At 43.6% G+C, this 72,089-nt stretch overlaps 3 protein-coding genes across 3 annotated transcripts; 2 read left to right on the top strand and 1 right to left on the bottom strand.

Annotated features, from left to right (window-relative positions):
• Positions 1–31,723: 31,723 nt before the first annotated feature.
• dab1b (DAB adaptor protein 1b) lies at positions 31,724–53,927 on the top strand (the record flags this gene model as incomplete). Its single annotated transcript, XM_079173696.1, has 13 exons — positions 31,724–31,793; positions 37,707–37,846; positions 40,600–40,698; positions 42,473–42,604; positions 43,792–43,911; positions 44,320–44,358; positions 46,732–46,797; positions 48,369–48,428; positions 50,369–50,416; positions 50,752–50,857; positions 51,476–52,123; positions 53,262–53,389; positions 53,838–53,927. 13 exons carry the CDS (start codon positions 31,724–31,726, stop codon positions 53,925–53,927), a joined length of 1,746 nt encoding a protein of 581 aa, XP_079029822.1.
• A 2,209-nt stretch (positions 53,928–56,136) lies between these two features.
• On the top strand, positions 56,137–63,555 carry c8b (complement component 8, beta polypeptide; the record flags this gene model as incomplete). Its single annotated transcript, XM_079172963.1, has 12 exons — positions 56,137–56,159; positions 57,932–58,079; positions 59,601–59,748; positions 59,918–60,059; positions 60,189–60,321; positions 61,463–61,660; positions 61,829–62,069; positions 62,343–62,471; positions 62,565–62,728; positions 62,904–63,057; positions 63,240–63,311; positions 63,401–63,555. The coding sequence occupies 12 exons, from the start codon at positions 56,137–56,139 to the stop codon at positions 63,553–63,555; spliced, it is 1,707 nt and encodes a 568-aa protein (XP_079029089.1).
• Positions 63,556–64,040: 485 nt separating this feature from the next.
• On the bottom strand, positions 64,041–69,643 carry c8a (complement component 8, alpha polypeptide; the record flags this gene model as incomplete). The annotated part of the gene is made up of 11 exons (XM_079172961.1): positions 64,041–64,192; positions 64,892–65,117; positions 65,295–65,452; positions 65,582–65,713; positions 65,809–66,049; positions 67,066–67,248; positions 67,334–67,523; positions 67,722–67,869; positions 67,978–68,125; positions 68,576–68,684; positions 69,639–69,643. The coding sequence occupies 11 exons, from the start codon at positions 69,641–69,643 to the stop codon at positions 64,041–64,043; spliced, it is 1,692 nt and encodes a 563-aa protein (XP_079029087.1).
• Positions 69,644–72,089: the final 2,446 nt, after the last annotated feature.

Genomic DNA, 72,089 nt, shown 5'->3' with positions numbered 1-72,089 from the left:
AATGTGAAAGGTGCTGCCCATAATGATGAACCCACTGTCATTTCATCCATTATTATCATAAGATATTGCTTTAAGAGACATTTTCTTTTCAGGAGATAAAAGTTTAATTTTAGAAATTATGAAACAGCTTGACTGTGCAGTACATTTTGTCCTTCAGGTCAACCAGCAAACGTAAAAAAACAACTCAATGTCTAATAGCAGGGTGGCACTGTTCTATAATCCCTGAATGAATTTAAACCTTTCAGCTTTGAATGGAGCCATATTTTTCCAATAACCGTCATTATCCCTCATATTAGCTTAGTGGAGAGAACATGCCAAATGGCGAGGGCCCCTCTGTCTGCTATTTGACCTTCCTTACCCACACTCGCTGCATATGCTCTCTCTCTCTCTCTCCCTCCGTCTCCCCTCCCTCCCCTCTATCTACCCATCTCCTCTCTCTCCCCTGTTGCTACAGTTGCGTTAGGGGGAAATGGGGCTTAACAAAAATATTGTCAAACTGCCTGGAAAGCCGAGGGGAGGAAGCTGGGCGAGCATATCCAAATAGCCTCCATTTGAATTGCTAATTTGAGCGAAAAAAAAAAAAAAAAGTGTCGACAGAGCGTAGCATGGCGAGTAGCTCCTTAATAAAGCAACAGTCTTAACTCCTGGGTGAGGGGCTTCAGAGTGAGATCAAAGCGTTTTAAAAAAGGGCGAACTTAAGCTTCTTCAGGGGACCTTTCTCACCCATAGACACACACACACACACACACACACACACACACACACACACACACACACACACACACACACACACACCTCTCTCTCCCACTAATTCTGTCCCTTCAGTCGCTAGCCTCCACAATCCCCTTTTCTCACAGCTTGGGCTTTTGCATGAGAACCACTACTTCCTCAAAGAGCATGCAAATGTATGTGGGACAGAGACAGTGAGGCAGAGGGGAGAGGGAGGAAGAAGGCGAGCTTTGTTAGAGATTTCTAAATTGGGTTGCCTTTTTTGTGCAAATCCACTGATCTCTTTCAAATGAAGAGGGAAACGTGTGCTTTTGTCCCACTAATAGGCTGTCCTCAAAGGGGGGACCCTCGCATCAAAACGCACAGTTACTCATGTGGAATAGGAGTCAGTCGCTGGAGGAGACACACAAACGCAACACATGCATGTCTTTACCTACATGTTTGCTTTACATGTCATCCGTGCAGTTGTTTAAAAGGCTGACAAGTAATACACTGCTGTGTTGATAAGAACTCCTCAGGGTGTTTCATCTTTGGTAGCGTAATATTTAGCACAAAGGACCTTTTGCTTCAGTTTCCTGCAGTTCAATTTACTTTGCACACTCATTAAGAATAGTGGTTAAACTGTTGACCTAAGTAGGACACCCTCTTCCAGCAAAACAGAAATGAGCATTTTCTATGGCTCCGGTATAAAAGTATTATAGTAATGGAGGACAAACTCTGGTTATAATGTAGTTAATATAAATCCAGCAAGCTTGGTCACATTGAGCAGGATCAGGCAGAAATTACCAACTTGGCTCTTAAATAATAAATGTGTTTGCCTTTTGTCTGATTGACATGAGGTTTAATCTTTCACACTAGTTATTCAAACTATTTGAATGGATGGCTACGTTGAAGCACACCTCAGTGGTGCGATTGCTAGTTTTGTGAAGGTGTCGTGTTCCTGGTCAAATACGGGGTACCATCAAATATTAAAGATCCCCTCCAGACATGTTCTACAAAAAACATTAAACATCCTCATTGAAAAATCCAGAATCTGAATCTCTTTGAAGATACTGAATCTGAAAAAATAACTTTCTTTATCAATAAAATCATAACTCTGTTCTGACTTAAAAGCTGGAGGGCAGGACTTTTACATATAAATGAACGTCCATTTATTTCAAGCCCTTGAGTTCACACAATGCTGATGAAGCCTGTTGCTGCCACGCAGAGCTCTCTGTATTTTGTAGTGTACCGGCATTGTGACTGGTGTCTGTGGGAAGTTTTCCCCCGCTGGCGCCGCCGAAGTGATGCTTTCTACGTCATCCGGCAAGAGCTCATCAGTGTGTAAAGGGGGAGAGGCCACAGCGACAGAGCAGCTCGGAGCATGGCGTCCAATCCTGACTAGCGTCCAGGAAAAGTGTCTGGCGTGGATGCTCCAGATAAGAAACTTGGCGTTCAGAGGAAGGATTAGAGTAAAAAAAAAGAAGGCGATTAACAGGCTAGTTTTAATCTGTATCACTTAACTAAAAGAAAAATATATGAGCAAGTGAAGTAAACGCACACACATCAGGTACTCTCTCTGTCCCGCAGTGCTGTAGCTCATGTGATGTTTTCCAAACTGTCGAAAGAATCCTGTAAACTGGAGCGCAGCTCATCCAGGCGACGTGAAGCGCAATGTAGGTCAGATGCTTGAGCCGCAGTGCCGGTTCACAGGGATGACCCAGTAACGAGCCCTCTGTCCTGTTCTGCCGTCAGCCCACCTCACCTGGCACCCGAGCTTAGGTTAGTCCCTCCGACTGTGTCGTTACAGCGGCCAGAGGAGCGACGAGGCAGCAGCATCCAGCTGTCTGGTCATCTGCAGGATAAGCAGATGAAGACGTCCAGGATGTCGGAGTGTCAACATCTGGTTCTCGGTGTAGCGTCCAGAAAAAGAAAAAACAGTTGGCGTATTTATGCTTATTATAAGTAATGATCCACAAGGAGGAGCGGTGACCACCATTGCCTTTTAAAGTTAAAGCTAGTGAAGAAACTACGTTTATCTGAAAAGCACAGTGGTGTCAACTTAACATGTTTTCATAAGAATATGTGATAGCTGTTATGATAAAGCAGTAAGGGAGGAGATCACAACACAAATATATCGGGTAAAGTATGATAAGGAAAAGCTAGCATGGCTCTGTCCAAAGTCTCTGACTCTTAATTTCATAAATATGAAATATACAAAAAAATTTAAACAATACATTCATTTACATCTTAAAGTTTAAACCGTAATAAAATCACATTGTTATATTCAGTTTCAGTGGCTTTTATAATTTTGTGGGATGAGATTGTGATGGTCTATATTTGCTGCTCACGGGACAAAAATACACACCGCCGATATGAGCCGAAATCAAACCCAATGTCTTGAAAAAGGTCAACCTCTCTAAACATCACATCACCGTGAAAAGGTAAACACATGGGGGTTCATGTGTGTTTCACCATACATGTTTTTTCTCCTGTGAGAAATTGAATAAGCAGGTGGTACATTAAGCAGCTTATGTTTATTTTACGATGATCTCCCTCCCCCCTCTTCTTGCCTCTGTTCCTCGCTGCCACTTTCCTGACAGATGTCGAGCTGCTCCACCTTACTCCTGTACCTGCCTGCGAGGCTCTGTGTGTTTGTCGACTTAATGCTGGAGCAAGGCTCTAATCTGCCATTAAGACAGGGGGAGAGAGAGGCTTACTGGTGTTTCTCTTACAAATCCACTTCCAGAAAAACCCCGGCAGAGATGCTGCACTGCATCCCAAAGGATTAGTGAGGGGCTATCACGCGCCAGGAAGAGTGGAGGGGAGGGGAGGAATGAAAGGTCAAAAATATATAATGTGACGAGGGAAAGGTGAGGATAGAAATAGTTGAATGGATACAGGGCTACAGGGACAGCCGAGCACGGACAGGTGAGAAAATGAGTGTGTTCAAACGTCGCATTACGACGGAAAATGACACAGAAGACGAGGACAAAAGGGAGAGCAGAAAGAGGTGGTGGTGCTGTGTGGGTGGTTGTAGAATGAGGGGTTGTGGGCTGTTGCATGTGATATCTGGTAACCACACGGCATTTACTTAATGTTATGTGCAAATATCAGTTACTGACAGGTCTCCGCTCTGCGTCTTAACCCCTTTCAACCTGTTCAAATACACAGATGTACTCCTGCCTTCTCCCTCCCTCCCTCCTTTCTTTCTTTGCTCACCCTTTGCTTTAATGATAGCCGGACTGTACTGCCCTCCTAGTGTCACTATGATGCAGCCAAGGCATGACTAACACCTTTCTGAAGGCTGTCCATCTGTGGTGGGAGCACCGAGAGCCAGAGCAGGGGTCTGAAACGGAGCAGTCCTGACAGGCAGATGGCTCTGCTCCTCCGTGCCAGGACTGTGCCCACTTCCCTCCACCCCCGCAACTCACCCCCCTCTTGGATCAGCCCATCTGTGGACTGGCCTTGAGGGGAATGGATGTGGCCCACCTGGGCTGACGGTGGTGGGGGGGGGAGGGGGCAGGCAGGCAGTGTCCATTTTGTTCTGAGTCAGTCTGAGGTCCTTCAGAGCCTAAAAAACACACTTAGCAAAATGAGAAACCACCCACACTCATCCAAGAAGCTGCCCTTCTAAAGGTAAGTGAAGAGGGTTTTTTTTTTCTTCTTCTTCTTCTCCACCAAACACTGCTGGCTTTCTGTGGGCAGTTGCCATGGCTACGATAAAGTAAGCGACCACCTGTGGGCTTGCTTCTGATGTAAAGGGGGGGGGGGCCAAAAAAGAGACAAATCAACAGACTGCAAACTGATAGACTGAGAGTGCCCTGGAATAAATCTCAGCATTTCAAACCCCTCTGATGTTTCAGGACATTCACGCAGGCAAGATAAAAACATCTTGATTCAGCAGACGCTAAAAGCCGATGGATCAGTCAGATGGGGAGTCGGTCACAGTGGGCACGGGCAGCAGATTTTAGGGTCAGAGCGGCCTGAACCCCCCCCCCCCTGCCAACGCAACTCGCTCCACGGATTCCTCTCCTGCTGGACATCACATTTTCAGAGCTGCTGTCTAGGCAAAGAGCAGATTTGATTTCTCCACTGAACACAACTCAACCCTTGCCCCCCCCGCCCCCCCCCCCCAAAAAAGCCCTGGTAGCCCCAAGTAGTTGCTATGGTTACTGTAAAGCGGTTGGTAGCTGCAGCGCTGCAGGATGCAGAGCCCCTGGGAACATTATAGGAATAAATATACATTTCTGCAAGCCCCTCGCAAAGTGTAATTGAATGTAGTCGGGGAAACCCGCCCCTGTCAATAAATGACCCGTTTATTTCTGGCCTTGAACAAGGTGACTGCGTGTAATACATGCCAGCACACTGAGCAGCGTGATGCTCTCGAGTCTCAAAAGAGGTGGATCCTGTTTAAAAACACAGTCATGTCTGAGCACTCTCCGGTCCTGCGTGCATGTGTGTGTGTGTGTGCACGTGCCTGTACTGTATGTGTACGTACATGTGTCCAAGCGTGTGAGTATGTGTTGACTTGGTGCCAGTGGGTTCCTCGTGCCAGCGCCGCAGTCTGGTGAGGCAGAGCGGCATGTCAGCTGCACAGCTGCGCGCGGGCAGCTCCCATTGGTCGAGGTTAACGAGGTAGAGAGCACATCTGCATCGGAGCAGACCACGGATGAGTGACGCCACAGCAGAAGCTGTCATGCTGCTTCTCTCTCTCTCTCTCTCTCTGACTCGCCTGTATGTGTACAGATTTGCACGACTGTGGGTTTATTTTAATGTCTGGAAGAGTGTCAGTATGTCAGTAGAAAGGAAATATCATTTATTCTAGTACAGGATTGTTTGCACTAGGCTCCCAATGCATTTACTGCATGTGTGCATACAGTACCCAAGAATGTGTATTTAGGAAATATAGTCATTTAAATGCAAATAATAGTCAAATTTGACCAAGATCTTTAAAAAAAAGGAGAAGGAACAGCCATTTTTAAACCAAATTTTGCCTAGTTTGACAAAACAATTCCCAACGGTCCAAGCTTTTTCTGGGGCTTTCAACCATATCACATGGTCTTCATCTGTGAATAGAGTTTGCTCAGTTGTCGTGAAGATGGACGAGTTGACATGAGAGCTACAGTGAGTAGCTCATCCATAGCACTGTAGGGACTTTTCATCCGTGTTGGCGTATAAGTAACCATGAAATTATTCTTGACCCGGCACATAATACTTTGACAAAGCAATCGTAACTCAAAGTCAGCCTTCTAGCTTTTTCCATACCTTTAATCACATGGTCCGATTCAGCAGAGCGGACCATTTTTGCTGTCCAGACTTTTAAAAAATCAATCCGGATACAATCTGGGTTTGCCAAAAAAAAAAAAAAAAATGTAATGTCTGCACTGCTTCCTCAACTTAAATTATGTAATAGTCAGTCAGTAAAACAAAACATATGATCATAAATGATGCAATGTTGCTCTACATCTGGGGTGGCCAACATGCATTTTTAAGTAGGGAATTTTTTTTAACACATTAGAATATGGCTTGAGCATGAACGCGAACACTAGATGAATTCAGTGAAATTATCTCTTTCTTAACCTCTTGGCACAGAAACCAATATTTTACCATTTCTGCCTGCTGTGTTTGTTGCATTTGCTTCATTATCTTACTAATAATTGACTGTTTCTGCCTTTTTTTTAAATGTACTTATTTGAAGCTTTACAGATAAGATCATTGTATTTCAACTGGACAATTAGGTCACGCACTGTATTAAGAGATTAGAAACATTGAACTGATTTAAACAAAAATGTTAAGAGCTGCAGAAATACTTTTTGTAATATATGGGCACACCAATAAACTACTGTCATGGCAAATGTTAAACTCTTTGCGACGTGTAGTTATTTTGATAGGAAATATATTTCTTATGGCACATGGGGTTTTCTGATTAATAAACACAGATTTTCTTGTCCTTTAACTGGTTGAAAACATACATTTACTAGTGTTTGATCTTTGACTCCTTTTATGCCACCTCTGGTCTACATAATAACAGTGTACTTGTGTTCGGACACTTGTAATATAAAGAACAGACTGTATTATCGCTCTTACTTGAGATTAAAAAAAAGAAGTTTATTCCAGCTGCACAGTAAAAGCAAGGAAGTCAGAAAGCGAACTGGGTTCATCCTCAGCTGCTGCAGTAAATTAATCTGTACAGAAACAACGGAGACACCTGGATAATGTATGAACAACCAGGCTGCTCTATACTCCGTATGTGTGTATATATATATATATATGTAATTTCCCAGAATATGATCAAAATCAGGATAAGATTCACGTTTGGAAACTGAATATGGAGTTATCCTGTGTCTTCTTCAGAAGAGGTCTGAAAAATAGAAAGTTACCACTTTTATGAATTGATTTTTAACGAGCCGGCAAACAAGAAGTCTCTTCTAGAATTAAAGGTGCATCTGTTTGAAAATCAAACTTGGTGCAGCCGTGCAAAAGCAACACATCCTGGGGAAGAAAAAAAACATGCGCAAACTGACTTGGCAGAGAAGTGAAGATACGCTTCCAGGCCTCTATTGTGGAAATATTGTCCTATATCTCACTACAAACAGTTCAGAATACTAAATGACAGACGGGGAACGTTTCACATTGTGAGCTTCATCTAAAAGAGATTTAATGCATGTTTATGCATGTGCCGTCCTTGGCCCCACCGCGGTCTACTGCAAAGTATGAATGCGAGTGTACTCAGTCATGCGTAAATATGTCTTTGTGCTTAATGGTGTTAAGGTGCACAGTAGTATCTATCTAGGACAGTAGCATGTCGTGATTGTTGTTTACACTGCCTATTTACATTAGAAAGCCCCGTAACAATAGACGGTCTCACCACGTAGATCCGATAGCCAGGGGTTTCAACGTTGAAGCTCACCGTCCTTATTGTCTGGCTCACCCAGGGAATGTAGAATTAACAGATTAGCCAACTGGAGGGGGGGGGTAGAAGAAGAAAAAACGCCGGCATCTGCTGTTTGATTTAGAAAAGGAAAGACAGTGGTGATTGTTTGCGCAGGCGTGCATGAATTCATATGTCTATTTGAGGACAATGACTGAAATCGTATGTCACAAGACCCGATGAATGTAAGCAGGCCTTTGATAATGTGCTTAAACAAATGTATCCCTTTCCGTCTACTTATATATGTGTGTGTGTGTGTGTGCGTGCGTGTGTGTGTGTGGCCACGAGTCTATTAACTGAACGGTGTGTGGAGAGAGATGAGAGGAGAAAGAGAGGGGGGTAAACGTATTCCTCTTTACCTTGGATTCACCGGCTGAGTCACTGCAGATGGAGGGCATTTTTCATGCTGCATTGCTACACGGTTCTCTTTCCTGCGTTATTTTTTATGACACTCTTCCCCAAGGATGTTGAAGTCTTAAGGAGGCCCCTGACTGGGATTAATATAACAGGCTGCCCATTACCGACTGACATTTGAGTTCTTCGCCTATACCATTACGCATCTGCCTCGTTCTTCAACGGCCGGGTTATGGCGACAGCCGCACGACACGCTACAGTACATGTGGAGGGATGGCAGTAAGCAGAATATTCAAACCTCCATCTGGCTCTTTCTCTAGCTTATTTTTCATTTTTACTCTCGTTGTCTTCTACCTATTGTTTCTCTTTCTGAAGCTCCTTTCTTCCCTTCAGATCTCGTATCTCTCCTCCTGCTTCAAAGACACACATGTAGCATCTCTCTGAGTCTGGCTGATTCCTCATACACCTGCAATCGTTTCCTCTCCAAGTAGGTTGCAGGTATTTTACTCGGCTGGCCGGCTTAGCTGATAATCGTCAAACCTCACTTGTTTGTGCGGAGAAAGTTTTCTTCTGTAATTATTGAGGGGATTCGCTGTTTATTGTGATTTTAGAGTTGAGTTCTGAAGCGATGTATCACAGTAACGCCCCCCGTGGAACAAATCAAAACTGGGTCAGAGCCTCAAAATATCAGAAGAGAAGCCTTATTATCATTTCTGTGTATTGTCAAGCTTCATATTCTGCCAGATGAAAAGAAACTCTCTAAACAAAGGGTTGGCACATTTAGGATGGAGATGGGGATGCGGTGGGAGGAGAGGGAAACCCAGACTCAGAGAAGCAGGCTATGTAGTGGTGTGCGGTTGTCCAAAGCAGCCTCCAGCTTCTAAATAACCCATAGTCAACATTTTTTGGGGGATCTGTCTCCTGCATGACGATCAAAGCCTCCCGTCTGGGCCTGCATTAGTTAAACTCCAAAGTCTCTGGTGAATATCTCGGGGCAGCCCTGCACACGTGGAACAGCGAGTGGAAAGCCTGCTTGTGTGTCAGTGTGCCTCAATTTGCATCTTGCGTGCGTGCGTGTGCGTGTGTGTGTGTCATGTAAAATGCGTTTGGATGGTTAAATATATATGTCAGTTAGACACAGAGAGGTGTGCAGCAGCTGCACCCATCTGTCTGAGTGTGCACGGGGGTGTGATGATGCGAAGATGTGTACGTAGGTGCGCCTGTCGGGGCTGTGAAGGGGAGGTCTGAAGGCATTTGCATGCGCTTGATGGAAAATCAAATGCTCCCAGGCTCCCTCCTCCTCCCTCGCCTCGACTCCCCGTGTGGAGCTCCACTTTCCTGACGCGGTCCTGAAAGACCGAGATGCCACGCCGCAAAATACACCCGTCTCAGCGCGTCGTTTATCTAGGATTGAGTCCTAACATCTTGTTTTCCATCTTGTGTGGCAAGAAATGAGAAAATTTGACTTGTTTACGAAGCTTGTTCACCTGTTAATGTCTTGAAATATGTCAGACTAATGCATTGATGTCAAGATAGACACAAAATGGTGATTTGCATTGGAAACAAGTGAAATAATATATATTCTATCAAGCAAAAAGATGATCAGACATGTCAAAAACACGTATGAATACATAAATGAATAATATTGTTAATAGTTAAATGATTAACTGCAGTGTATAAAGCAATGTGAGCATGCATTTATTTTCTCTCATTTATGTTTCACTATTATTTTCTTTCTTCCCTATTGCTTTTTTTTTGGGTCTTGGCGCACATTTAAATATTAAATTAATATTCAAATTTTACCTGTGCGACATTTCCAGTTTTTCTCACGTTTACATGATAATGATGTGGGCGTTACCATGAATATTCAGGTCAGTGATTGTGTGTGTGTGTGTGTGTGTGTTCTACCGTTTTTGCGTGAAAGCAGTAGTTAAAAGATTTTAGCCTGCAAGCTTATGCTAAAAACAGCACTACCTTGACAACATGCTTCAATCTTCATGACATTATTTTAATCTTTAAGTGCAGGTCTGATCACCCTTTTTTTGACCTTTCCGGGCCTCCATACACTGAAGGTCTTGTCAAGATGGACACTTTGCTGTGCAGCAGTGACAGACTTGACATACAATTTGTGAGGCTTATTTCCAGAAGTGGAGAGGCATGGCTGAAGCTGTGGTTCCCTCCTGTCCTGCATTCACTGTCTTCAATTTGTCCCTCTCTGATGCGTCGTCGCTTTAAAGAGCATCAGGGAAACCCATTTCTCTCTCTTTCGCTGCATTCATTTGACACTTGTGTGTGTGTGTTTTGGGATTTTACGCATTGAGATGTGCAACACACACCCACGCACGACAACACACTTGCACACGCGGAGGCGCACCGTGTGAAACGCATCCGTACATATACACAAACACTCCCACTCTATGCAGCGCAGTAAATACAATGATTGTATTTTTTGGCTCCATTTTCTCCAGGGTGGTGACAAGTCTTTTTTCCACTCGCATGGTTGAAATGAAATCCAATTATATGTGTAATGGCTCTCCAACTCTTCTTTTGCTTTGAAGGAGTCAGCTTGCTTGAGTCACCACTGTTGGACCCAAATGTGCTCAGTAAATCAGTGATGTGCAATTGAGACAGTTGTGTGTGTGTGTGTGTGTGTGTGGTCCATGGATCTTTTTAGGCCGCTAATGTCGCTAATGTTTGGAAGTGACTCCCATCGAACTTTGTTACTCTGCAAAGTGCGTCACATTTTACGACGACGCCTGTCTATTTGCATATTTTAATTAAATAGCTGGAATTTAGAATTAATCGCTTCCTAAATTCATAGGGTAATTATATGGTGTTTGTCCTTGACTTGGCAGCGTCACCCGCCCATGAATAAATTCATCATAGTCTTGTGATGGCAGACAAAGTTACGCTGACACCTGCAAACTTTGTTTCCTCCACTTACCCCCCAATTAGCCTCTTTTACTTTCTTTCCTGACACAATAAATCACATACTGTCACAGCGTCTTTGTCATCGGGCCCCTGTGACAATTTGATCACAGCGATGTGTGGGTGGAAAAGAACGCGTACAATACGTGCTCGTGTGTGTGATGGGGTTTCTAAATACTCGGAGCACTCGCTACAATAAAGGGCCTCTTTGACAAACCGGACATGAGCGGGGTGTCGTTTGTTTCCATGGTACCCTGAAGAAGCTGCTGTGTGCTCAGAGTTGCTGATTGGGCAAAGACGGTGTCACCTCACTGTTTTCACATATGTAGTATTCAGACTCGCACATCCGGAGATGGGTGAATCGTCGGATGAGATTACTTTTCAGAAATTGAAATAGTTTATATGTGAACATATGCCGTCTACAATGTCTATGGCCCATCGACACAAGACAAACAGTTCAGTAATTGTTCAATATTATGGAAATATGCATGAGAATAAGAATATGGCATGAATGCAGGAGTAAAAAAAAGATGCAAATGGCCCATGGAGTTGGCCAAATTGCTACAACAGGCAATGATCAAGATGTTCAGATAGCCCAAATAGCTGGCAGAAGATATCTGTACACGATCCGGCATCCAAAAAGTGTACAGATGCAATGTGACCACATTGTGTTCGCGCTTCTAATTAAAAATGCGAGCTCAGCAGATGGATCAAAATGCATCGCCTTTCCCCTACAAATATGAAAACTGGCACTGCTTTATTTCCTGTTTTTGTGATTTAATGTCCGATGAGTTTCAACCGTGAATAGGCTGCACAATCATTTTAACCTGTTGGGGGGGGGGGGGGAGTGAAAATTGTAGGAATGATGCATTCATTTGAGAAACGTTGCAGTTCCCTGCTGATGATTTTGAGATTCAAACATGACACTCGGGCACATTCAAGAAATCCAAGGTTAGTTGGAAGACACAGCAGCCTTGATTTTCTCTCTACCCAAACAGAAAGCAACGCAGAGGTCCCATTTTCACAAATGAAAGTAGAGTGGCTGCTGCATCAGAGTTTCCACGGTCTAATTATATCGAGTTTTATGAGCAAGATTTTCTTCTAGACCTTCATGACCTTGACAAGACAGCTGTTCTGGCTACATGAGATTAATGAGCTGGTGTTGTGGCTTTCAGACTCAAGACAAGACACAACAATGGCAGAGAGCATTACACACAAAGCTAGACTGTGGCACAGTGCAAAGACTCATTTTAATACCAGAGTGAGCATCAGCACTGGCCCACAATCACAGTTTCGCAGCTTAGTGCAGTTTGCTCATTTTTTTTAAGTCTTGGGGTTAATGCGTCGGTCGTTGCGAGGGGTGAGAGTCTCAGGCCTTTTTAACAGTTTTAATATTTATGCTGCAACAAGTTTCTCACTTGAAAGAATGTTTGCTAAATGTTAGCATGGCGTGTGTGTGTGTGTGTGTGTGTGTGTGTGTGTGTGTGTGTGTGTGTGTGTGTGTGTGTGTGTGTGTGTGTGTGTGTGTGTGTGTGTGTGTGTGTGTGTGTGTGTGTGTGACCTACACATGACGGTTAGCTTGTACGACCTGCTTATCTCCCTCAATAGAAGTGGGTGTATTACTTTGCCACAGGTGCTCGGCGCTCTGTCCCCTGAGGCCTCCAGACCGACTGGTGTCTGAGTACATTATGATTAGCCACGCTACAGGAAATGAAGAGGCCTGGATGAGATTGATAAAGGGACAGGAACTCTCCAGCCTGCGGGGGGGGGGGGGGGGGGCAAGGGTCACATGTCATTTATCGATGTCAGGCTTCTCCCCACTGTTCCTCTCTGAATGCTAATCGCACACACTGATACGACAATACGATTGGACTTAATTAAAAACGTCTCATTAGCATAGAACTCAGTGTAGGTTGAGCACAATGCTGAGAAAGCGGCCCTCTCTCCCGGAGAACAAGCTCATCCTGTGGCTGTTTTTCTTGTGTCCAGAATACAGCTGAATGGTCTAATCGGCGGTCAAGTCTTTAGCGAGCTACAAGCCCAGGAAACACCGTCGCAAGTCAGTGGCTGAGCAATAAGCTTTTTTTTTTGCCATTTGAAGTACATGTTGAGTCGTGATCCCAAAGCCGCTGCTCTGTCATTGTAACCAGGAACTATTATTGATCAGCTTTCAATCCAAGGGTCGGGGGGGGGGGGCGGGGCATCCGTTGCCCACCTCTCCTCTGGGGGATGACTAATCATTTGCTGGGGTGCAGCGATGAGAATTTTGACTGCGGTAATCTCTGGATTGAATGGAGATTAACCGCCATGTGGGGTGATGACTCCCCTCTTTGTCTTTTTTTGTTTTTGTTTTGTCTGGATGGGGATCTGCACGCCTTATCTTATCGCTCTGCCTCATTTCTCCGGGGCAGTTCCACGCCGTTATCACCGCAGCTCCATCTACATGGAAATCAAAGCCTTTGCAGAAGTGGAATACGATTAGGGAGGGGGAGAAAAGTCTAATCTTCCCCCTCTTGATTTGTGCTAATAATGCACCGCAGCAACCTACGAAGAGCCTGAATAACAACACTCTGTTCTGTTATTGTAAAGGTGGATGGATGGATGGATGAACAAGGTGGCAAAAGAGCGATGTGTTCATGTGTAACTCATGAAACATTTCATCTGTGAAGCTTCTTTTTGTCTGTGGGCCTTGAAAATGAGGATTAACTCTCGCTTCACAGGACCCAGCTGCCTGATACTGACCTCCTTTGTTTTTTTAATGACCAAAGAGTTGTGTGTGTGTGTGTGTGTGTGTGTGTGTGTGTGTGTGTGTGTGCACACACGCACAGTAGCAGGGGTGGCCTGCTAAACGGAGGGCGGGTTACAGAGGGGATTAGAAGCCACACAGCAGCCTCCCTCTCCAGTAAACAAAAGTACATGGTACTGTACTGTGTGTGTGTGTGTGTGTGTGTGTGTGTGTGTGTGTACATGTATAACATGCCACTGCTGGTGACACCAGACAAAAAGAGGAAGACTGAGTCCATCTGTGAAAGCAGCGGGATTAAGCTGTGCTCAAGCCAAGAGCTACACGTCAATCAACCGCTTAAGTGTATGTACTTCTGCCAGTGTGTGTGTGTGTGTGTGTGTGTGTGTGTGTGTGTGTGTGTGTGTGTGCTGCATACACAACTGTACACACACAGCTCTCGTCCGGCAGTGGGGGAGGGAGGACCCCAACTCTGTTGTTTTCATTTGTAATCTGCGGGATGGAGTGATGCCAGCGATGCATCAATCACACTCAGCGGCTGAAACGCAACAACAAAAAACACCAAAAGAAAAACTTTTTTTCGTGGCGTGTGAACTCCTTTTTGCGCCAAAGCATGAATCAGATGGAACTGACGTCTTTTTGTTATGTAGAATGTAAAACGATGCTTTTAAAGACAAGACTGTTGACATTTAAGATGTAACAAAAAATATTTCATGGTTCCTTTTATCTGCTGGAATGTGCCAGACAGTCTCATGCACGCCCCCACACATGGGTCACCCCCCCCCCCCCCCCCCCCCCCCCCCCCCCCCCCCCCCTACCGGGGTGCTGTCTCTTTGAGAAGCTTGTTGTTGCGCTGTCAGGACCCCCGACTGTTCGCCCACAATGCACCAGCACTTCTGCATGGCACCCCGTGGGGGCCAGTCTGAAGCCACTGGTGTGCAGGCTGCAGCCATTCAAAAAAAGGTCAAGGCCGTACAGTAGGTGTGTGTGTACATGTGTGAGGGGGGGGGGGGCTTGACCTGGATGTAGTAGCCCCCTCTGGGTGGGGGGTCATTAAGCCCCCACGTGCCGTGTACCAGTGACTGAAGCTGACTCGCTCCCCTACACCTTTCACCCCGGCTGGACGGGGGGGAATCGAAATCAATACGGCCTATGATGAGGCGACTGGAGTGGGACAGGGGTGAGGGGTGGGGGTGGAGCGTTGACTTGACGGATGGCTGGTTAAAGGGGATCAATTACCCTGATGGATTGCATTTTGGGGAATTCACAAATAAGACTGATCTCTGCTCCTTTAAGACCTATTGTCCTCTGAAGGGGAAGGAATGGACGGCAGACTACTCCGCTGCAGTTTGCATAATATCCTTCAAGGCTGGAATATCAGTCACTTACATCTTTGTTGTAGTGAGAAGTGGCAACTGGTCCCTCCTCCTCTCCCCAGCCCTTTTATTTTTCGAAAATGTTTAATCCCCCCCCCCTCCTCCACGCATTCTCCCTCTAACGGATCCCCTCTCTCTACATTATTCTCTATGCATTTTAATTTATTATTTTTTTCTGGCACCGGGGGCCCAGTTTCCCCGCCCACTCTCCTCATTTTCGCCCGAGTCTAGAATATAGTGGAGCCAAGAAATAGTTAATCTCTCCGGCTGCTGCTATGATTGGCCGCTGTATGCAGCCCTCAGCCTCCTTGAATGAGAAACAGGGGTAACCAGGCAACTTCAGAGCCGGAGAGAGGGGAGAAGAAGAAGAAGAGAAAAAAAAAACAAGAGCGAGCTTTACGGGATCTTAGAATTATGGAAGAATTTTGAATACTCGTAAAGAGCGAGGCAATGTGATTTCACCTTGGAAATGGAATTAACAAATGGATTTTCTTAAACACGCTCTCTCTCTCCCTCTCTCTCGCAGTCTCTCTCCCTCATTGGGGGGGAACTAGAGCGCTCAAATGAAGGGGACACAGATGTGGATTAAAACGGATAAATGGGACACTCCGGAGAAACATCCACTGAGATAAGGTGAGTGGCATCTCAGTCCCGAGCTTCTCCATTAACGGGAGTGTTTAAAACTGGGAAACTGTAGAGCTGATTAAGGATGCGAGGCAGCTCCGCGACAAGTCAAGATTTATGGATAGGATGCGAAAATGGGTTGCGGAACAGTCCGCTGTGGATGACTGAGAAACAGTCTACATATGTGCTGGCAATGAAACGAATGAGGTCGGAAATTGAAACGAATGAGATCAGAAAAGAGCTCGTGAGGAAGATCATCGATGGTGCTTTGGTGGATTTGAATGTGGAGTCTTTTTTTTTAAAGCGCAAAACGCCGGTCGCCTGTCAAATAACCCCGCTGTCCCACATTGAAATGCGCACGAATTTGAAATGGACATCACGTTTTGAATTGATTACGATGCACGACTTCCATATGTAGGTTATGTTGGTTTATAAGACGCCAAGTAGCGGGAAAGGCTAAAAGCTTTTTTTCAGCCGCACGTCTGTGCCCCCTCCTCCCTCCCTCCCTCCCTCCCTCCACAAATATTCAAATGAAGAGATGTCCTGCCGCAACAGCAGTAAGTCATCTTCAAACGACTGCGTGTTTAACCGGCTCTGATGCTGAGTGAATGAGTGTATGATGACGCATATGTTGATACGTGTATCGATCGGTGCTCAGAAACGGGTTAGAAAAAATGCTCAGCGGGCAGCATCTGGGGGGATGAGTACCTGTGGATGGATGGCTGGATGGGAGCGCGCAGCGCAGCGGCACCGGTCTGACAGGCAGTCTCAAACCAGCATTAGGCCTGGAGAAGAGTGAGTCCTTTTGGGAATCATTCACGTTCACGGGTCACTTTGAGGGACAAAAAAAACCCCAACAATCCTGCTAATTGCGGAACCGTAGAGGAGGGCGTCTGAAATGCGTCAGAGCGTGCAGTTGCGCACACATGCGGTGGATTTCATTGGCCAATGATGATCTTTTTATTGCGTTGAATACGCTTGGATTCAACTTTTATCGTCGGTTATGGTTTTTGACCCTACAACCATATTGACTTTATAATACTAGGAGCCAATCGGCACTAAAGTATTCAAGACGTATTTCTCTTATTTCTCTGATTTGAGTATTGTTTTCCCAACAAAACTGAAAAAGGAGATATGCTTTGCAAAAATACTTGTAAGACTAATCTTGAACCATTTCTAAAGTAATCTTTCAGGAGGGGCTGTTGGTGAAGTATTTAACCCCTTCCTTCCATGACATTCAATGATCTTAACCTTTCAAAACTCAAATCCCCCCCCTGGGTAAAGCTGAATATGAGCCAACATGACCAGTTCAAATGCAATTCAGGGCTGGACCATATGTCCATCATGATGCCCTGTGTTTGCTGCTTGAGTGCTCATGCAAGATGAAAAATGGCCTTGCCTATTGCTGTGGAAAAGCAGTAAGAAAACAGCTAGCAGCTATAATACAAGCTGCTGGTAAAATAATGTCTCCTACATCTTGTTGGCTCAAATGAACACAAGTGGTGTTTATGTTGGTGCTCGGCGGGATGTAAGCAAAGGTCGGCATGTGTTTTGACACTGGTGCCAAAGTTCATGGCCGACTTCTGCCAAATCGACCAAACTGCCTATAGTAATCTCCTTACAGAGGATGTTCTGCAACAGATCCTAAGCTGCACTCACTGGCTTGATTGTAGGACACATGTGTTGGGCACACACACATTCTCTCTCACACACACACACACACACGTACCGTACAATTTCCAGTTGTCATCCCAAGACAGTTCTCTGCAGCCCAGTGTGAGTTGTGGGGCTTAAGATGGAGCTGAACAAAACACTAGAGAGCATTAACTTCTCCAGTAAAGGCTTCTTTGTTGGGTCTCCCAGTGGAATCCAGACACTTAATTTAGCTCCTGACAGCAAAAGCAGCGAGTGGATATGTGAGCTATATCTTATCCGATTAAGACCATAATGCCTTTTCCCCTTTTGCAATTATTGTCGAATGTTCAACGTGGTTCGGTTACTTCTTTTTCATGTTATCCCAGCACAATTATAACAAAGCAGGGACAACATTTGGGCTGGTTGTAGTAACCCCATTTAGTTTTCCTCCTCCCATTTGCCTTAGTACCTCTTGCCTCTTGCTGAGCTGAAAGCCTGGTGTGTTATCACATTGTTGTTTGTCTTCATATTGCAGTAGCATTACCTCAAATTGAACTCCCTACAGATTTCCCAAGTGCTCTGAGATAATGCATCTAACGAACAGGGCTTACGCTGACATCAGTGTAGCGTTGCAGCATTAGATACACGTTTGCTGGAGTGGCCTAAATCTTTCATAAAAGTAGTTTCACCGAGATTGCGCTTGTGTTCTCATTTTGCTGGTGGCCTTCTCACATCCAGTTTACTCATTAACGAAGATGTGGCCTCTGGCAGAGGCAGGTCAGAGGTGATCTTAGTTGAACAAAAGGGGGAGATTGCTCAGATAGCAGTGCATGTAGGGCGCTGAATGGCGCACATGCTCCATTGGGGGTGTAATCAGCATGACAGGTGCATCTGAAGTTGAGAGTGCAACGGGAGGGTGGTGGCAACTACATGTGTCGGAAGCAAAAAACTGAAACGACAAGCTGTAAAAGTAGCTAAAGAAAAGGAACTCCGTCACATCTCCCCAATGGGATGTTTAAAGGAACAGTTTGACATTTTGGGAAATACTTTTATTCGTTGGTTTGTCAAGAGTTAGATAAAAAAAATAATCCTGACACAAATCAAAGTGTGGATACAACAGTTTGCTGTTTTATGGGGGTTGTGTGCCGGATTTTTATAGTCTCTGCTGAATGCCTTGCAACTGGTCCTGGCCAAGAAATACACTGTAAAACAGTTGTTTTTTCACTTTAGTTTTTGTGCAGATTAAACAAACAAGATATTAAGGGTTAATTAGTGAGCTTCACAGGTGCTGGGAGGAAGATTTTGTTACCTTTTTGGACAGAGCCAGGCTAGCTGTTTCCTCCTGCTTCCAGTATTTATGCTAAGCTATGCTGTCCATTTTCTCCAGCTCCATATTTACGTCATGACAATGCTATCAATCTCCTCAAATGACTTCCAGCATGAAAGCGAATAAGCTCAGAAAAGAATATTGTACCTAAACATCTTCGAAGAAAATCATCCTGCAAAGAATAAAGTATTACGTTTGGACAGACCTCACACACGGCAAAACAACTCTTTTTTTTTTTCACTCAGTTTCTCACTGATATCAATAAGTGGTTGTGTAAAATATTAAACCTGAAATTGGAAAATGTTTAAATGAGCATTTCCTTTCCAATATGTTTAGGCTGGACCTGTTTCAGTAATAACATTGGAAATAGGCCCACACTTTTAAAAATGAATACAGCCCCCGCAGAATAGAAGATATTATCTTGAACATTAAACTACCTTTTTCACATTATAATATGGCTGTAAATAGCAACTCTATTTCCAGTCATGTCCTGTTACATATGAATTCATTCAATTCTTTCCAATATCCATTTTTCAACTGAGTGGGACCACTCTGTTTACAGAAGCATTGAACCTCATCAGAGTAAACTTCAGTTCATTATTATTGAATTATATGTTGAAAGGATGAAAAATAATAAGAAAAGTGTAATTTATCTGAATAATAAGGTTGCTAACGGCACTCAAAACTAAATAAATGTTTCCATCAATTCATATCTACTTTAGTCAATTATAAATGTACATTGACTAGTGGCTTTCTCTTGTTGCACTTACCCTGTAGACTTGACAATGAGGCCGCGACCCCACCACTCTATGGCGTGTTACTGGAATCAAATGGGCCAGTGAATTGCCAGCCCGTCACACAATTATTTCCATTGTGTCGAGCCGGGTAGCTAGTAATCTTTGAGCCTTGACCTGTAACATCTGGTGAGTGAGTGAAGTGTTCGGTGTGAAGCCGGCAGTGGTCGGCCTGCCTCCCACGTTGAGCCAGTGCAGCCGTCACTGCCCGCTTCACTTCCAGAGGATTGGGCATCTTCAATGCATCAATGACACCAGCCATCACAAGGGACATGTAGCATGCCAAACCAGTGATTCATTAGGACTCAATTAGCTGGGAGGCATGGGGCGCCCTGCCATATGCCTCGAGGTTCTACGGCAATCTGTACCCACTCCCTACTACTGTACTCTCAACTGTCTTTGACACCGCACGGTCTGTGCGTGCTGTACAGAACCAGCACACGGCGCAACAGTCTGCTCCTTTTTCGCAGAGCCGTCGTCTTTGTACTATTAAAACAGGTCGGTAGTAGAGATTCAGCGGCTCCGTCTCCAGCCACCCAGCATCCGAGCTGGAAATGAGTCACAATGACCTTCAGCTCAACTCATGTTGCGCCAGTTGGCTCCGTATGAAATGCTCATCCATCTACTGAAGTATGAGGCTGTGGAGCTCTAGATACTGTAAATCTAAGGAGGTAAGAAACCCCCCCCCCACACCCGCTCAATATCGACTTCGCCTCGCTTGCCAAGAGGCGGCGTGTGCTGCCGACAAGATCTATCCGCCCTCTAATCTAGTTTGTCTTCTTATCTGTGCCAAGGTAAAGGACCCTCTCACCCCATCCTCTGTGCCCCCGCCGCCCAATCAAACTCTTCCTCAACCCCAAATTAATGAAATTAGATGAGAGCAGTCTTAAAGAAAAGGGCAATGAACACGCTGATCTCCAGATATGTGATGTGACGTGACATATGCACACACACACACACACACATGTAAGCTGGCATGTGATATGATTGTGTTAATAATTGACATTACAGTTTTTAAAAGCCAATGCTGCTAATTTGCTGTCAAAATCTTTCCGGAGTTGCAGAGGACTAAAACACACCTCCCTCACCTGCATTGTTGGATCAGAAGGTGTTGGGATAGCTTAGCTATATTATCCAAAATCTAATTTGATTGGATAACTGTATCTATGTGCAACAGAGGTCAGGATGAGTCATCAGAAACATTGAACGGTTAGACAGGAAGCTTAAAGGAAGAGATATTGATTCAAAACACACAAAAAGGAGCTTTTTTTTTAAGTGAGTGGGAACACATGCCAAGACATAACCTGTAACACAGGAACAAACCTATTGATGATAATTATTGTTCAGAGCATCCCACCAATTTGCAGAGGGAATAAATTACTTTTTTTGAGTTCATGTTGAATTTTCCAGAAACACGTCTCTTCACAATTTTGAGTGACTTGAAAAATAATGTAATTATAGTCGGGGAGGAATCATGTATCAGCTGTTGACAGCAGGAGTTCAAGACATGGAAAAAGCAAAGCATGTTTTTGCAAATTAACAGCGTAACTTTTCAATAATGCCAGAGGAGCCAGAGAAGAAAAGAAATTGAGTCAAGTTGGAGCAGCTCTGGCCCAGTTGTAGGCACGCGCAGCCACCCAACTGCACTCCTCCAGCGTTTTCACCGCATTACCCAGAAACGCTGCGTTCATGTGACCCAGTTTATCAGCCTCTCCTCCCCATTCATCTGCTCTCACAGATGCACTACGGGAGGCTCCGTAAGCAGCAGAGCATTCATCACCTCTGAGTGGCGAGGTCCTTTCGGTTTCCTCCCGTTGGCCCGTTCTACAACCCTATTCCCCACAGGCGGGATGGCAGCTCCATATGTGGCTGATGATTAGAACAGTGTGGCGGTCTGGCAGCAGCGGGCATTACAGTATAGCTGAGATGCATTTGTGTTTGTGTTCTATAAAATATGTAATCAAATATAAGCTTAGCAGGGTTTTTTTTCCTACTGACAGTCAATTCAAATATTGTATCTGCCACATCTCCTTACTGCAGTGCTTTTTCAACCCCCTGGAGGTAATTGAGATGTTTAGTTTAGCCTAGAGGAGCTATCAAACTCAATTCTCATGTGATTTCGTATCCCCTGATTCATGTTTTTTCTTACTGAGCACAGCGCATTCCCCCTGTTTGGATCATTTACAGTTTTGAGTAATCAAGCATTAAATGACAGCAAAATGTTTATTCAATCGCACACAACCGAAGCATCTCTTCAATGAAACTGTTTAAAGCGGGGCGTTGATCAAACTTTATGGTCATTTCGACAGTGGTGTGTGTGTGGTGTTTCTGATATTTAGTCTTAATATAAAAGAAACTCCTGTCAGAGTAATGCAATACAATTCAACAAAACTGCAGCCTCTGAAATAGCCATACAGTAATTGAATCAACGCCTTTTATAACCTTCATGGCGGTAGGCTTTATTTCAGGACTGTTGTATTAGACTGCACTAGTTTTAGTTGTGTGCGCAGGATAAACCGGCAACTGAGTGTATAATAACTTGGATTACCAGTAGGTTGTCTGTTGGCGTCCGTACTTTCATGTGGCCATCAGCAGAAAAGTCAATCATCTTTCACTATTCGATGCATCTTTCAGTTACTACACTGTAGAGATGTAGGAAAACATAAAAAGTATGAAAAATTACTGTTTTGTAGCATTTACTAATATCCCTAAACTCCCTCTAGCTACAAACTGCAGGCATCTCACTTTTAAAAAATAGTATCTTGATTTGAAGCAGAAGACACCATAGCCTCTCCATAGCCTTAACCCAATTGCTTTTGTTGTCTAACACGACGTGCGATACAAAAACATTCGACATCCGTCATTCAAAAAAAAAAGCATTGTCTCTGAATATAGTCCAAGCAGCCTCACAGCCACAGGAGTATAAATCAGGCATTAGATCGACCGTTATAGAGGAAATCACACATTTATGGATTTGGATTGCTAATGCATTATTATTATCCTCATTATAAAAAAGGCTGACATGGACACCGTATTTAGCTCTGTGACAATCAACTAAATTGTAGAATCTGACATGTAAGTAAAATGCTAAATCAACGTTTCACTCTTAATGGCTGCTGACATTTGATTTTCCCTAATGTCTGCCTCGGCTGAGTAATTTCAGTTGCTTGCTTCCCATTTTTTTTTTTTTTTAACGAAATGGGGATCTCTCTTGCGGTGATCTCTGCAGGGAACATATTCTATATTTTTGATGTGGAGCTGCACTGAGTGACAAGCATCTGGCACGGCAACAGCGGTCAGCATGACGCCTTCTGACGAGACCCTTTAGATCACTTCTCATCAGAGCGTCACAGTTGGAGGCTACCCTGATGTTTTGCTCTAATCAGCCATCAAGTGTCATATTCAGAAGGCTTCACTCAGGCTTGTACCCGGCCTCTGCTCTGGGTTTACACAACACAACGTTAACAACTGAAGAAGCGTCGCCTCAGAGAGACGGCGGCGGCGGCGGCGGCGGCGCTGCTTGTATATGTTCGCGATCTGTGTGAGATCTTGACCTTGGGATGCCATTGTAACGGGAGGCAGTGGAATATTTCACTTATCATTAGTGGCATGATTAGCTGCCAATGGGCTGTGCCTGGCGTGGTTTAATCCTCCCAGTCTCCGGAGTGCGATAACATACGAGATGACAACAGTTTCACACCCGGCTTCCCACCTCCCGTGGTTCCATACGTCTCAGCAGCCTAATCACTCATGAGAGATTAATGAGAGACGATGAGGTGTGGTGGGTGATGCACTAATTACACCAGCACCTACCATATTGTAGTCAGGGGAATAGACAGTTAATGTGTTTGTGTGTAATCTTCTTTTCAAGTAGACTTTTACAAGATACTTGTTACTTTTCAGTGGGAGATGTTAAGCTACAACAACGGTGCCCTTAAAAGAAAAGAAGAAGTTAGAAGTACTTTGTGGAAATGATAACTACAGTACAGCTGCAAAAACAAAATAGCATCACTTTAAAATACCACTAATTGGGATGTTAACAGGAGTTGTAGTTTAAATTATTTCCGTGCTTTAAATAGCTCCTATCAGCTGCCTGCAAGGAACTAGTAGTATCATGAAAGTAAACCATGCGTTATCACAGGAAGAAGTGTTACAAATGCTAACTTTCCTCTGTATGTAATGTCAGTCATTCCTTTATTTTCTCTCGGGCGTATTTCTGCCAGACGCAGCATTGTGAAAGGGAACCCTAACTAACTGTGGAGTTTTCTTCGCTGTTGAAAAAGATAGATGGGGGATTTGTGACATCTGAATTGTGTACATCCTTGACAAATGAATGACAGACGATGCAGATATTCCCCCTTTTCTCTGATACACAAGCAAGTTTGGCCCTTTGTACTGTACTCAACAGCTTTATTAAAATTCCCAACAGACCCTTCTCTAAAAACGCTAAAAAAGAGTGGATATTGGTGCTATTTTAAACTCCAATTGAACAACGATTTTCACAATATCCACTAAATTGCAAATAAAAAATGATGGCAAACATGGAATAGTGCGTTTATCGAAATCGTGTTTATTTCCTGTTTACTACGGCCAGACGCTAGAAAGTGAACAGTTTGTACCACAGTGACTAAATGAACGGGGCTCTGGCAGCCGCTATGTGCAGCTCAAATACAAAATCAGGGGGGGGTTACTCAAAACACCCTCCCCTGCTCCTCCAAATATATCCGACTACTTTCTCTTCATCAAAAAGGAAAACTATGTAACCCATATATTTTTTTTAAACCCCCTCTTCGTCTCTAATAATCTTCGTACAGTCTCTTAGTGGGCTCAAAATGACAACAGTAATTAGGAACAAAGTACTAAAGTGTGACTTTAGTTAGTCCAGAATATGTCTCACTGCTTTTTAATTTACATTAAGTGAAACTACTGCGTGTGAGGTATGTCACACCATGACAACATCAATAAGACGGTGTGAAAAGTAAGTAGAACAACAAAAAGGTTCTGTTTTTTTTTTTTTGTAGAAGCTGTCCGGTGCTTCCCTTCAGCTTCATTAATGCAGTCTGGCAGACTGCAGGTAATGTTTTTTGTGCTCAGCGTTTTTGATCATGGCAACTTTCATCTCAGCTACACTGAATCTCTGTTGTGTTTGATAGTCATATTGCCTGTCCACAGTGCCGCTGAATCAAATGTCTGTCTGTTAAGACATGAAGACAGTCAAAACAACAAACAATGAAACATTTTTTTCACAGTTGAGTTTCATAAAGAGGATGCTTGCATATCTTAATTATATCCATGACCCATGTGCAATTAAAGAGGATACCTTTTGGCTGTTTGTTTAGTACAAAGGGAACACAGAGGGAGGGAAAGACCCTAATTGTCTCATTTATTACACTCTGCGTGAAATAATGACCAAACCAAGGTATCCACAGTTCTTTTGTAACTCACAAAAGAAGGCAGGGGTGGGGGTGGCAGCAAAATAACACATGCTTCAACCTCTTTTCACAAACGGGCATTATGTTGGAAGTGAGGGAGACAAAGAAGAAGAGGGCAAGCGAGAACAGCAGTGGGAGGTAGAGGGGAAAAAAAGATGAAATTGAACGAGTAGAAAAAAAAGGCTGTGGAGATTAATAATGATAAATACTGAGCAAATCAAAATGAGAGGAGAGAGAGAGGCAGAAGGAGAAAAGACAGTGTTTGTCCAGGCCTTCTGGAGCCTGTCCAGTTCTCTCTCCCACCGAACGTGGTAAATAGCCTGTTTTAACACACTGGTCAGACACTGAGACACAGCACAACAACAAACCAAATCAGCAGTGAATTAAAGACTCCTCGGGGAAGCCACAGCGTAACATTGGAGGAAGTGTTTTGGAGAGACAGATCCACCAATTAACTGTAGTGAGAGGGGTCCAAGAGTCTCACACCGGCTATGTTCCCAGACCCGCTGAGTGCGGTGGGTGGAATTAGATGAATAGAAGAAGGAAATGTATCTTGTTTTCATGCTATTGTTTACTGTCACCATAGGGAGCTTGTGACACTTTATTAGCCTGAATATGTCTGTTATAGAGGCGGAAGCAGCCTCAGAAATGCAAACTTTCAAAACAAACCCCATTAATATTTGCATCTTGAGACCTCTGCTGTGCGAGTACAAGGGTGTTTGTTCATTTATGTCATGCCTCAGACTTGAAGAGACCACTCACACACACAAACACACACACACACACACACACATCCTCTCCTCCCTCTTCATCCATCTAAATTGGGCCCAGTTATCCTGCAGCTGAGCTGGTAAAAAGGATAATGCAGGAGCACTTCAGAGGGCAGCTCCTCACTGCCCTCTGTGTAGCTGTGCCCGGCCATGTTGGAGCCACGCCTAACTGAATGCACAGCTCCAAGGCCTGTGCTGACATAAATCTGCACCGCAAAGCAACTGTGTGGCGGCGCTTATTTAGTTTACCAGCTGTAGCTGCTGAACCCGAAGCAATGAGGCCTCTATATCCCCCAGAAAGTGAATGAGAGCGCTTCAAATGCATGCCCAAACTGAATTTTTGTATGTATTTTCCTCCCTCCCCTTTGCCTCCGCTCGCACACTTGACTGTTCCGTCGTCGGAGGCCCTCCATCTTGTCAGAATGAGGTGAACTAATGGGCCGTGGCTGAACAGCCTGAGCTCAGAGGCTATCAGTTCCCCCTGGAAGGCCAGCAGGGCGGAGGAGGAGAAGAAAGGAGAGGTCCTTCTCCTTCTTTCGCTACAATATTTCAGCTTTCCCTCAGATAAATCAAAAATAAATGGTTTAGTTTGTAGTACGATGTCAATACAGGGTTGTTGTCCACATTTCTTCTGCTTATTTTATGTCAATTTTATTCGCGTGTAAGAGGAGAAAGTTTGGTAATTTACCCGATTTCATCCAGGCAGCAACCTCTGGTTCTGAAAAGTGAAGCCAATGCTAAAGTGCCTTAAACTGGTATTCTTCCTAATGGCCATCAGGGGGCGACTCCTCTGGTTGCAAAATAAAGTCTGATCGTAAAGAAGTCTATGAGAAAGTGACCCTTCTTCTCACTTGATTTATAACCTCAGTAAATATTGTAAACATGAGTTTATGGTCTCAATGCAGCATGATTAGTAAAATAGACGATAAGCAGGGTATGCTTTAGGGCGTGACTACCTTGTGATTGGCAGGTAGCTACCACGGCGTTGTCTGTTCTGGGAGTTGTCCGTGTTTTCGTCTTACACCTTTAACACTTTCACAGTGTGTTTTCAGCTCATGAACATTTATCGTAACTTTGGTAGCCTAAAATGTCTTATTCAACGTTCAGCTGTACTTTGCTCGTCGTTTCACTTCTGGTTGCAAAAAGCCAGTGAAATTTAGTGCAAACATTCACGGTTCCCAGATGATGAATTCTACTGATTTTGGTGATCCCCTGTTTTTTCCTGTAGCACCGCCATGAGGTTGACATTTGTTTTGAGTGAAATGTCTTAACAGAAATGTGATGGATTGCTAAGAAATTTGTTAAACAGCCATGTCAAGTGTTCTTTTAGCACCATCATCAGACAAAAATTTGAATGTGTGTAATACGTCTGTTTATGATTTAACACTTTGATGATTTAACACAACAAATGGATATTCCCAGTTGTACTTTGGGGTTTAATGTTAAATAGCAAATGTTATTTATGCCACACTCTAAAGGTTAAGTGTGTAAGAAATGGCCAGTATTTTAGATTAAAACGTTAAAAACATGACCTAACATTATCAACATATGTCTCATGTTTATCAGCCATATTCCTGTTGCTGCCGTTAAACAGGTTAGACCCAGCAGCAGCCCTCTGGCCTCTAGCCCGCTGTGAATCCTAGCGCTGGGGTTTCCGGTGGCTAAATTTGAGTTGCTAAAGCCGCTAACTAAAGGTCCGTCTGCCGTAGCTGCTTGCGCCCGCTTACACAGTATTTTTAAAACTCAGATGGTAAATATGGTCGACATTATACATTAATGCTTAAACAGCATGTTAGCATTGTCAACATGCTCACGTTAGCATGTTTGTGTTAGCATTTAGCTGAAAGCACTGCTGTGCCTAATTGCAGCCTCGCAGAGCTGCTAGCATGGTAGACTCTTAGTCTTGTTGTTGACATAGTTTTCTGTGTCTCAGTGGCCTTATAGCTTGCTATGACTGTGTGTAATATGATTAACCCACTGAATCATAGGGTCAGAAGTGTTAACAGATTGCAGCGTTGCCCCAAAGTCCCCTATGCCAGTCAACTGCTCGTTAGTCAGGAGTCTGATTAATCCAGAAAAGGCAAATTCAACTTATCCTAGTTACAAGGGCTATTAGCCACTTGTAAGGCCACATAAGACAACCTTATTGTTTATGTGAGGCTGCCATAAGAGCTATAATAGAATAACATGTCAAGCCCTGGAATGCTAAACACAACAGTACAGATTAAAGTCTTCAGGTATAGAGAGGACATAGCAGCAGTCGGCCGGCCATCGCTGCCATAGGTGACACAAGGCAACACAGCAGGGCTATTCAGAGGAGCTTTGCTAGGCCAGGTTGTGACAGTTGTGTCCCACTCCATAAGCTGGGGGGCATTTTGTAACAAAGATGACCAGCGCGAGGTGCCAAAGCCGGTCTGTCGAACAAACACACCACCAGCCCCCCGGCCATGCCAGCCTTGGCCAGGAAGAGATGGAGCTGGTCCGGGGGCCTCCCCGCTCCTTAGCAGTCGCATGCAAACCGGAGACCAACAGCCTGCTCCTTCCGTCGGGACCACAGTGAATGGAGGTGTAATTGGCCATATCCAGTGATAGATGGCTGTTCAACCTTTGTTACTCATCGGTGGCAGGATGCAAGGAGGCTTGTCTCACAATATGAGGTTGATTGTGCAGTCTATTAAACACCGGTCTCGGGAGGAAATGTGACTTACAAGAATGCCGGAGCTTAAAAAAAATCTCGAGAATGATCTGATTATTAAAAAAAAATTAACTTGTGTTCAGTGATTGCCCATTATAGTTTGGAGACGATAACCATGACTGAAAAGCTGATCAAAATGAACGCGTCATTTTCCTCCATTGAGGCAACTAGAAAGAAAGAACTCAATAGAATTGTAGTAAATTACAACTCTTTGTCTCTCTGCAACATAAATCTAAGTTATTGGAACCAAATTATAAAGACAAGCAAATCCCCCCTTTCTATATGCATTAATTACATCCTTACAAAGAGCTGAAAGCGGTAACTATTTTTTTTTTACTGACCTGTACTTCAACTCACTAAAAGTAACAGGCATCTTTCTGACATGATCAAAACAACAAAGAAAGTATTGTGTTTCTTCATGAAATACATTCAGATCACATCTCATCCCACTGAAGCTGCATGACTAGATATACCTGCATGTTGCCCAGGGGGTCTAGTTTGCCTTGAGAAGGTATACACTCGAATCCTGTCCTGAAAAATCAATTGCTTGCATGATTGATGTGCTTAATGTTAAGGAAGACAGAGTTGCCATACATCAGGCTTTCACACAGCATGCCTTTTTTTTTGTTCAATAAGGCGGTTACGGGCTAAAGAGTCTGACGCAAGCGGGAAACAAACATCTCAAGAGATGATTTGTGGAATGCTGGCAGACGGAGACAAAGACAGCGGCAGGGTGATGGAAGGAAATAAAGAAATGCAAGCAGAAGGAAGTTCTTCTTTGCACTTGAGAGAGGTACTAAAATGAGCAAATTAATAAATAAAGTGTGGCTTTTGTCAAGGGTTTTTGACATCCCCTAACAGTTGAGAGTAGCTGGAGAAACGCGTGATGCTCGTTAACTCTGACCCAAATCATAAGAGACACTGGGAGCTGTTAAAACACAGAGCAGATTGGGGAGTCTGGGTGACCTAGATAGCATTGGTTTTGACAAGCAGCCGTACATCACATTAAATCGCTCTTCCGTCTAATACAATGAGGCATATCTCCCTCATTGGTAATGAAAATTACATTCTGATAAAGTTCTTTGTGACATGGAAAATACCTCTTCCATCGTTGGCACTCCAAGGCTCTGACTGAGACGTACTTATGGGGAGATTGCCCCTTTCTTTGGATCTGGGTGACATTATCTGCCTCATATGCACGCATAAGGGGTGACACATGGACAGCCATGCACAAGGAGAATTTGTGGGGATGAGGGAACCGCAATGACCTTTTTTTAAAAGGAAATGAAATGTGTCCTAACATCACAGTTCATTTTGGAATAATGGGAGGGTTGAAGGACTTGTCTGTAGGAGGAAAATTAGGATAAAGCTGGAGAGTGTATTTCACAGATCAATTTGTTGTATGCATACATACAGGAATGCACAAAGCTATGCATCTGTACACTGAAAAAGGTCCATCTGAAAGGTCTACCTTACCCAATTTGAAAAAAAAATGTCCACTTACCTCTGATATCTAGTCATATAGCCCCATTTGTGACCTCAGCACTCTGTTTGTTACTACATGATTCCCCAACGATGGCCAACACAGGATGTGAAAATATAGTATTTAAATGTTGATTTAGCATTGGGCAAAAATGGTATCATTCTGGGCAGTAAGGACCTGTGGGATCACAAAAATACCCCTGCAGACAGCCCGCATTCAGACAAGGTTTCCAAAGCTTTGCTTAAGTAACGCTACTGGCTACAAGCCATGCAGATAGTTTCAGCTTTATGTTCCCAGTTTTTTAGATTTTTGCCACCACCACCATACAGTGAAGGTGGATGGATTTCCATTTGGGCTGCTCAAAACGTTGAAAAATGACAAAAAAAAGAATAGCTTTCTTAGGGACTATTTTTTTTATAGAAAATTGTTCCACATTCCACATTGAGGTCTGCGGATTATCTAGATTAAACAGCGGCTCTGGAGCATTGTCTCACGGGCAAAAAAACGTCAGTGAGAGGATGTGCTTTTTGAAATTTGGGTGACCCATAAATAAGTCACGTCTATTAATCTTTATTTTTTTTCTCTTACAACTGAAAGTTTCAGGAAGATGAAAATTGTTGGGAAAAAAGGCAGATAATAAAAAATCTTAAAATTCATTGAAAACCAGATCTCAGTCCCATTCTCACCACACAGACTCACAATGTCAAACAATGTCAAACAGGATAATGTGTGCCTGCCTGGTGCTCCATGTGCAGCAGCTCTTTTCGGGCCGGCGTAGGCTGAAGGCCTCTTTTTCCAACAATGGCCCATCACCATGCCAACTGAAGCGGTGCCAGCCACGGTGCCAGTTTGGCACGGCCCCCGTGTTAGCGGTGGATGATTCAAGGGCATTAAAGCACAATGTGGGGGGTTCCAGTTTATGGACGGCTGTGCCAGGTTTTCCAACACAGTTTCCTTTGAGACAGCCCGTCATTCATCGCTCTCTGCTACTTCCCCTCCTCTCGTGCCGTTGGCCTGTTGAGCTGTGAGCATTTACAATCCATCTTCTGAAACATTTGCTTTGCACGCACAGAAGCACCGGTCATGCTTTAACGTTCTGTATTTACTCACAAGCTGTACACGGAAACAAGAGCGTTGAATATTTCGCCACAGGTCTCTTTCAAGGGTGGGCACTGAACAGCACGTATTTGCTGCTCTCGTTAAGAATTGATGATCCAGAAGAGATAATAATCTCTTTGTTGATTTGTTAAATTGGCGCCTGCAATTTTGTATTTTAAATTAATCTTGTAATGACTGATCAAGGGTACATGTGTTTTTCATTTTGGCTTTTAACCACCTCCAGCTTCACATTAACTGTCATCCCTTTCTTCTTCGCCCTGCAGTGCTCGGAGCAAGTGACTGTGATGGGCTGTCGGACTGCATCTGAAGTACTCTTCCAAAGAATAATATCTACTCCTGACCTACTCTGAAGAACAATATCTGATTCAATCAATGTTGCACTCTCCCCCAGGGGGAATTACTCCTGAGTAATAGGTGGACACTCAGAAAAGAGCAACACTGGATCATGTGATACTTGACCTTCAAGAAGAGAACTCAGGTGCACTCCAGAAGATGTCAAATCTGATCTGAGGCTGCTCTCGAGAGGGGTGACACAGCTCATAATCCAACCATCTTTTCATGTGTTGTTCAGCGATACTCAAACACCATGGCCCAGTAGTGACGGAGTGTAGTCATCAATGCTGGATCTTCATTTATTGAGGAGTACCAGACATCTCATCATGGATTTGAATGAGATTTTCTCCACCAAAGAGCGGCTGTAAGAGGACTGGAGTGTGGGGGAATCGGACACCGGGAGTTGGGAGGATTAGCTAACCCATGGTGGATCTGCTGTGAGCAGGACGAGGGACCCAGCAGTGGAGGATGTCAGCGGAGGCCGAGCTCCAGCCGGGTGTCAAAACCAGCCAGCGAAGGGAGTCCAGGAGAATCAAAGGTACGTGAGACGCTATTTAGCAAACTCTCTAACTTCGTCACGGATAAGCATTAGCACAACTATTCTGTAATGTACTTGTGTGTAAGAAAATATGTCTGATATGTATCGTGTTGAAGGAAAAGCAGTCAAAAGACGACTAGAAGCATGTAGCGGAGTCTAGACAAAATGGGAAACTGGCAGCTTTCTTGTGTTTGGCAGGCAGCGAACACACAACTTAAGATCATGTTTGGATGGAGCTAAATAACGTTGGACTACAGGGATAGAAGCTTCTCTCAGTCAAGTGCGCCGAGAAGATCCAGATGTAGTAACAGCTCTTCCATGTAGCTCCAGGGTATGGTAGCGCCATGATTTAGGTGTCATGGACAGGGTAATTCACGCCCTGTCGCTTTGATGAACAGCATAAGTGATGTAACAGGACGAGGCTTTCGCTGAAACTTCACTGGGAGATTGAAATGGGATTGAATTGGCTGAAGGGAGAAAAGGAAGAGGAGATAGAGAGGGAGAAAGAATGAGATCCACAGGGAGGGGGGAGCAAGAAGAGTATGCTTTCTCGTTGGCCTTGCCTCTGTTCATCCTTTTTTAAAAATTTTTTATTTTACTCATTTCTCCGTCCATGAATAAAGCCACTCCAGCTAGTCCAGTAAATCTGGCTTCTGCGGGCTGGCTGTAACGAGGCCGCGGGGCCGGGTCCTCGGTGGCTGTTTCACTGGCCCTGTCGGCTTGCTCAGATAAATGGCCAGGCTGGAGGAGGGCCCATTGATTTGAGTTAAGTGGAGGGGGGAGTGCAGGGCGAGGGGGCTATTACACACGTGGCCATGTGGCAGGCTAACAGCGCAGGCTATCAGCCTCCGACTTTATCATGTTGATCACATGTGCTGCAGGGACCATTGTCACAATCAGTGAGGATGCTATTTAGATCCATATAAATGGAAATGGGGCAACATAAATGCATGCAGACTGCCGGGCAGCACAGCTGGGGGGTGTTTATGAGGAGGCTTGGGACCAGGTGAAGGACACGGCTGAGGATCAGGTTGATGACATGTATTTAGACAAAGCCCTGTGTATATATTCATATGGCTGGGAAGCTGCAGAAGAAATGGGTTTGATTTAAAAGATAGGATTGCTGTTATTTTCTATTTTCCATCATGTCAATAATTCCCATGAAGACCCATGCATGTGGAATAGTGTTTGTGACTTCTCCTCCGCTGTTTATGCTCAATTCCATTCACCCCTCGGGAAGATGTAAATTTTTTTTTTTTTTTTAAAGGGATGCAAATACGGCCATAAACTTAGTTACGTTTTTTTAATGTCTCTAGCATTTGTTACTCAAAGGGGACTAAGTAGTGCAGCAGCATGATGGTGTATATATGGGTATATTTGAGTTGAACAATTATGAAGTATGTACCTCAGTGTAGTTCATTTAACACTGTTTGTGCAAGTCATTTTAAATGTGGAGTGGACTGAAGCTAACGCTCTCAAGCCTTAAGCTTTATGTTTAATGCACAAATATAAGAGCAGTCTCCTCAACTAACACTAGAAAACTTATTTCCCAAAATTAGTTAAAATGTTTTGAAATAGAAAATGACACACTGTATTTTAACAATCAACAAGCCTAACTTGGCCCCAGTGACTCAAATCGCTCTAGAATGTTTATTTCCAAAGTGAAGCGCCACGGTTCATACACCCTCCAACTGTCCCACTGGCTAGCTAGCAGCTAAGATAAAGATACAACATGTAAATAAGACAACTGTGGCGTTACAGGAATGCTTTGTCATCATCTTTGATGACAATGAAGATGACGCCTCACACTTCCAGCCTCCAGAGCAACACTAACGCCTACTTGACCTTCCCATGAAATGTCAAAGCGACACAGTATCACTGGGATTAGTAACTGTAATGTTGTTACTGAACTTAAAATGTTTACACAGACGCTTGTGGGCAGGATAAGTTCATTGTTGGTTTTGGTCTTTTTATGGGATTTGTTGATAATTAGGAAAATCTAGTATATTTTCAGCCTCATCTTTTAATGCATGTGCCGTTTTTTTCTTCTTCATTATTCACTTAAATAATGTATTTCAGAGGAAAATACAACCGTATGTTTTTCAAAAATCATTCTACAGCAGCAAACTCTGGCTGTCATGGTAAAGTCAAAGCTCCCCTCCATCCATCAACATGCGTGGCTTTGCTCTATCTCCATAGCAACTGTTGCTCTCCCACTGTAATCTGTGGGTTCATTTCAAAAAGAGATGCAAGGAAAGTGGACAGAGAGACATTGAAAGAGAGGACGGAGACGCCAGCAGACGGACACAGAAAGAGCAAAAAAAAAGATGAAATCACAAGTCACCTCTCGTACTAAATGTGTGACATTGATTGCAAAGATTGTAAGAGGCGTAACAAATAGTTACCATTTCAGCCTATTCAAACACCGTTTCCCACATTTGGCCAAATCATGTTCTGTTACGCTCAGCCGACTGTTCATCCCACTGCTTCATCACGAGTGTGATAATGGCCTCATTGTGGGGCCCCTACCTAAAGAACGATCTCACCAATCACCACTCAGCACACATCAATACCTGCGTGAGACTCAATGGCGAGTCAATGGTCTGTCCACTGCATTGACAATGTGCACAATGCCCCTCATTAACTCTGTGTCTGCTTTAACGATCAGCCTCTGAACCAAAATCTTAATCTATTGTTTAAGGCCAGGGTTGGGGTGGAGGAATTTTTGACATCAGTGTGGGTTAGACGAGGGAATGCCTGCTGCCGTTAGTGTTTGTAAGTGTGTATCTGTGTGTTTGCTGAGCCTTATGAAAGTTATTTCGTGCACATGGGGGAGGCAGATGGCAGGGACAGATTTGCCTTCCTCAGACATTCTCTTTACTGCTGCTTAAAGTCATCAGCCCCCTGCGCTGATAGGACATGCACAGTGTTTTCCTTTTGCAATTGGTTAACATTGTGATATTGCATGTAGCTGCGCCCATGACTCGGTAGGCATCGCCTCTCATTAGAGCTCAATAGATTGCGTGTGTGGACCTTCTGGCAGACGGGGATTATTGACAGGAAGAGACGGATACACACTCGGAACGGTTCAAAGGTTAAGCTGCCTCGATGCCCAGATCCCCAACAAAAAGTTCCTTGTTGCCAAGTCCTTATATCTGGAGGGGCACTTCTGACTCTCCATCTGTTGCCATCTGTCTCTTCACTGTCCCCATTCTAGTGTGGCAAGGAGGAGGATGCAACTCTGTGATCAGAGACGAGCCCTGAAACAGTATGGAGCAGGGCTAACAGTAATTGTTCTCTCCATGGTCCTGGTGCAGGGCCTGTCTATGTCAGGTGGGTGAGGGCAGCATTTGATTTGAGGCCCTCTGATGTCCTGGCTGTTAAATCTCAGCTCCATTTTTGAAGATGTGGCTATTTCATGGCTTTATTAAAGCATTGGAAATTGGGAGCAATAGGAAATATTGGGGGGGGGGGGGGGGAGAAGAGTGCGATAAAGGTCCTATGCTGGATTCTAACCTAGGACCCATGCATCTCAGACCACCAGGACTCCCAGATGGCAGGCATGTTGTCCTATGTGTAGGATACACTTGGATGCTGACTATGCTTTAGGCAGCCCTCTGTCAGACAAATTATGAACATCAGGCTTATGGGCCAGAAATGTTGTGAGGACCATTCAACCTTGGGTAATTGTAAAGCCAGAAAGCCAGAGGAATATGTGTCACCACGCATACACACACACCCGCATACACACACACACCCGCAGACACACACACACACACACACACACACACACACACACACACACGCACCTTCTCCCGCTCTCTTCTCCTTTCTTACAGTAAAAGTAACAACATGAAACAGCATGCCCCGCAGCTCTCTAGTTTTCAAATACAGCGCAGTCGCTCGTCCGAACCCAGAGCACGTAGCGTACGAGTTATGCCACTGTGTCAAGACTCTCATTGGGTATGCAAGGCCGACTTTTTTTTTGTGTGGATCTGTGCATAAACCTCTAAATCTCTCCCGAAGTGTTATTAGGGGAGCTGTATGTAAAGAAACAAATGGCACAGAACATCTGGTTAAAGCTCATCTGAGAGAGCTGCGCTGAATTGGACCGATCGTGTTTAAAATGCAACTGGAGCAGCATGCATTTTACATTACATTAGTGTATGAGTCAGTAAAATCTGGATGGAATACAAAATACTGTGTGAATAGGCTCCAGTCACTGTATGAGGGATGGGTGGAATGAGGTACAGCAATAATTATCGTAGGAGTCCGCCCTCTGTCCTGCAGGGTTTAAGCAACAGCACATGCATAGCAATGTATACCGTTTGTATTTTTAGGGAGTTTGCCATCAAAGTGGGAATGGTAATCTCTCTCCATGGTTGCTGCGTGCATGCCAAGCTGGTTAATGTTCAGAGGAACACGGTGGCTGTATATAACACTCATTATCCTCTGGCTTAGAAACAAGTCTGAATTAGAACCAGATTTGACATTCACTTGCTTAGAGACTTTAATGACTTTAGCATCATCAAGCCCCCCCCCCCCCCCCCCCCCCCCCCCCCATCCTCCTCACTTTAGAGGATTGTTCCCTCATGAATTAGTGAGAGGGTGTGCATAGCCAAGACAAGTGCCTGCATTCGAACTTGGACGGGTTTTTTCACCATTTGCACAAGCCACTTAATTTGCACTTAAAAAGAAGAAAGGAAAATAAAGTCTTCTTGATTTTTCCTTGGAAATTGCAGAGATGGGAGGAGAAATTCCATTCGTGTAAGGGTAGATGTAGTATGGATGGAGATACTGTGTGTTTAATACTGTCTTTGAGCGCAGCCCGACATAGGGATATTACACCTTCTTCTCTTCTTGCACACGGCTTAGCCGTAACTGTGCCGTTAACTGATTGTACTGTACGGGCTCTTGACCTAGAATCGAGTGAGCAGGGAGCTTGAAAGCTGTTCAATTCTCAAAGGTGAGGGTGACCTTGATTTTGAAATCCTGCTATCTCGTCATGTAAATCCAGCATCCAGCGGTAAACGGTGTTTTGAGGGCTGACAAAACCGGCCGAGGTTATGAGGCGATTGTTTATACATCGCATGAGCTCGAGACGGCGCTTGAAGGCTCGCACCCTCATGATCAAAACAGCGCGACGGCAGATAAAGCGGAGGCAGAAATGAGAAAGGTGTCTGTGTCAAGGTGGTGCAGAGATTGACAGACAGAATAATCAGCAGCAGGGATGGGCGGGAGAATCGGGGGGGGGGGGTGACATTATAAAGCCCAAGGCCAGCCACACACACACACACACACACACACACATTTGGAGCTGCCCTCCTGTCTCACACCACCATCCCACCAGCCAACATCCATCACCCTGGTGGATTATGGGTGAGCGCTGGACCGAGATGATTCCTCTCAATAGCAGCCATTCAAGCTGGTTTGTCACCACCAATAGCACCCATGGGAACTGTGGGCGTGGGCGAGGCGTTGGAGTGAGCGCCCCCACTCAACCACCCCATAACCTTTCACCCGAGATTTCAATGTGAATGCCCCACAATGCCCTGCAATGGCTGATGGCAGTGTGTTCCCAATGTTCCAGTTGTTTTCTCATTTAGTCCACCGGCTTTATCCAGCTTCATTTTCAATCTCAAGTTCAATTTTCTTTCAATCACTGCTGCTAATTTGCAATTCATTCTGCATTTCCTATTCCATAAATATTTATACCAGAGCAGCCAACTCTCTCTGTCTCACACACACACACACACACACACACACACACACACACACGCACACATACCTGAAGCATGGGCTTGATGCTAAAGTTGTAGGATTCAGTTGAGCTCACATCCTTGCCTCCTGTAATCACCCGCTCTCATTTTCTCCTTCTTATTTCTCGTCCTCTCTTTTGCTCTCCCGCCGCAGGTCAGGACCGCAGTGAGGCGGGGCTTATTAAGCGTTTCCGTGGAGATGGCGTGCGCTACAAGGCCAAGCTGATCGGGATTGATGAGGTGACAGCGGCGCGCGGGGACAAGCTGTGCCAGGACTCCATGATGAAGCTGAAGGTGCAGACTTCTGTGTGTGCGTGCGTGCATGCGTGTGTGCGTGCGCGTGTGTGTGTTGGGACATTATTGAGCATCTTCGCTCATCACCGTCAGATTTGTGGAAGGCATGCTCGGGCATGTCTGTATTGTCTGTTGAATGAGTCATGGGAGCTGTCTTCTCCTGTATATGACTCACTGAAGCTCTGTAAAGACCTGACCAGACGGAACAAATAAAAGTCCAGCCATATTATTCGGTAGCCCCGTGTCATGTAGCTACTGTAAGGTTGGGTTTATATCTTTTGCAAAAAGGTAGCGGCTTTGTACTTTATTTTCCCTCTAATAGGCTGCTGTATTTATAGCATTGCTCAAAGCTCTCTGCATTTATTCATACAGCTTTCTGACCTTGGAGGCAAACTAGCTTCCTATGTTGAGACGCTAAAAGCAATATATCACTTGAGTAGGAAATGTTCACTTTTTAGCGTTTGACTGCAAAGCCCCCCCCCCCCCCCCCCCCCCCCCCCATATGTCTGCCTCTTGAATGTCTTATCATGTCAGTCACAGCCTACTATTTTTGCAACAAAGTCTACGAAGCTATACTTGTAGCACTTATGCAAACTGCGATAATGTGACCCAGATAATCTTTTAGCCAGTGTTCTTGACAGAATGTTGCAAGTAAAATAGGTCAAATTCAGCCCTACAGTAAGTCGGGGGGAAAAAAAGTCTTAATACTATTGATTGTGGGTGAGTGTTGCTAAAATGTGCTGTAGATAGTTACTACTTTTCTGTTCTCGCACAGGAACAGTTTACCTTGATAACAGGTTTTCTTTAACAGATACCGTCAATTTCATCAGTTGAAGTGACGACTGAGAGGCGAGCAGATGTAACTTAATCATAATAACATAAGCTTTATGACTTGGTTTGAACAAAACTCCAGCTGTTTTTTTTTTTTTTTTTTTCAGCTTTGTTTTAAAACAAGAATCCGTCTAAAATGCAACTTAATTCTGCACTCGATGGCTACACACAGTCTATCGTACTAGAAGGCTGAAGCTATTAGAGCCTAATGCACACTGCTTCAACATGTGGAGAAATCTTAACCGACCTGGTTGCTAAGTTATGATTGGACAATTGCTGTTCGGGGAGGGGTTTAGCTAACAGTCAATTATCAAGATAAATGACATATTACTCGGAAATAGTTTGCTTCCTCTTCTCTAAAGTTTATTCTGTATCCTCTTAAATGCCAGCTATGTTTACTGGCTCCACAGCAAAAGGAAGGAAGTACTTATCACTCTTCTTTGTTGGGGAAAAAAGCAGCACATAAGCATCTTTGCAGTAGGTGGCTACGGGATAAATCCTCCTCCAAAAGAGGACGTATACGCACGGCTTTGAAAGTATCTTCTCACACACTTCGCCGGAGCTTAAATGTGTGGGAAGCCCCACGAGAAGAGCAGGATAGCTGGAAGGCAAAGCCTCTCATCACCCATATCCATTCCAAGTGATATGTCCAATAAAACAACCTTTTTTCCCCCTGTCTCGTTCTGACATTTCAGCAGTGCCCTCCATATGACTCCAGCAGTCACCAGCTACTAGCCAGTTACAGTCAATGGAGCAGTCGATACAGACCTGCTATGATCTGGACAGGGGATAGAGGAGGGGACGGGGTCTCTATTGAGCTGCCTCTCGTTGCCTTGAGGACTAATCCACCAAATGGAGAAGTCGATCGCTGATTGACAACATCCATCGACTCTCCCGCCCTCCCGCCTCTCTCTCACTTACTTCATCTCTTCCTTATCCCTGCTGTTTGTTCTGCTCTTTATCTTCCTCTCTTTACCCTTCCCCTTTTTATACTCCCATAGTCCCTTCGGGTCCATTTTCTCTCCTATAAAGGTACATTTATGTGTTTAAAGATGAATGGATATTTTCCCTTTAACGTCTCCCTGCAGAAGCAGAGCTTGGTGATGATTCATTTGACCTGTTATTTAAATCTTAGCGAATCCTTCTAAGAAAAACAAGTCTAAAGTGGAGGATAGCTGACGTACAGAAGAGGTTGACCACTCATTAACGATACTGGGCTTGCAGGTTTGTCAGACGTATTCAGCACAGAAGGCAGGTCTTTCTTCTCCTGTTATCTCCTCTCCTCTTTTCCCCTCTTCTCTACTGCCGCAGGCTTTTGTTCTGTGAAAGGCATGTCAAGCACACAGATCGCGTCAAATAGAACGCGGTGGAAATGTTAATTGTTTTCTTTATTAGAGCTGAGAATATAAGAAAAGGGGAGCTACTGGGATCCTTGGGGAGAAACGCACTTCAAATGCTGGATGGGCTGTTTAGTCAGCACTATGTGACGTTGTCGGGGCGAGTTGGTCGGTCAGCGGCGCGATCCATTCTGTCAGCAAATCTCACCTTATTGTTGTTAGCTAGCACTTGTGTCACGTTGAAGTGCAGTAAACCTACTTCAAGAAAAGGGAGAGAAAAAATGGTGCTCGGGGGGGAAAATAAAATCGGCCCCAATAATAATAAGACTCGCTGCACAATTCGACGTGTGAATTCCTCTGAGAGTGAAGCTTCAAGAAATGGCACTTGAAAGAACATTCTGTCCTATCACACCTTATGTAACTCCTGTCACCCTATCCCCCCTTCCCTCCCGAATCTCCCCCCCCCCCCCCCCCCATCTCCCACTGTCGCACTCACCTGAGTCGGAGGAGAAGAAGGCTCACTGTCTCTCTTGCTGAGCTCATATCCTTTCATCTCCACATGTCGTTTCCTTTAATCTCCTGCAGGGAATGGCTTCCTCGGCGCGTTCCAAAGGGGAGCACAAGCAGAGAGTGTTCTTGACGGTCTCATTCGGCGGGATCAAGATTTACTGTGAAAGATCAGGGGTGAGTAGCACGTCAGCGAGTGGGCCTCGTGGCAGAGCTGCACTGTGAGGCCTCCGCCAGCTGCTGTACTGTGAACCTACAGTACAGGACATCCAGAGGGCAGACGCTGGCACGGTTGAGTTCACAGCGGCTGCCAGGGCCGCCATCTTGTTAGCCTGGCTGGCTCGGTCGACATATTAGTTTGACTGTGATGTCTGTGCAGAAGGGGAAAGATGATTCACAAGGTTGTGCTGAAATCAAAAAAATAATTCCATCACTTTGCAAAAATCCAAATTCCTCTCCAAATATTAATGCAAAATAAGCAACGACGTGCTTTACACTAGACAGTTTGGCCTTTAGCGCGTAAAGATTCAACTTGACAGGTCTTCCATTTGATATTTGAGTAAACTGGTTTAGCACCCTAGTAAGATTACTGGTATACTGCAGGACCTACTTAAGATCAGTCAGGGCTGGTCTGCCTGTTAATGATAGCACAGTGAGCAATGTTATGGTGATGTTATGAGACGGGCTGTTTCCGCCTCCATCCTGGCTTCCATCCCTCTGGCGGACTCGGAGGCCTGCTGTTCCATTACAGGATGATCGAGGGGCTCGGCTCTCCCCCGTCCTGGGGCGTAGTGTTGGCTAGATAGGCCCACTCTGCTCATCAGCGCTAACCGATAATTAGCACTCAGTTCCACCCCTTAATGATCATTGCCGCTAATGCTAATTACACCACGGCTCCACCTCAGCTGTCATTAGAGCTAAACTGATAATTATGAAACAGCGCTTGCCCCATGGCTGCCGATCACCACCCCACCACCAACCGTGGTCCACTCCCCCAAAAAAACACCCATCTTTGATAATATCTCTTTTCAATATGACTGGTGGTGATAGCGGTGTGTCTTTAGCCGGTAATGAAAAAGAACATTAAGCCTCCAGCCACCACCAGCCAGCTCACCAGCTTTTGACAAGCTCATTTGTTGTTTTGGAAATCATGCCCCCTAATGCTTCTCATTTTATTTACTGATTACTGGCAGTAAATAACCCTCCGCACTTAATATCCCTCTTGAGTTAGGCAGGCAGCGTCAGCAAGCTTTTAGATGGAAATACTTTATGTGAAGCTGACATGATTCTCTGCTGAATCGTAGACTAGTCATATTAGTTTTGTATTTTACATTAATCTGAGGCGTTACTAGCGAAAGTTCCTCCCTGGTGCTTAAGCTTATCTCTGCTAATAGTGGAGTGGCAGCTGAATTACTCTCGGCGTGTATCTATGGTTTCGTATTTATGTTTTGTCAGCGTTATTGGGGTGCCTATTTTGTGTCTATTAATCAGAAATGTTGTGAATGCATCAAACGGTCGTTTTTAAAAACGGGATGGGATTTATTTTTTCTCAATCACCAAATTTCCCAGCATCTCAAATCCTGCTGATATCAAAGATGGACATAAAGAGATGTCACTCAATCTGACAAAGCAAACGGCTGGATTACAAGTTCTGCAGTAACTATAATATCTATACTGTGTTGTGATTTGAATCTCTCCTCCCTCTGTGTTGGTTAGTTGCAGTTGGCTCAACAATATGCAAATATGTTTAAAGTAGGTTTGGCCTACTTTTCCTGCCAACACAGTGTACAGTTCTTGTATTTGGAAAAACACTTTTTTTAACTCAGAAATTAAACAAGACAGGCTTTTTTCATCTTTAATAGGAGCAAGACAAAGAGTCGATTGTGTGAAAACCCTATTTCACCAAGACCACGTGGTCTTTGCCGTAACACTTAACATCTCTGCCATATAGGTGCTCATGCATCACCACTCGGTCCACGAGATCAGCTACATCGCCAAGGACACTAGGGACCACCGGGCCTTTGGCTACGTCTGCGGGAAGGAGAGTCACCATAAGTTTGTGGCCATCAAGAACGCACAGTCGGTAGGTACTTTTCCACAGTGCTGTCGAAAAGTTATTTCATGCAAGTCCAAGTCCTAAGTCCCACAAGATAATTGAGGGTCAGGTCTTTTGTACATTTCTAAAGGGTGACCATTAAATGGCACAGGATTTAACATTTACATAGCTGAGACCAAGTCTATGCAATGCACACAGCAGGCCTAACAATTAAATATGCAAGCTGGGCAGCTGTGCAGCTGTGCAAGGCCTTCCTTGCGCTCTAAAACACTTTCATTAAAATTGGAGACGTCAGTGTTTTTGCATTCAAGTCTCAAATCAAGTTTATTGGCAGTCAAGTCCTCATTTCTCATTTGTCAATTTTGACTCAAGTCCAAGCTTCAAGCCTACAGATGTGCACTCTTTTGTTTAATCATAAATGTTCAGCTGGAGCTCCAGTGGAGGATTGTGGAAAACATAAATAGTGGTGTAATTGAAGATTGCTGTGATGTGTGTGCTGTAGGTCAGTTCAGTAACATGTAAAAGTGAATTCTTTTGATTTGTTTCTAAAGAAAGGAAACTATCTAATTGTCATTTTAACACCACCTTGTTGTCTAATCTAAGACACTGCTGCCAAGATTGAAATGCACACCTCTAATGCTAGTTTCTACTGCATTATTTTCAGGTCGGGTGTATTTACAAGACACCAGTTGACCCGATAGATACTAAGTAAACGAGTAGATATTGATATTGTCTTAACTTCTGTTTGAGTTTTTTGAGCTTGTTTCCCTGTGACAAGGGCAGAACCAAACATCTTCATAGTCTTCACATAATCTATTCTACGTAAGTTGGCTGACTAAAATAACACAATGAATATTTTAATAAATACATAATAAAATAAAAAACAATTCATAAAGGTCACTCCCCATAAAATAACACATTCATTAAATCGTTGAGGGTAGCACAGTTCAATCAAGTCTTGTTCACTTCAGAATTCTTTTTGCTATTTGTTTGCTGACATTACTCCTAAAGGTTTTAAGATCATTGCATTGATTTTCTTCTCCCGTATCTTCTGGACTGGCTATTTCCCCTTCTTACACCTCTGTTTCTGCCTGCTTGTCTACACACATGCCAAACACTGCCACTTTCCCTTTATCTCTTTATCTCTTTGCCATTTCCTCTTTTCTTACTTCCCACTACTTGATTTTCCACATTCTCTTCCTCCTCTCATGCAGGCGGAGCCTCTCATCATCGACCTGCGCGACCTCTTCACGCTGATCTACGACATTAAACAGCGGGAGGAGATGGAGAAGAAGGCCCAGAAGGATAAACATTGTGAGCAGGCGGTCTACCAGGTAGGACGGCACATTTCTGCTTTTTTTCCTTTGTTTTGTTTCCCATTCGGAGGCGAGATCACACGTAATAACTTAGCCAGCGATTAATTCACACAACTGAAGTGTGTTTGTCTGCACCATTGATTTCTATGTTGAATATATATATATATATATATCAGGTCAGGTATGTGTGAGAGGAAATGCAGGCGTTGGTGTGTGGTCGATAAACCAAATCACTGTTTCATTAAAACACACTATGAGTGTGTAATTATGTTCGCTGGCAGGAAGAGACGGACGGAGACAAATCTATTTTTTTGCGTTGTTTTCCGTCCTTCCATTTACTTTTTAATGAGACTCTAAATTGGGCTGCACTGTCTTACTGATGAAAAACAACATGTGTCATCTGCCTTCTGTCCCACCACTACACAGACCATCCTGGAGGACGAAGTGGACGATCCAGTTTACCAGGTAGGTCCGTAGGCACACGAGCAGGAAAGACACAAAGCTGATCTTGATGCTTTTCTAGCTTCACTGGTGCTGTTTTCACTCTTAAAGCTTGGAATAAAAAGAGAAAAACTATTAATCATAAATTTTAATATCTCCTCCAGTCACTGATCTGCTTGAATTAATGATTCATTATATTCCACCATTCCAGTAATACACAGTAGACCATCCTATTGGACAGTTTTGTTCAACCATTCAACTCCCATTTGCCAGTGCAGTGTTGTAAAACCATATTTTTTAAGTTGATCTGTGTCAATGTTCTGATTTCTTCCAAAGACATGCCCCCCTGACTGGTTGTTACCCCCTCCCTCCTTTCTGCCCTGTGCATTTATTTGGCTGTACATGTTTTTTGTTTTTTTTCTGTGTTTGCTCACACTGAATACAGACAACACTAACTCTTACTCTGAATGCTATGTTCAGTGGTACGTCCCACCACCTCTCAGATCACCTCTGTTCTTTGCTCTTAAAGTGTGTTTTGCATAAAGTCATTCCATTTTACAGCTTCCGATTATGTTGATGTTGGTTGACAAAACTCCAGACTGTGGCCAGAATCTTGAAGGAGTACTTTGACATTTTGGGAAATACACTAGTTCTTGACCCTTTCTTGCTGAGATCAATACCACCCTCGTGTCTGCGCAGTGGATTTGTAGCTAGAGCCTGCAGCCAATTAGCCTAGCTTAGCATAAAGACTGGAAACGGGGAAACAGTCGGCTTTGTCTGTCCAAAGGTAACAAAATCCACCTACCAGCACCTAATCCGAGCTGCAGTGATAACTTTGGCCCTTGATTTTGTTTTAGTTTTAGTCTTTTGACTTAAATATTATAATTTTTATGTGTTCAAAGCATTTTGAGCATTTTTACAGCTGCCGCCATCTTTGTTGTGTACAGTTACTATGGTGTCGTTCTCATCCATCACAAGGTTAGTGGTGAAGGCAGTTCACACACACTGTCCATGGTACTAGTATATGAGTCTCTAGTTGTCATTTTAAAACTCTGTTTGAACGAACCACTCACTCTCACTGTCGTTCCTGCTCACCTAGCATTAGCGTTAGCTTCTATCCGTTCTCTTCACTTAAGAGCAGAAGATCATTCAGAAGCCGATTCACTCACTTGGTCATTGCAGTTCTGTTTGTTTTATGGGTTAAGATTGAGAAGAGAAGCTAAAACTTCGGTTAACGTAGCGTAAATTCTTAAGCGAAGATTTAGATGGTTGACTGCGACATTAATCTTACAATTTACTCATTCCTTTTAATATTAAAGACTGAAAGTATTGTTAACATTACATCCACAGCCCCTTTTGATGTTACATTTACTTACCTTTTTATAAATGTCAGTGTGCTGCCTTTATATTTTTGTAGTCTATTCCAACTTTTTTTGTTGCTGATTCTTGTCTAATTCTGAGTGGATTGTAAAATAGTTTAATCCATAAATCTGTGTCTTCCAAGAACTGTTAATGTCAGATATAATTTCTGATCGAGACATAACATTATTGAATGGAAGACGCTTCTTACCAATGGAAGTGCAACAGGTCAAACAGCTCAACTTCTGAACAATAAATAGTTATGGGCGGCGAGGACGTTGTGTGATTCCGCAGATAAATGCAGGTTTTTTTAAAAGGACTGACGAAACATTGATTTGTCATAATTATTGTTTTCAGTGGATAATTATTATTTAGTTTAACCCTTGTTTATGTCAAGAAAAATACACTGCCGAGCTGGTCGAATCGGACAGAGCCAGGCTAGCTGTTGGCTCCAGCTACACATTTACCATACAGATACGAGAAAGGACTGTCAAGAACGCGAATAAACGTATTTCCAAGAATGTCAAACTATTCCTTTAAATTGAGATCCATAAAGGCATTTATTAACATCAATCTTAAGAGGAGATACTGACTGATCCGAGACATCACTTATGGATCTCAAGCGAATAATCTGACGTCTGGGTCTATTTCCTCTCGAAGAGGAGGAGCATCATATTGCTGATGTTGAAGGGAGACCTCCAGCTAAGACCTCCACATTGCCTTGAACTACTGCCTGACCTATTATACTTGTGCTCTTTCCTCTTCCCACCTCGCTCTTTTTCTCTCTCTCTCTCTCTCTCTCTCCCCATCTCCCCCATTCCTCTTTCCCATGCCCCATTTTTTTTACACCCTTCATGTTCGTGATCTCATTTCACTCCCCACTCGACGCCATCCTCACTCCCCTATGCGTTCATTTATTCTCGTCATGTATCACTCCCTTGTTGTATCTCTCTGTTTTATATGCCAACCTTTCTCTCTGTCTTCACATCTCATTATTCTCTGCACCTCTACGCCTTGCCCACTACTTCTGTTCTGTAGTACATAGTGTTTGAGGCTGGACACGAACCCCTCCGTGGCCCCCAGTCAGAGGAGAGCGTTTATCAGGTACAAAGACAAGCATTGCCCCCTTTTCTTCTCCCTCTTCATACCCTGTGATAGATTATAAGAGTAAAAGTACTAACAACATGACTTTATAGCACCTTTCAAGATTCATGTAAGAAGTTGCAAAGTGTTTTTTGGAGAAAGGATTTTCTGGGGATTCAAGGATAGATCAAACCAAGGTTTCTGTTTCAACTTGGCTGAATATGAAAAGCCATGTAGGAAAGAACCAAATGAGGCTGTGAGTTCTATTAAGAGATTCATATCAAAGTTATAATCCCTATGATTTTAATCCATTACTCCCTGCATTAAGTAAAACTGATCCCTTTTTGAAAAATGGGAAAATTCGCATGTCTGTGTCTGCAACACATCAGCGCTAACCGCGATGACAAATGCATTGCGTTTCCCGTGGCTTCTTCACAATAAAAGCCATCCGTGTTTCGCCAGTTGCACGGTTTTATTTGAAGCAGCGGCATAAGATGTTTCATTTGCATTAGCAGTAACTAAATACAGCTCTGATACAGTGTAAGAGAGCACACTAAACAATTAGGCTATGAATGTGATAAAATTACACTCGATTACATACATGCATCGGTTCCTCTGTGAATCCAGCATGGGAATGGCAGACTCCCCACTACCAATGGAAGCTGCTATATAGAGAGGCAATTACAGAATGCAGATACTTTGAGCAACAATTGTTGAAAAAAATGACATCTGTTTCATTTCATGAAAAGCTTCAGGATTATTACTTTAATTATTAAAAGCAGCTTTATGTTTAATAGGATGCCTCAAACAACAGCAGAAGAGTCAAGGTCAGTTGTTCACCCAAAACCTGCGTACCAGGCTCCTCTTATACATCCAACACTTTGACTTTTTGGCTTTAGACCATTTGAAGGACCAGCTAGGACGCTAGGGACCTGTCGTTTGGTTTAATCCTATTCCCCCCCCCTCCCTCCCTTTCTCTCCCTCCTCCTCCTCCCCCTCTTTATGCCTCTCTGTATCTTGCGTTCCTCTGAAGATGAAAGATGCAGAGAGAGAGATTAATCACTTGCCATGCCATTTGATCTCAGAATGAAACAAGATCAATAGACTTGGGGAAAACGTAAGGGAGAGTTAACCAGTTGAGGGAGCGATAGGGGAGTAAGGCAGCGAGGTTAACAGCAACAGATAGTTTGAATAAATGGGAGAGAAATATACAAAAGAGGCCAGAGCCGAGGCATTTTCGTATTGTCAGATTAACCAGTTGAGACATACTGTTGCAGCATAACAATAGGCTTTCTTAATACTCACAGAACCAGCACGCACCATCGTCGGGCATTGTTTGCAATCAATATTGATTTAAGTAGAATTGATTCAACAAAAAAGCTGGGAAAATTTGCATAATCCCATTGCTCTAAAAGATGAAATTGCATCTTAAAAAAATGACTAAATCGAAATTGATGCAGAAAGCTTTTTCCTTTTCTACACACATGTTTCAGTTCCTGTAAGCTCCTGTATTTTTAATAACCCAGCCTGATAAAAATAAAACATAAAAAGGTTTTGCTTTGTTACTTACATGGACCTCCAATCCAATGCAGGTCCCATCCAGTCAGCAGAAGGAAGGGATCTATGATGTCCCAAAGCGCCATTTCATGACTGTAGGTGTTTTTATTTTTTACCATTTGTTTCTTTACCCTTGCAAACCTCTCTTTAACATCCTCTTGAAGGAAGTACCTTAAGCCCCCTTTGACAGTCTCCATTCATATTATTTTGCTCTACTCTATTTAATAGCTTTAGTTATGTATTGCAGCCTACAGGCTCTAAAATGGATTTCCTAATCCCAGAACGACTCACCCAGGGGTCTATGTCAGCATCCGCTCTTTGTTATGACGATGGTGATGATGAAACAAAGCTTCATTGGTCATGCCTAGCCTGCTTGAAGAGATAAGACTAATTGATCGGTCAACCAAAGTCAGACATGTCAGCAATTTCACAGGACATTAGAAACGCAGGCTTCGTATCCAAAATCCAATCTTGTGCGGAAATCTGACGCATGTCGTGACCAGATGGAGACAAAATCAGCTTGGAGTCTGTTTGCCCGTCCCATCTGACGGGTACGGCGGACTGGCGAGATAAATAAATTGGGGGCTGTTCCATCTTCCTCAGAGGATGAGGACGAGAGGTTTGTAGGTGGGGTTTTGGGTTGAACTGCATGCAGTGTAGTCGCCTACATACAATCAAGGCCACCAGACACTCGGACCTTAATGAATAGCAATGTATTTTGTTCAGAAAAACAGCACAAGTAGCATTTCTGATTCCACTCCTTTCCATCAAGCTGGAAATATATTTCACCTCATCCTGGTAGATTTTATGATTTCTTCACCACCATGCAGTGACAACGCTGTTGCATCTCTCAAATCGCCTATAAAAAAACATTCATTCAAGCCTATTTGGCCAAACACTCACCCAGAGACAATTTCCACGCAACTTTTTGAAAACAGCCCTAGCAAAGTGCTTCTCTGCTCTCCGCTGTTTGTGTGCTGGTTGCTCAGCATATCAAACAGATAAACTTTCCCGGCCCCCTCGCTATCTCACCCAAACAGCCCATGCCAGTATAAGTAGCAGCGCTTCCATATCTCTAAGTGTTACTGCTTGTCTGTTCATTCAGTTGGAGCTTTTTGAGAGCCTTGAGCTCCCCTGATGTGTGTCAGTGCCTGCAGGGAGAGACCTCTGTGTACAATGTTTACCTTTTTCCAAATTCAGACTCATTCTGTGACCCTCAATGGTCCCAAAGTGCCGTGCAAACTGCAATCCGCCATGTCCCGGCTTATTCAAACATAACACCCTGCTACCAGCAACACTGATTGCTGTGATTCCTTCTTTTTCTTTTTTTTTTTTTTCTTTTTTAACTATGTGTTTTTGTTCATGTATGTGTTATGTTTATGCAAATCCTGTGTGTTCTGTGTGTGTTTGTGCTTTTTACAGTGATTCATTGTCTGCTTGTGCATGGCCCCCAGAGACATTTCATGCAACTTAGTCATTCCATAGTGCCTTCCATAGCCGCGTCCCTCTCTCCTTTAAGTAGTTTGAGTAGAGGACAGAGGGGACTAGAGCAGGGGTCACGTCTGCCTATCGGGTGAGGTGGCCTCATTGTCTCGGTTGGGTGGTTCCAGGAGCTTCTTCTTTCATATATTTGATGAAATAAACACGCTCTTCTGTCTATGTATCTGCTCTCGGAGTAGAATCAGCATGATAAAGCGGCCCAGGCTCTCATGGGGGCCCCTCCTGATTGGCAGACATAAGAATATCTAATCAGAGTCTGTTTTATGGGACTGAATAGCCTTTTACCCACTCAATTATAGCGAGCCATGAAAGATTCATTTTAGATCCATTTTCTGATAATGAAACGAGGGGATAGTTGTTTCTTGCCATCCACAGCACAAACTGCCTTTATGAATAGATTTCACTCCCCGCACCTACCCACCCATACCCTATCTGGAGATGAATTCAAGGTTTCATGAGTGTGCAAATCTCATTGTCGTGATGTATCACTGGATTTTGTCTCTCTTTCTCCCTCGCCCCTTGGTTCGACTCACAGAACATCAACCACTTTGATCTTTTCGGCGACATGTCCACTCCTCCCTCGGTGAGTACTACAGCACAAAACCAAACCCCGATTAACTTTGTGTAATTGGTACAAGTTGATAGAACTGCGTGGGGAAATTACAATATTTTATCTGCAATGTTATGTCATTGCATTAGGACAGTCGCAGAGATCTAAATTACCTGAATATTCGACAGTACTGCGGATTAAAGATAAATGTGCAGCATGGTGACTTTTAGGTGACTTTGATAGTAGTGACGTCTGTCTGTGTGTGTGTGTGTGTGTGTGTGTGTGTGTGTGTGTGTGTGTGTGTGTGTGTGTGTGTGTGTGTGTGTGTGTGTGTGTGTGTGTGTGCGCACGTGTGCTTTGCCTACCAGATGCCCCCATCCCCCGCCAACACACTGGACCCAAGCAGGAGCAGCCGACAGCAGCAACACACTGCTGAGTTGTACGCCCCCTTCAGCCCCACCTCCATGCCGTCAGGTAGCTGCCCGCACTGAAAGACTCCATTTTTTCCACGATATGAAACATAAAAGAGAATAAAGTGCTGGTGGGGATGTCTGTCTTTGATGTGGTGTCTGTAAAAAGCAGAGATTGACTCTACCACAGAGATGCTGGAAAGCGATGTTTCTTTGAGGACAGATAATGGTGATTTTGCATATTTTAGCGAAACAATTGACATTTTGGTCTTCCAAGAACATTCAAGAACGTCCCAACATCATTTCAAGAACAGCAGCCTACTGAAGGGCAACCTTTTTAATGCAGGAAACAACTTAATTCACATCGTCCTTTTCACAATGTGTCTGTCCCCGATAACGCAGCTTATGAAGTCAATGCTTTTTGGCAGCAGACTCTCAAATCTCAGATGTTGTCCTGGAACACTCCAACAAGGAAGTATTTTCAGTCCAATGCATTACCATGCAAGAGTAACAGAAATAGGACAGACAAATCAATGTGTGCCATCGATTACTGATCTCAAACAAGCTACTGCAGGTTTGTTAGTCTCAAAAATATACAATAAAATAGATTATTATTATTATTTCTGCTTCCTTTTCCAGCTTTAATATCCTTTAATCATGTTTTCTCCTCCTCTTGCTCCAGGTTATATGACCATGGGTCCTGTGCAGGCCGCCCAGTGGGCGCAGCAGCCGTTTTCTGCCCAGGCTCAGACTCTGGCCTTCCCCGTGCAGGGGCCCCTCCAGGTGACTCAGGTCCTCCCCGGTGGTCAGCCAGTCATCTGGAGCCAGGCCAACATTTTCCCGGCCACTCAGCAGCAGTGGGCGGCCATGGCAGCCTACATGCCTGCCCAGACCGTGGGCGTGGGAGGGCACGCCATACCAGCTGCCATGCTCCAAGGCCTAGTACCCATTACCACCATGTGCCCCCAAGCCTGCGACATGTCGGCCCCCTCCTCTGCCATCACCAGCCCCCAGCACACAGCCGACCCAGCCCTGCTTCACAGGCAGCTGAGCCTAGGGAAGGAAGGCCTCGGCCTTGACTCAGATGCGGGCGAGGGCCCCTCTACGTCAGGAGCCGGAGCAGCAGGTGTGGGATCTGGCATCGCGTCTGCAGGGGTGAGCAGGTGTGGGACCCCAGGCCTCATGAGTGTACCGGACACACTGGTCTGCAGTCAGCTGCTGCCACCTTCAGCTGCTGCGACCCAGGAAGAGGAAGGAAGCTGTAGTGACCTTGATCTCTCTAGGATGACCATGAGCCCAGGGACATCCACATCACCGTCTACTGAATCACGTAAGTGTTCTTAATTGTGGTCTCCCTACATAAATACGTCTTATTAAACCTCCATCTGTACCACTTTATTAGAAAAGCATTTAAAAAAACACTATTAGCCTTTCTAGCTGGATGTCCCTATGGATGGCAGTGTCACAGGATGGATATTTCAACATCTATCCGATCTATTGCCATTGCATTTTGTACGGGCATTCATTGTTTCCAGGTGACACATCCCCCTGAGTTTGGTGACCCCTTGACTTTTCCTCTAGCACCACCATGATGTTCACATTTGTAGTTTTGAGTGAGATTTCTCCAAAACTATTGGATGGATCGCTATAAACACAAACACACAAGACAAAGCTCAAGAACACCGGGAGAGAGAGAGACAAGGACAACATGCACACAAGGGAGGAAGAGACATGAGGAGAGGCTAAATCTATGGAGATCCAGATCCAAACATCTGGAATGAGGCACCAACAGCTACAGCTTGGAGGCTTTTGTGCTTGTGGGCCAACAAACACACAGAGGGTTAGAGAGATGCAGTGGTTTTCAGAAAGTTTACCATATTCAGGACAAGCGTGTGTGTATATATATATATATATACTATTAACTATAAGTACTAGGCTTAATACATTTATTGATTGATATGGTAAAAGGTACACGGCCTGAAGTAATCAAAGAATAAACAACTGAAAAGATGTGTTTTAAGTTTGGATTTAAAGGCCACAACAGAGTCAGACTGTCTGATGTCCACACGAATATTATTTCTGGGAGTATGATAGGAAAAGGCCCTGCAGCCTGCTGGCTTCTTTTTAACTCTGGGAACAGAAAGGAGCGCTGTATTCTGAGAGGGGAAAGCCCAGGACGGAATATAAGGTTTAAGGAGATCGGACAGGTATGGAGGGGCGTGCATGTTGATAACGTTGCGCTTTGTTTGATAATGTGCAGAATACAGAATGTCAGGTATTTTATCAAATAAAATAAAAGGGATGACATGCAATAAAGGTCATGATCTGGATTTGAATCCACTGCTTCTCTGCATAGGTTGTTACCAGCAGAGCAGACTAGCATTAAACACTCGGTAAACAAAGAAGAAATCCCTTTATATGTCCTCTTGCTGTATTTACTGAACATTTCTTATTTCCTTTCTCCGCAGCATCCACTCCAGCCCCTCAGCAGAGCTCGTCTTCAGACTGCCCCCCTTCCCAGGCCAGTGACCCCCCCACAGATCACTCCCCTGTAGACCCAGAGGGTAACTGCAGCAGCGCCAAGGAGGAACAATCGGTGAGCTCCGCCCCCCCCTGGGTCAATAAGATTCATGGATTTTATTTAACAACTGACTGACACGGTGCTATAATCTATTATTGTCATATGGATGATCTGTTCTCAAGTACGTTGCATGTAATCACACACAGTAGATGTCATGACATGACATGATTAATATGGCCAAATGGGATTGATTTTACCCTTTTTTTTTAAAAGTAAAATGTCAAGCCAATTAAACATGAAAGGTCAAAGATGATTGAAGTGTCTTGATTAGATCATATGTAATAAGGTAAAATTATGTGTCAAGGTAATTATCCTAAATGTTTCACAGATGTTTTTCTAGTAAATGTGAGAGGAAAAAGATGCACTTTTTCAGGTGCTCACATGCTGGAGGATAACTGATTGTGCCAAAGCATGTCACGTGCAAAATAGAAATTTTACAGCTTTCTGCCTTAATTTCTCTCAGGGCTCTGGTGTTGCAAGGTCGATCGCTCTGGTGCCCAGTGGAGCTCCTGATCCTTCGCAGGATCAGACCTGTCCACAGGAAGACAGCTAGAGAACCACGAAAACCTAGTGGGTATTTCGCAGTCCCCTCATCTCTTAAGTTAAATGTCTGGGTTTTATATATCAACTACCATTACTTTCATGCATTTTTGCCACGGCTCTTCTCATCTCCAATGTACAACGACCCCCCCACCCATCCCCACCCCCCCTTGAATTTTTTCATAACCCGGCTCTGTGTTACTTTATTCGCTTTATGTTTCCATTCGTCTCATATCCCCTTGCCGACGAGTGGTTTGGGAAAGAGCCTTGGTTTAGTTCAGTGTTCCTGTCATTATGCTGCTGTGTATCAACCAAACGAAAGACAAGGAAGGCACAAAGTTGCCCCCTGGTGGTCGTATTTGTCACTGCAGAATTGTAGCTTCATGATTTGGTCAATTGGTTTGTCTTCTAGGGGACGGAAGCGCTCAAGGCCAAGACAGAAGCTCACAGGAAAGAGATAAAGAGAAGGATGAGTGACTGTGAACAGCAGCGTCTCTCACAGCTGGATTACACAGATTTGTTCTGTTTTTTCAACCTTTAAAGGATACTTTGGCAGTTCTGTAATAAGCTGGCTATCCTAGGATCTGCTTTCCTCTAGAGGCCACATACTCTACTGTACTCCTCAGCATGACAACCAGACTTTGGCTTTATCGGCCAATCGAAAAACCTTTCAACCAGGAAGTGACCTTTGATCTTTGACCGAAAACCTTCGGCAGGAGGCGACTGCACCCTCCTGTGACGGATTAATGAGTTTATACCTGTGAGGATACATTCAACGGCCGTGGTGACACTGAGGATGCTAATTCTGTTTTTGGGAACCTTTTAAGAGGAGCAGCGTGCTACTGTATGTGGTTGACCTTAGTTTGTCAACCCGCCACCAGCAAAGACTGTGCACAGCAGATGGATTTGCCAAATGTTCTCATAGTGTTGCTCCACCGATTCGTCCATTTGCATGAACAGACTTAATGTGGATTCAGCGGACTCGGCTGTGAGACAAACTGTTCTCTGCAGCTTCCTTCGAGAACTGAGACACATTTTGAAAAAAAAGTTTTCATTTCTTTTTCTTATTTTATAAGCTGTGAATTCTTAGTTGATGACGCCGAGTCGTTGGAGGTATGGAAAATGACTTTGAGGCATCAATGTGTAAACTTTGCCAAACATCTATTTTGTAAATAAGAATCTGCCCAGTCCCCTATACCTGAGCCTCTGTGCCATAAGATAGCTCTCTGCCTCTTGGATGCCAACTACCTGTGTTTCTCTCAAGCAATGCCCTACCAGCACCTCCATTTTTTGACGTCTGGATGTTTGTTTACGCTTTTGCAGCCATTTATTTTTAATTTCCGAACATTTATCTTTGTTTCTGTTCGGTTTTTGAGGTATGAACTGTGAATCTGTGTTACATGGCCATTCAAAATAAAGCCTGCTGTACCCGTCTCACTCATCTTGAGCTTGAAAGAAATGAAGGGGTTGAACGATAGCAAAAAAATCCTACTGCTCCTTCAAGGTTTCAGGTTTTTCTATTTAGTAAATAGGAGGCAGATTTTCCTGCATCTCTTTGTTTTTAGATATTCTACATCTCCAGCTGAGGTCGCATTGTTTACAATTTGCCTCTTTGAATCATATGTCTGTTTTGTTTCTTCAATAAATAAGCAGAATAAACTCACACTGGCTTAATAACCATGAGCTCGGAGACAGTAGAGTGCATTTCTATGCCTTATCAGGTTTATTTTTTGTTGTCCAGTCACTGTTCTTGTCAGGTCATTTGTATACAGTAAACAGGTCATTGTTGTAACTAAGCACTTGGGCGTATTGTAGGTCTGCTCCACTGAATCAAAATGGTCAAAAAGAAAGGCAACTTTATATAATATCAACAATAGAGATATCACTATTATCCGCTAGTCTTACAATAACAAATGGTAACTGTATCCCTGCTTGTGTAAGAAAAATGAGAAATAGTCCAAAATATTTTGTAAATTTTATTTATGGAATTAAGAGTTGTCATGAAAAAGAGAAAAAAGGACTTTTGTACGTCTATGACTTCCCCATACACTGTACCCATGCCACTGTTCAGTCACAAATAAAATATCATGTGATTCCCACTTTCCTTCTTGGTTTTCTTTCTTTGAACCGACGCCGTCGTTCTAATAATGAACCTCCTGTAAAGGTCACAACAGCAGCCAACAGAGGTTGCTCTTCTCAAACACATGCTGCAGTAATGCTCCATGCAGCCAATCACTGCCATCAGGTAAATGTGATTCATTGGTATGATTAATCGTTCCTCTTTTTGTAATAATTGTATTGCTTAGTCACACAATGTCATTCAAAATTGTCATTAAGTAAAATTACAGAAGTAGTCAAAGCAAAATGCACTTAAAGTTTTAAAAGTATAAGTGCTCGTCTTTATTTTACTATATTAATGCATCAGTGTGTAAGCAGTATTCTACTGTAGCTGCTCAAAGTGAAGCTATTTGAATACTTCATACAGTTAGGTAGTATATTCAGTGGTTGCCAACCTAAGGGTTTGGGCCCCCTCCAAAGAGTGACAAGATTAATCTGAGGGGTCATTAGATGATTAATGTGGTGGAAAGTAAAATGAATATAAAGTCTTGCTGCACACATTTTTAATTGGTTGCTTTTGTTGTGAAATATTGGAACATTTGACCTGTTTTTGCCTCCAACAGTTATTTCAATGAAATCATCTGAGACGTTTAGAGGGGAACTAACTCACACACATCTGCTTTTCGTAAGGAGTCACACGCCAAGAAGGATGAGAACCTTTTGGTTTCATCTTAAGCAATAAGCTTGTATTTTACAAGCTTATCACGTTTTTGTGTTTAAGTAACTCCAGCTGTCAAATAAAAGTAATATAGTAGAAACTACAAGTACGAGTAGTTTAGTACACTTACTTTCCACCACTGCTGTCCTTACAATCATGGATCTACTAAACACATCCCACTGCACATACTGCAAGAACAACATATCTTAATTGTTTGTTATAAATATATTATGAGTAATTTCAGCGGTATGTGTACCAGTTACTTGGTAATTATGTTGCTTTTCACAGTGTCAGTAAACGTCAGTGGAGCCAATGATTGTGTCATTCTGTAAAATCCAATATCAGTGACGGTAAACAAAGTTTGCAAGTTCAAAAGTACACAAACATGACTCAAATGGTTCAACTCTGTAACAGGAATCAACTTTATTACAAAGCCGTCATTTTCCTCTACTTTTATATGTTATTATACTAAAATGTGTTTTCTTGTCTTTTCAAATTCTTCCCATTCCTACAGATTATAAACAAAGTTTAAGATAAGTGAGAATACGTCCAGAGCTCCTGTATTAAGCGTGCCTATAGATCCAAACCTGCTTCACAAACCTGATGTCATACCTGTGCGTTCATTACACACTGACACAACACCTAACCCCACAACACCTTGTTTAGTGGCACCGAGGCCTGCAGTCTTGTGTTTTCAGCTCCACCTCTGAGTCTATAGCAGCACTGAGTTCATATGCAGGCCAGTATTGATCAGTGTGTGTTTACTTAGAGAGCTGAACAGTGTTGTCTCCTCGTTCATGGTCAGGCATAACACACAACCATGCTTCCTGCGGTGATAAGGATGAGTGCACTCAGTTTGCAGTGCTGTCTACTCTTTGTTACTTTGGTGCTACTAAGGTAGGAGTTTTATTTGTCTCTTTTGTAATAGATCGCCTATATTTTAATGTTAATTTCCTTTGAAGTTCATATAACCTAATTGCTGTCAAAGACATACTGATTTGTATCCTTCAACATAGATTTAATAAAGCTTTTCAGTGTGAGATTAAAAGTGATGTAATTCACTTCGAAGTCCGCGCTAAATCTCTAAATCTAAGTCTTATTTCTGCTTATATGTAGTTCTATCAGAAGCCAATCCTACATTTCTTTTTGAGAAACTAAAACAGCCTCCAAAGCCGTTATAAATGCCTGTCAGTAAATAAATGTCACTTTGTTTTGCTTTGATTTTCATCGACATGTCACAGTAAAGTTGCCGTCGCAACAGCGAACAATGAAGAGCCCAGTGTTCGTGAAGCTCGGTCAGTGGGCGATCAGGTGGTAGTTCATCCGGTGGACTGTGTTTTATCAGAGTGGAGCTCGTGGTCACGCTGTGACATCTGTCAGAAAAAAAGAGTAAGTATGATGATACCGGACAGGTGATCGGGCGCCCTGGGGAACATTACAGCTACAGCACATGCATTAGTTGGCCCATCAGGACACCACAATAATTTGTTATCAAGACAGAATAAAATCACCCATTTAACATGTTTAAATTACAAATGCAGTCAAGGACACTTGTCTCTTTGAGAGCAAATTGTGATACAGTTAGAATTGTCAGAAAAGGTTTAGCTCTGTCTTTAACACATAGGCTATATGAACACTAAGTCAAAGTTAAAGCTGTGGACAATTTATTATGACATCCCAACAGCAATTAATAAATCAAATGAATCAAAATGAAAAAAAAACAGTATCTGTTGTTGTCGCAGGACTGTAATAAGCCTGTCCAATCATTTCGCCTCCCTACCTACCTTGCCTGCTCACACTCCACGAGCTGCTAGCTTCACAGCTGTGAGCATTGTTGTTTTTCATTCATTATGGTAATGTTTTGTGTTTTCTTACATGCGAATGAGACACGAGGCAGTTAGATACCGCTGGCGATGACAACGATGCACTGCGCTCCTCTCCCCTCCCCAACGCTCGCTCATAGACTCGGCCTCCAGCAGATAGAATAAAACGTAGCTTTCTCTTGATGGTATCTCCAAAGTTGCATACCCCAGCTTTAATTTAGTATTACCAAAAATGCCATGAAGCAAATAATGTGCGCGTGAGCGTATCAGCTGAGCGATAGCGAGAAGTGTACACCTGCATGAATATGATGATGCTGTTACTAGTGAGCTGATCAGCCTGCAGCTAGCTAACTTAGCTTAGCATAGAGACTAGATACAGAGGGAGAAAGGCTCTGGCTCTGCCCAAAAGTAACAAACGGGTAAAGTAGCTACCTTACAGAGCCACGCTAGCTGTTTACCTTATTTCCAATTCTTAGTGCTAAGCTAACTTAGCCAGCTGCTGCTAGCTTTAGCGCAGTAGAGTGTTAGAAATCTTCTCCTCTAACTCTTGGCAATAAGGCAAATACATTTATTTCCCAAAATGTCAGACTTTTCCTTTAATTGTTAACCTTAACTTAACAATCAAGCAAATAAATCAAAACAAACATAGAGAAGAAAAATACCGGTTTTATGGACTGCAGTGAGCTAAATATATGTCTAATATCCCCCTGCACTTCAGGCCAGATAAATTGATCCAGCCCATTGTTACTCATTGATGTTATCATAAATGAGATAAGATTTTGATACAGTAAGCTACGATTGAATTCTGCAGACTGAGGCATTCGACATGTTGACCCTTGAGTGCTGTTTTTCTGTGAGCTCCTCTGCTGGCAAAGGTCTCAGCTGATGTACCTCAGTGCTCTATCTCATCCACTTTACAAGGAGGGGGGATTAATAACCTTGACATGACAAAGTGAAAACAGCCCTCTAATGGGATTTCGGCTGTTATAGTTCCCTGGAGCAATTTCCACCACCTTTATTGGGTAGCGGCAAGCCTTCCTCTGTGTTTCTCTGACCGTTTATGTGTTTGTCTCCCTCAACCATCCAGTATCGCTATGCTAAACTGGACCTGCCATCCCAGTTTGGAGGACAGCCGTGTAATGTTCATGACAGGGAGGAGGAGGCCTGTGACGTTGCAGCCCGCTACACCTGTAACAGTGTTCCTTTGTGTGAGGGATTCCTCTGCAACCAAACAGGTATCTCCTAAACCACGCCCCATATACTCTTCTCTCTCTTAAGACTTTATGCTAAGCTAAGCTAATCGGCTGCTCGCCGTAACTTCACATCTGGCGTTCAGATCGAGCTCCTCATAGCAAATTTCCAAAACCATTACTAAATGCCGTCCACCTCCTTCCTCTCCTTCAGGTCGCTGTATTCCCAGAACTCTGCAGTGTAGTGGGGAGGATGACTGTGGGGACATGTCGGATGAAGCTGGCTGTAAGAACGTTCCCAAGCCCTGCAGGCAGGAGGCTGAAGAGTATTGGGGAATTGAAAACCTTGCCAAAGGGTGAGTCACTTTGCAATTAGTCTGCAATGCGAGTCCCAGTTATTTTCAAAGACTTAGATACATGAACGTGTTGCTCTTCTCAAATCAATCTGCTCGCCGTAAATGCTGTCGCTGTTACTTATCTTTCAGAATCAACATCTTGAACAGTAACCTGGAGGGAGTGGTGCTTGATAACAGATACTACGCTGGCAGCTGCTTGCCACACTACATCGAGGATGTCAGATTCAGGAAGCCTTACAATTTGCAACAGTACACTCTGCAGGTGTATAATGAGCATTGAGTTTTAGTTGATAAACAAGATTAGGATTTTTTTCTTTACCACTTTGATATGTCACACTTTGTAAGGGGTCAGTAAGTAACTGTGCTGTAACTAATGTCTTTAGTAATTAATTATCACTTACTTAAAAAATTACTTTATGAATGATTTATAAGCCATTAATAAGAACAATTTATAGGCTGACAAACTGTTGAAAATCTCTTTGACTGTTTGGAACATATCATCCTGCAGAGGAACTGGATCAAAATTAATTAATGAACAATTTATTTAAGCATTTATTGAAGGTGATTTATCATGAAAAACTATTTTTCCAGTGCTTGTGCACATTCAATTGGGTATCTGGAGTGCCTACCAGAAGTAAGACAAACCAGTTCGTTTTTTGTGGGCTGCCTTGATCAGAAAATGTGCGATTCAACAATATTTGGCTCCCCTTCCTGCATGTACATGCAGCTCCATGTGACACAGGGAGAGAGAACTACAGCGAGAGAGAACTACCTTTGCAAAGGTGCACCAGATTTTTCTTGCAAGCCAATCAGAGCAGACTGGACTTTTTCAGGAGGGGGCTTAAAGAGAACGTTTAAGACATGAGGGTGAATACAGGTATATTCAGATGGACAGATTGAGAAAAATAATGTGTTTTTTGAACATTAAAGCATGTAACATGTTTTAGTAGAAACCCCCAAAAACAAAGACATGCAAAGTATGAGCCTAAACTGAGCATGATATGACCCCTTTAATGGATTACCAACATGTATAACTGCATTAATAGAAAGACAAGACACCCTACAACCTAAGAAGTTACAATTTGTTCTCATTAATTGTTTATAACTGCTCTATAAAACATTAGTAAATTAGTTGTTAACATTAAAAATGCTATTATTGGGAACCTATAAGCCCTTTATAAAGGATGCCTCATTAGAATGTGGTGCCATATTTTCTTTGTGTTGGTTGCATCAGCTAGGATCAGTTTTCAACCTGTAACAATCGTGGATGATGTTATTTTTTCTTCATCTTTCCTCTCATTCTTTTATCTGTTATTCAATGTTGAGAGTAAATTAATTGCTTACTAATATGGTCCTGCTTACTACATACTAAAAAGGAAATTTTGCTTCCCATATATTTACAGACAAAAGGCTCGTATAATTTCACCCTGCAGTCTTTTGAGTCATACTCTGAATACATGGCCCACACCATAAAGGAGCGCACATCCCAAACCACCGTTTCCATTGGCTTTGCCATTCCAGGCGTAGCTGAATTTGGCTTTAACTACAATAATAACAAATACACCAAGGCCGAACGGAAAATTCGCCGTGCTTCGAGCAAGGTGAGATGTCTTTTCTTCTGACCTCTTTACAACCTACTGATTTCTCAAAAACAAAACAGATAGATTCATGATTTATACAAACACACAATTATTCAAAATACCTGCAATCTTAACCTGAAAATGGTGAAAGTATATCTATCACCTGCCTCCCACCTATTCTCCTCTCAGACTGACAGCTTTGTGAGGGCCAAAGCAGAACTGGAGTTGGCCCAGTACATGTTGAAGCCCGATGATTTGATGCTTCACCCTGAGTTCCTGCAGCGCCTGCGCTCCTTGCCACAGTCTTATGTTTATGGGGAATACAGACAGATCTTCAGGGACTACGGCACCCACTACATCACAGAGGCAACCCTTGGAGGAGACTATGAGTACACCATCATCCTGAACAAGGAAAAGCTCGAGAAGACAGGTAATAAATATCAGCGGCTGCCGAACCGGAGTCACCGGGGTCTCAAGTCAAATTGCTCAGTTTTTTCAAATTTACTGCACGTTTCAAGAATGCTTAAAGCTAATTACCATGATCGGATACTGGGGTTTGGCAGTGACATCATCTATATTCTGTCGTCTTTAATGCAGACAAAGAGTTGATAATTAACCTTTACAGTGAAATGGCTCAATTTCTTGAATTAGAATATGTTGTTGAAAGGCAGTAACCTCTCCCTGACTCCCTTTTCTATTCCAGATTATTCTTTGGACGACTATAAACGCTGTACTCAGTCAGGCATTAAGGTCGGGGCCAACATATACGGTGTTTATGTGTCGGTGGGGTTTCATGGTGGATCCTGTGATGGCCTGCTGAACGAGATAGGAGGTGAGGTTACACGTTTTAATGGCCTGTAGATTATGTTCTGTTTAACGTCAGACGCTGATGCTAAAACTCTGAAGTCACTTGGTCTCTCCCCAGAGGACACGGTGCATGGCAGCATGGTGGAGGACTTTATGTCTGTTGTAAGGGGGGGAAGTAGTGAGTCCATCACTGCTTTGGTGTCTAAAAAGCTTCCCACCCCGCAGCTGATGGGGCTCTGGGGCGAAGGCGTGCGATTTAACCCTGACTTCATTCGCAAAACAGTGAGTTTCTCCATTTTTCGCTTAATCTCAATCTCGTTGAACAAACAGCAAATGTGCCAAATACAAATAGGCTCAAGTTTCAGCCCTTGTTGGGCTTTTCAGTTGGCTCTATCAAAAGAGAATTAGATTTGAAGAGTACAAAGATGGTTTAGTGGTGACATTTGTTTCTCATTAGACACGGCCGCTGTATGAGCTGGTGATCCCCAGAGACTTCTCCCATCATGCCACCCTGAAAAGAAACCTGAAGAGAGCGCTGTCAGTGTACCTGGCAGAGGCTAGTTCGTGTCGATGTGCTCCGTGCCACAACAACGGAGTGGCCGTTTTGAGAGGTATACCTCAGAGGATATCATTATTTATTTTATCTATTATTCACCCCATCATCGCCCCATAAAGGGATGACAAAGGAAGCCAGTAACACCAACAATTTTTAGATTTGGTTCCCAAACACAATATAATGTTTACAGTGGTGGTAACGATAGTGATGATGAAATATCTTCATCTCCCGCAACAGGCACCAGGTGTGACTGTGTGTGTCCTGTTGGCTACTCTGGACGGGGCTGTGAGATCACTAATAGGCGGAAAAGTAAGCTCTAAAAATACATGTTTTTTCTTTCATTGCACAAACACATCTTGACATAATAATATGAGAACTGACGTGGCCACTTCTGACAGATATAGCCATTGATGGCAGCTGGAACTGCTGGGGCGCATGGTCATCCTGCAGTGCAAGAACAATGACGAGGAGTCGACAGTGTAACAACCCAGCACCCAGCGAAGGAGGCCTGGCGTGCAGAGGACTGCATCAAGAGTCTTCTGAATGCTTTTAAGATCTGCTCAACAGCCCTGTTGTCAACCTTGACATAAAGATTCATAAAAACCCTCCTGAAAATAGAAGTTTGGTCTGTGCTGTCTTTGTCTTTGTATGTCTTTAGACTCATCGTGTGACATAAGGAATCAGAAACAGACTTGACCTGACTAACTGTCCCAACTAGACCTGCCTGAAGCATGCTGACCTGGATTCAGCTTCTGCTACCCAAGTTGAACCTTCACATTCAAGGTTGATTTAAGAAATCTCATACAAAGCATCTACAGTTTTGCTCTTCAGACAGAAAAACACACACTTTCATAAAGTCTGCACCACACATTTATTACACCCTTGATATACAGTGTGTTGTGTGTCCTGATGAAGGCATGCATTTTATGTTTGAAGTCAGACAGTAAAGGATAGTGGAAGAGCCGTTTTTAGTCATTAAAAAAACACTTGGATTGTGCTCACTTAACGCAGTATTTTCACCCTGGAACCGGAGTGACTTTAACAGCGTCGAGTCTGAGAGGTGGAGCCCAGGCAGGTTGTTCCACCGCCATCAGGGGCAGGATTATCACAGGTTCTTGTCCGAGTCTTTCTCCCTGATGCACAGGATGACCAGCTCCCCCAGCATGACCATGACCCATCTATCTTGGTATCTGTCCAGGAAAAATGAAGGGGGTTTTAAACTGAGTTTAACAAACACATGTGTATATATATTTAGAAACAGCATATGTCTGTGCACTGTCATTGCTCAATCACATCCTCTGACAAGCAAGTGAAACAGGCAGCCGACACATATTTAACTGAATTATAAAAGCCAGAATTGCTTATTAGAGAGCCGTTTGGGAGCAGAAAGAGCCGGCTCTTATTGGTGAGCTGAGCCAAATGATCTGGCTCTCCAAAAAGAGCCGGGAATCACTAATTTGCACTTGTTGCTAAGCAGCCAAATGGGCAAACTGATCAAAGATAATTGATTCTTGTCAGCGGTGAGAAGTAACAAAGTACTTTCACTGAAGTATAATTTTGAGGAACTGGTGCTTCACCTGCCTTGTGTGTGACAGGTTTTTTTTAGCCATGGCATTCTGGAAGAATACATTTGACTTTTTACGCCACTACATTTCGCACAAAGCTGTAATTACCTGTTACTTCACAAAACAAAACCCGGATGCATTAGACCGCCTGCAACATTATGAATTACTACAAAGAGATCATTCTTGAAAAACAGATTTGGGGCTTAAGACAGGGGGATGGTTAGCTTAGCTTAGCATAAAGACTTGAAACAGGAAGAAAGAGCTTTATTTCAGCAAATTGAATGTGTTCACCTCTGCTGCTTTTACTCGTGACAAAAGTCTCACCTCTTCGGAGAGTCTCTTCACAGGCCTCTCCCTGGTAGCCTAACTTACAGATGCAATTACAGGAAGTCCCCTTTAGGACAGGGATGCCGTTGTGCTTGCAGGGGGCGCAGCGACAGGAGTCGAACTGCTGCTGATACTCATCCCAGCCCCTCTCCAAGTTGGCCAGTCTTGCACCGACATGGTCAGCTGCTGTGCTGAGGCGCACTAGCTCAAAAATTGGCATGGTCTTTGTCACGAGGGAGGTAGGACAAAGACAGGAAGACGGAAAGAAAGTTTATACCACACCAGCAAATGCACAAAAGCACCGCGGGGTCATACATTGAGAATTTAAGTGTCAACATGTGTTTTGTTTTTTTATTCTGTTCAAGAGGATGTTGTGTCAAACAATTTTCCAACAAGTCACCTCATATTCGATGAGTGTTGGGTTGTATTTGAGGGACGCTCCCCAGTTCCTGTAGGTGTCGGGGCTCCTGATAACCAACAGGCCACTGCTGCTGTGTGTGATTCCCCCTTTCACCAGAGTAACGACGTCCTTAATCACAGGTGATTGAGAGCTCGAGGCTACATTTCAAAAGAAAAAACAATTACAACCTCTGACTGCAACACTCCTTCACTTTTCAGCTGAATGGATCTAAGACTAATAAAGCTAATAAACTCAAATTCAGTACTCAATAGATTTTGATGTCTCACCTTTACTATATTGTCCATCCTTATTGCAAAGTTTCCCGTCCGCTTTGAGTTCTGCTTGGAAATTGCTGGAGAGGGGATAGCTTAAACCAATAGAGGCACCAAAGCATCTACCAGCTTGTTTACCCTCTATCTCTGTGAGAGTTATAGAAGAGCAGTGAACAAAGGTTACTTTACATCACATTTCCTGTCAGATGACATTGATCAACAAACTGACAAGCCCACAGTACTTGATTCTGCCATAGTCGTTTTGTTGACAACCACAACATATTCAAGGGTTCCTCCCATTGTTCCCTCTGTGACATAGTCGGTGCCAAATGTGTTGAAGAAGCGGGAGTACGTCCCAAAATCATACTGCTCCGGCAGCTCCATGAGCGAAACGTAGAAATCTTCATGAAGCATCAACTTATTACTTCTCATTTTGAAGCGGGCTGTCTGCACTTTGGACCAGAGCCTGATGAACCCTAGGTCCTGAAGACAAAAAGGCAAGTCTTAAGAAGTAGAAATAATAATAATAAAAATATTATTGTAAAACTTGAATAAAACTGTTACATATACACCAAAGAATGTCCTTTCTTTTGGCCACAGACACCCACACATAAACATTGTTTAAAGGAGTTCAAAACTGTGGGTAATACACATATTTGCTCACCCTCATATTACTGTTTGATATTAAGCTAAGTTCGGAGACTGATAGCTTAGCTTAGCATAAAGACTGAAAACAGGGGAAACCATGATGCATAAAGAGAACTGGATACAGTGTTGAAGGTGGGGCCCCGTTTCTTTCCTATGACTGTTGCTCAGTGGCGCATGAAGCCAAAATGGCTCAAATGCCAATTTAAATTTATCAGGAACTTCCTCTTCCACGGGGCCCATAAAGTAGGCGCACTAGCGTTTCCTTTAACCCGGCCTCCCAACTGCTCGGTCTCGGCTCGCTCATATGAATTACAGTATGACAAGAGAAAGAACTCTGGATTCAGCTATGAGTGGATTGTATAACTTTTAGACCCTATTGATTTGAATCAGGACAAGGAAGTGAAAAATGTTTATTTCCCAATGTAAGTCTATGGGAGAAAAAAAATAGTTTTGGGTCCCATGGCATTACGAGATGGATCCAGGAGTTGTAATAACCTAGTAAAATATATCTGGTTGGTTTAGTCTGTACAAAAAAGGTGCTGGTAGGCAGATTTTGTTATCTTTGCACTGAGCCAGGCTTGCTGTTTCCCTCTGTTTAGTCTTTATGGTAAGCTAAGCCAACCGGCTGCTGGCTGTAGCTTCATATATACAGTAATCGTCATGAGAGTGGTTTCAATCTTCTTGACTAACTCTTGGCAAGAAGGCAAACAAGCATATTTTCCAAAATGCCAAACATTTGCTTTAAAAAAACTACAAACAACACTAACCTCTAAATATATTTATATTTAATACAAATTGCACTTGTTATCATGTAGTAAGATAGTTTAGTTGTCTGGATCAATAAATCATACCTGGCTTTTATGTTGCGTTAGGTTCTTGAGAAACATGGATTCAGCACTTGCACTCAGTCCCACTTCCACATAATAGATCCCAACTGACACACCGGCATTGGAAGAATCCATTGTTTTCCTGGCTTCCAGCAGGCTCAGCATATCTTCAAAGTATTCCTGCGAGCCCTCTGACGTAGCTTGAGCCTGTAACAGGTCAAATCAGGTCAAAACGTCTTAAACAGCCCATTTATTAAATTAAACAAAGACATAAGTAACAGCATGACAATACCACAAACTGGAAGGTATGGTAGTTGTGAGGTTTCCTGTAGTTCTTCTCATCTTCATTGTAGTGCAGGTTCTCACAGAATGCGTCATAGATGAATTTCCTCCATTCACCATTATAGACATATTCACACTTTCCTCCAAAATAATTTGGGTCGAGTACTTGATCCACAAAGTCTCCAGTTAAGATGTTGTAGCTAGGCAAAGTAAAATAATTCAATTTAAGTGAAGGTTTGAAGATTAAATGAGACACAAATAATGGTGTGATTTGTATTTCTGATGTTTCAAAGCAATTTGCTTGGCAAAAAAATAGTGATCATGGTGTGTTGATGACGTATATGCTTATTGAGCTGTCCTGGTAATTCAATTGCATTGCTTTTAAAAGCTGTATTTACCCCTGGGTGCCGCGTTCAGCACCAGGGATCGTCAGTAAGGTGGAACACTTGTCGTCTCTCTGGGTGACGTCTTCACAGCCCTCTTCGTCAGAAAAATCCTCACAGTCTGACTCTCCATTACAGCGAAGGGACTGGCTGATGCAGCGGCCTGGATAGACAGAGACACAGATTTACATGTATACTGGAGGCGCACAGACAACACAGCCTCAGCTCTATAAGAGAATGTGCTGTGTGAACGGTCGTTGGTGGGACTCGCCTGTGTTGCTGCAGGTGAAGCTGTCTCCACAGTAATCTGTCACCAGACACTGTGTTGTTACCGTTGGACATGCCAGCTTCTCCCACAGTGCCTCAATGCACTCTATGCCACCAAACTGTGAGGGCTTCTCTACGTATCGGAAACGGCCCTAAGACAGAGTTGATAGTGAGTTAGCTCTTTATATCAACCGATGAGTAGGCCACATGCTATGATGCTCATAGTGGTGCAGTTAAAGTCGTATTAATGCAATAAATGTTCATTTCTAAGTTTCATTTAAGTACGCTACCTTTGATATTTAGTGTCTACAATGAACCCCAAAACGCTAAATGAGTTGAGTATTTTGGAGTCTCAAATGTCAGGAACGTTGTAAAACCAAGGACCACCCTTTGTGACCTAATCGGAGCAGAAGTGCTGATTCGTGATAATCATTGTTCCTTTCGAACCTATTGATTATCTTGTTTTGATCTGAGCTTCTACCCAGAAAACTGTCTTAACTCCACGTGTTTTTGGAGAGAGTTCTAGTTTTGGAAGTTGTAATCACAGTTTTCATTCAACATCTTTAAATTCATGCAATTTCTTGAGAAAAAAACACCCTTACCTTTTGGTCTGTGCAGGAGTTACAGGGAGTCCAAGATGACCAGGTCCCCAGCGTACAGTCGATGGGTTTCGGTCTGTTTACAGCTCTGGCCCTCCTCATCCCAGCCCAACTGGCAATCCGAAACATACATTAACATCTCAGTTTCTCTCCTAATACCAATGGTGCATGAAATAGACATCAAGTGTATCTAAGAGACATTAAAGCGAGGAATACTTCACCTGTCATCAGCGGTTGTCCATGGGCTCCTGTATGCATTCACAAGTGGGATGAAGTTCACAGACAGAAGCAATGTGCATAAAGTCAGAAGTAAATTAATAAATGTCTCCATACTGAAAAATCTGTTGCTAGTCCTTTGGATTAAAATGCAAAAACAGCCGTTGTGTTGTGACTTCTACCACTGCAGTCTTGACCAATAACGACTGTGAATGATTGATCAAGAGTAAACACATGCTCTTACAACAGTTCGGAAAGTTTTTTTTTGATGATCAATAACCCCCATTTGTCAACTTCTCTCTGCAAACACTCCAATCCAGTATGAACATTTGCCCCTACGTTTAATGCAACACTAACAAAAGTACACTTCAAACTGAGCAGGAACACAAACATTCCCCTTCTTACAATATATCTACATTGAGGTGATCCATTTTATTGTCCCTAATATTTGTATTATTATTATTTTTATTATTATTATTATAGCAAAAATAATAATACCTATCCACCTACAAACCGGCTTCCGTCGCTTCTGATTTGACAATTACGCATCAGGAACGCGCACGTCGTGAGGTCACACGTTAGCACGCAGGTGCGTCTGGTTCGCGTCTCGCGGCGGCGCTTTCAAATTGTTTGTTTTAGCATAAACAGAGTGTTGGATTCGTCACGCCAAAATGTATCACCGCAGCCAGCAGCGTCCGCACAGTTAAGGCCGCGTCCCAAATGCACACAGCTGAACAGTGATGAACAAAACGACCGACAATGGAAGAGGTAACTTTTAAAGATATTCTGAACGTTATAGCTACATGTAGGTAATGTTAGCCTTCTTGTTGCGCCCTTTGCTAGCTGTTACCCCATGTGTAATATACTAAAGTACATTGAAGGGTCACTTCATACAACATACTTTCTCGTTTACTTCTAATGCTAGTCATGCAGGTAGTTTAGGTTTTCACATATCTATCTCAGGTATCTGCCTCCACCTCATAATAATTTAATTTATGTTGCGCACAGTATTGAAAAGTTACACATCATAAACAAATTCAGTAGCATCATATTTTGTTTTATTTTATTCTGGATAACCTGTAGACCTAAATATTAATAGTCAACTGTATGCGCTGTGGACTAACAGTTATTCTCATAATTTATTAATTTGTATATATTGTTTATAAAAAGAAAACTGAAACAAATACCCATCATGATTCCCCAAAAGCCCAAGCTGCCTTCACACCTCTTCTTTTGTCCACTTAACAGTTCAAACTTTGAACACATTCAGTTTACAGTCATAGAAGACTAAAAGAAACCAGCTGATAAATAAAACTTATTATTGAAGCTGTACTCCAGACGAGACAAATTCCATGTATTGGAGTGAGTGAGGAAATGCTTTTTGTAATTTTGGTAAACCAACCCTCAAATTATGTTGTCAGCATTGAGTTTTGTCTCCTTTTTAATCATCACGTAAATTGTCAATGAGAGTAATACCATTTCCTTTTTTCAATGGAGGGACTGAGCAACTTCAAAGCTCTGAGGGCCAAGTTTCAGGAAGAGGCCTTATTGGCTCAATCCAAAGCCAGCCGGCCAGCTGTTTCAGAGAAACCGAAACACCTTCCTCCTCCTGGAGGTCACAGCAGCTCCGTGGTCAGCGGTATTAATATTGCTGTAGAAAAGAAGACGGCGGTGGTTCCCCAGGTCACCTTCAGAGATGGGCTGTGGGCGTCTGGAGGCAAGCGACCAATTTCCTTTCCGCCGCAACCTCAGCACACCTCCCCCCCATCTCGGCCGGCTCATGGAGACGGCACACCAAGGCAGTCCTTCAAAGACAGACGCGTGCCTCTGGTGCTTCCTGTCCTGCCTGTAAAAGAGCAGAAGACAGAGCCGCCAGCCAAAAAGGAGCACAAACTGGAACCGGAGGCGTGGAGAGAAGTCCTGCCACACACTAAAATCAAGAAGAAAGGTTTGCTGCTTCCTTTCAAGTCCCCCAAAGCGCCAAAGGTCAGTGCAGAAAGCGGAGAGGAGCCGACGTATGCCGATTTGACCACCAGGCCTTCCAGTGCTCCCGGTGGGTCGGTGGAAAAACGGCAAACCGCAGAAGATGGGGCTTCGCTCCAAAGTGACCAATCGACCGCTGAGCTCTCCCTCTCCAGCCTCGATATCACCCCTCCGCCCGCGGAGACGAATCTCGATTCCAACAACAAATTTATTAGCACCTTGGAGAAAGCCAAGAAGAAGTTTTCACGCCGGCAGATGTTGATCTCTGCCAAAACGAAGAGCTTGCGTTCTCCTGACTACGTCTCGAGAGACGAGGCGTTCCCTTTGCCGCCGAAGCGCGTCGTTGAACCCGAGCTACCCGTTCCCCTGCCGGTCTGTCTCCCACACATGGCCTGTCTGTCGGCCCGGCCTTTCTTCAAAGTAGACCACTCTTCACGCAGTAGGTCATATTCAGTGATCAACATGATTTTCTCCACATCAGACTATCTTCTAATGCTTTTAATGTATTTTCCGATGACTAGGGCCTGCGCTGGATAAGCAGTTTGGCTGGGATAAATTTCTTCCCTCTGTCAGGACTGGTGAACCTCAATCCCCCTCTGCTTCTGGAAGAAAGAGGCCTCTACCTGACTTGAGGTCACTGGGGCCACGCCCACCAAAGCCCCCCAGACCTCCACTAGTAGATCTCAGCCGTTACCACCGACCCACAGTTAACGGTATGTTAATTTATTTTTGTTTTCCACTTACTTTTGTGGCCGCAGACTGAAGAATATGACGGCAAGAAGTTGTATTTTACTTGGACGTCTTTCTACTTATTTGTGGTTGGGTTGAACATCTGTTCAAGTGCTGATTTTGGTTTTTTTTATTATAGAGGTGTCACCAGGTCTTAGCCAAGCACCAAGCGAAGAGCCAGAGGCTGAGCACCCATCCGTCTCCCTCTCTGCTCTAGACGCTCTAGAGTTTCCAGACTTTGAGAATTCAGAGATGGGAACGGCCCACGGTGAAGCTGTTGACATTGGTGCGCTGGAGCTGGAGGCCTTTGGCTTAGTCAGCGCTGACCTTCCTCTACCAGAGGACTACGGGCTCTTCGGTTTCGAGGATCCACAGCCGGACTTATCGGTGTGTGATCCTTTAGAGTCCTTTATGACCGTCGGCGTCCAAGATCTGAACCTTGGCAGTCCCAACATAATACCCCTCGATCCAGCCAGCTTCCCTGAACCAATAAACTTCTCAGCTTTCCCAGAGCCTGCTGTGTCAGAGCAGTGGTCTCAGGGTGAGGAGGTGATCACAGATCCTCTCTCTAGCACTCAAGCTGATGAGA

Source organism: Pholis gunnellus, assembly GCF_910591455.1.
Source record: "Pholis gunnellus genome assembly, chromosome: 14".
Lineage (NCBI taxonomy): Eukaryota > Metazoa > Chordata > Actinopteri > Perciformes > Pholidae > Pholis > Pholis gunnellus.
Note: the sequence above shows the minus strand (reverse complement) of the source record. Positions and strands in the feature narration are given on the sequence as shown.